This window comes from Mustela putorius, unplaced genomic scaffold, assembly GCF_011764305.1.
Source record: "Mustela putorius furo isolate JIRA1106 unplaced genomic scaffold, ASM1176430v1.1 tig00003834_pilon_pilon_pilon, whole genome shotgun sequence".
NCBI classification, from domain to species: domain Eukaryota; kingdom Metazoa; phylum Chordata; class Mammalia; order Carnivora; family Mustelidae; genus Mustela; species Mustela putorius.
The window spans coordinates 52,007,913-52,079,423 of record NW_025421987.1 but is presented as its reverse complement, the minus strand read 5'-3'; the positions used below and the strand labels follow the sequence as shown (position 1 = coordinate 52,079,423).

Below are 71,511 nucleotides of genomic sequence, written 5' to 3'. Positions count from 1 at the left end.
GAGCAAATCAACATTTGAAAACATGGATGAAGTTGAAGGACTAGAAAAAATAAGTTTCAAAATTATCTTTTATTTTTAATAATAGATATAAAAGTAAATTAATTTTAAACACATATATTGGCTATCCCCCTAAGCAGCAACAAATATTCAATGACTCTTGAAAAGTTTTTGAGAAATGCTAATGGAGCATCCTAGTACTCATGCTCAGGAACAAAAGGACAGACTCATGGTGGACAGAGGAGAATGAAAGGACAAAGAAGTCAAGGTATTGGGAAAAGTAAGGGCAACTTAGAACAAAATGGGTTATAAACTGAATGTTCAGTGGTAGACTGGTACTGAAACAGTACCAGTGGCTCAGTCAGAAGAACAAGAGACTCTTGATCTCAGGGTTATAAGTTCGAGTGCCACATTGAGTGTGGAGCCTACAAAGAAGAAGAAGAAGAAGGAGAAGGAGAAAGAGAGGAAGAGGAGGAGGACGAAAGAAGAAGAAGAGGAAGAAAAGGAAGAAGGAGGAGGAGGAAGAGGAATAAGAGAAAAATGAGGTGTGGGGACAAAAGAAACACTTGAGTTGTCCATATAATTTGGGGTATGAAAAAGGATAGCATTAATAATTATAACTGCTACAGGCTAAGCTAATGCTTTCCTGGGAAGTCCAGGATATATGATCACTCTACTGTTAACCAGCAGGTTTCAAATGTCAGGCTAATGTGATTTAAAATTTGCTACAAAAACAAAAAAGAGAGAACGACTTGTAACTGCAAACATTTGGATCATTAGCAACCACTTTTTTTTTTTTTTAAGTCTCTGTCCCAGAGCATTGCCTAACCACTGATTCTTCTGGACCAGAAGTTGCAAACTGGTGGCCTGGGGTTGGATCCAGCCTGCAGATGTGTTTGCTTTGGCCTGCAATGTATTGGGTGCAGATTGCTTTTCTTAAAACTTTGAGTTCATTGCCAATATTTCCAAGCTGAAAGATGTCATGTTAAAATCCAGATTTCTATCTTCTCTTGAAAAACTTAAGGAATGTTAAGACAAGGAAAACATTCTTATGTGGCAGCAAGTCCACCCCAGTCCTCATTTCTCCCTAGTGATTCTAATTCTGAGCTGCTTTTTGTTTGGTTTCTTCTTTGGCACCTACAGATACTTGACTTTTCAACTCTTGGCCTAGATCAAGCTCCCTTCATTAGATCAATGAAAGTGAGGTTGCCTGCAAAAACTGTCATTTTATAAGCAACTGAAAATAGGAATCAACAAACCCAGACAATTAATCTGGAAATTCCTGAGGATATGTAGACTTTTTTTTTTTTAAGTAGGCCTCACACCCAGCACAGAGTCCAATGCAGGGCCTGAACTCAAAACCCTGAGATCAAGACCTGAGCTAAAATCAAGAATGAGTTCAAGCTTAATTAACTGAACCACCTAGTGCCCCAAGATTTATAAACTTAAATAAGCCCAACAGAAGAAGCTAACTCTATTTAGAAAATTCCTGTTTAACTTTTCTTCTTTCAGATCATTTCCTATTTCCCTGAAGTAATTTAGCTGGAACTATGTGAGTAGAGCTCTCAGAAATTCTCTTACTAAAAAAGACAAGAGCCAATCGACAGCCCACTGGCAAAATGCACTGTTACAGGCCCCAGCCCAATGACTGTTGCCCACCCTATTTCTTTCAACAAGCCCGGAACATCACTGAGTGTGTGATTATTAGCAAATCTTCATTAATTACAAGCCTCATAAACAGCTGTGCAATGTGGGAGGTTGGGAAGAAACAGCTCCTGTCTTCATAAGGGAGAGGTGGAACTAAAAGGGGTTTCTAGCTACAAAGCATTCCAAAACAGGATGAGTTGTTTTGAGAGTAGAGAGAATAGCATCAGAAAGCAAGAATGCTTACCCTAAAGATTGGTACCCAAACAACAACTAAAAAAGCTTCCATTCTTTATCACAAAGAATAATGGAGATCTATAGTTGGTTTCATTATCAACTTATACAAACATATATTTTGGGAAAAAAAAATACTGGTAAAATTATCTATGGCCTGCACTGGTTATCTCTTATGAAACAGAAAACTCTATTTGCCTGCTTAGTGTTGGCCCTAATCCAAGGAAGAGAGTTACTGGAGAACATTCTGGAGGATTTTATTTTCTACTGGTTTCCATTATGAAATCCCCCACTGCAGCCGGGCTTATGTCAATTCTTGCCTCTACGTGGTTTGGTCTCTCTTACTAACTATGGATTTCCACTGAACATGTCATCTGCTTCAGTGTTTTAGGGTAGGGATGATTGACATTTTCGGTACTAAAATAGAAGAATTAAGACCTATTTAAAGAACTATCTTAAATACTTCGTGGTCATTCATATAATTAAAAATTATGGAATGATTAAGAGAAAAGAGCTAGAACTATAGAGTATGAATCCCTAGTACATATTGCTCCATAAAAAGGTGCCAAATACATAATACCTACATAAAAATACCATTTTGTTCATCCTATGTGCCCATTATCTCCAGTTCCTCTACGCCTATCGTCACCTTCAAAACTACTCTCAAGAGATCATTATCTCTACCATCACAAACCCCCTGAGTGTTCATGTCAAATCATTAATACCTGCTGATACTGAAATAAATGGTCACTTCTTTGTTCCCATCTGACCTGACCTGCCACTATATCTGACACAACTTATCACTCCTTCCTTCTTGAAATACTTTCTTCACGTGGCTTCCAGGATACCACCTCTCCTGGTGTTCTCTCTTACTCACTGCTTCTCTGTCTCCTTTGCTAATTCTTCCATATCTTTACATCTTCTAAATTTCGGAGAGCCTGACTTGAGCCTCAGATCTCTTCACTTCTTTCATTACCTTTGTTTTTTGGTGGTCTCATTCAGTCTTAAGGCTTTAAATACTATCACTATGCTGTTGACTCCAATCCAACTGCCTGCTCAGCCACTCCACACAAAGGTCTACTTTTTTTTTTTTAAGATTTTTATTTATTTGAGAGAGAAAGAAAGTAAGAGAGAACACAAGCAGAGTTAGAGAGAGAGGGAGAAGCAGACTCTCTGCTGAGCAAGGAGCCTGACTCAGCACACAGTCCCGGGACTCTGGAATCTTGACCTGATCTGATGGCAGGCACTTAATCAACTGAGCCACACAGGTGCCCCCATACAAAAGTCTAAAGGCATATTTAAACTAACACTCCCAAAACTGAGTTCTTAATTTCCACCACCCCAACACACATGCCCTAAAAACTTCCCCTTTAACAGTCTTTAGCACAGTTAATGAAACCAGCATCTTTCAAAGTCAAATTTGTCAATCTTGACTTTTCTTTTTCTCTCACATCAATATCTAATCCAGAAGCAACCTCTATTGGCTCTACCTTCAGGATCAATCCGGAATCTTGACTACTTGCCACTCTCTCTACTACTCTTTTGTCCAAATCACTATCATCTCTTGCCTGAATCACAGTCATAACCTAACATCGGACTGCTGCCAGCCTCCCTTCAGTCTAGTCTCAACTCAGAAACCACAATGATCCACTCAAAATAAGACAGATCAAGTTACTTTGCTCAAAACCTTACAGTATCTTCTGCCTCACAGAGAATACAAGGACTAAAACTTGTTAACAAGAACCTGAGTGAGTAGTCCCAACTCCTCCCCAGCTCCCAGAATCCATTAGTTACTCTGACCTCCCCGACTCTTCTCCCCCTTGTTTATTCTGCTTCAGACTCAAAGAACTTCATGTTCTTTGAACATGCAATCACCTGCTGTTGTTCCCTATGTTTATAATATCTTTTCTCTAGATTACCTTTTATAAATTTTGGCTCAAATGTGACCTTCAAATCGGTCTGTTCTCTGACCACTTATTTCCTATTATCTTCAGGATCCATTTTTCTGCATAATACTCACGATCTTCCCAAGTACCATATAACACACTTATTTAGCTACTTTTATGTCTGTCTGTCTCCTCTAGAAGGTAAATTCCATGAAGGCAACAATTTTTGTTCATTTTATTCAATGCTAAATCTCCAGTGCTTTCAACTAATATTCGTTAAATGGAGAAATGAATTTATATAATATTATATATTTTTCATGGAATATGTGTAGGTGTGTATAACTCTAAGCCTCATTTAGCTCTAGAGAGAGTACTAAGTAGGGAGAAGGTAAACGGGGTCGTGATTTGTCCTTAAGTATTATGTCAAGGTTTTAAATGTGGTATAGTCATTATTTTTATGTAATAGGGGATTGATGTTTTTGTCAATTATAACATCTCACCAGCACATACTGTGTAGCCCCTTTCTCCCACTCCCCTCTTCCAGCTACAGCTGATTGGACCAGTGTATATATCTGATACTTAAACTGGGAAAATCAAATTATCTCTCATAGGAAATTGAAATTGGTCATTGCAAGACTAAGCCAGTCAGAGAACTGTGAAAATTAGAACCATAGGCCACGTGGAGTTTGAGACCAATGTCAAACAATACCATATATAGAGTGAAATTTGAGAGAGACAAAGAAACCGTAACTAAGGAAAGAAAGCTTAGGCAAAAAAAGAGAAACCGGGGATGGACCAGATATGTAGAAACAGAGACGCATGTGGCCTCCTACTTTCTATTGTCCACCCACATGCAGAAACTACACTTTGTTTCCTGTCCATGTTCCTTCCTATCAATAAATACACTTTTTAAAATTTCTTTTCACTGTTCCAGAATTCATTGTTTATGCACCACACCCAGTGCTCCACACAATATGTACCCTCCATAATACCCACAACCAGGCTCACCCAACCTCCCACCCCCCTCTCCAAAACCCTCAGTTTGTCTCCTAGGCCCACAGTCTCTCCTGGTTTGTCTCCCCCTCTGATTTCCCCCAACTCACTTCTCCTCTCCATCTCCCAATGTCTTCCATGTTATTCATAATGCTCCACAGTAAGTGAAACCATATGATACTTGACTCTCTCTGCTTGACTTATTTCACTCAGCATAATCTCTTCCAGTCCCGTCCGTGTTGCTACAAAAGTTGGGTATTCATCCTTTTTGATAGAGGCACAATACTCCATTATATATATGGACCATATCTTCTTTATCCATTCGTCCATTGAAGGGTATCTTGGTTCTTTCCACTGTTTGGCGACTGTGGCCATTGCCACTATGAACATTGGGGTACTTGTGGTCCTTCTTTTCACTACATCTGTATCTTTGGGGTAAATACCCAGTAGTGCAATTGCAGGGTCATAGAGTAGCTCTATTTTTAATTTCTTAAGGAATCTCCACACTGTTTTCCAAAGTGGCTGCATCAACTTGCATTCCCACCAACAATGTAAGAGGGTTCTCCTTTCTCCACATCCTTTCCAACACATGTTATTTAGTCTTAATTAATTTTGGCCATTCTAACTGGTGTAAGGTGGTATCTCAATGTGGTTTTGATTTGAATCTCCGTGATAGCTAATGATTATGAACATTTTTTCATGTGTCTGTTAGCCATTTGTGTGTCTTCTTTGGAAAAGTGTCTGTTCATGTCTTTTGTCCATTTTTCGACATGATTATCTGTTTTGTGTGTGTTAAGTTTGAGGAGTTCTTTATAGATCTTGGATATCAGCCCTTTGTCTGTAGTGTCATATGTGAATATCTTCTCCCATTCCATGGGTTGCCTCTTTGTTTTATAGACTATTTCCTTTGCTGAATAAACACTCTTAAATCAACTACATTAAATAGAATACTATTCCCTGTGATGTTTGAATCTTGACTTAAATAGCAATATCTTTTCTATAGTATAAACTAAGACAATAACCCAACATTGGAAAAATTATAAAATATAAAAAAGTGTGCTCAATGGTGAACCCACTGCTTTTAATTAAAATATTTAAAAAAATAAAATAAAATATATAAGAAGGCTAAGACCAAAAAAAAAAAGGCTAAGACCAAGCCTGATTCTTTTTGTTGCAGGATTGTTCAAATCTGTATTAATTTGCATACCCTCATTATTTAAGTTTCATCACTGTTAAAGCTATTCTCAATATTTATTCAGCAAAAACTCCTTAATTCTGCCATACATTCCCATCAATTAAAACAGCTGTTTTTAGCCTGGATATCGCAAATCCTTGGTGGGGAGAGTTTCATGTAAGTTGCTCCTACTAATGAAGTATATAAATTTATGACTTTTTTCCCTTTTTATAAACTTGAGAAGTTACAGTTCCTTGCATTCCCATACGCATTCATTAGTGGAAGAGAATATGGTGCGTTTACAGGTGGAATGACAAGATTCACACATTATCATCAGCCTGTTTTACTATTTTCCCAACACATAATTTGAAATATCCAAAGGAGATATGTGGCACAAGTGTGAGCCTCTTAACAGACCAGTCACTGACTTAGAAAGGCATTTTCTGGCACCTTGAGTTAGGACATCCCCAAAAACAGCATCTATTACACTGTCCCATCTCACTTAGTATTATTTCATTTATTATTTTCTGAAACTTTTTCTACTTGTTTCTTTTGTTTGTTTGGTTTGTCTTTCTTATTCACTTGAAAAAATTCCATGGGCTCACTAGTTCCATAGGCTCTAGAACCCAAGATGCCTGTTTTGTTCCTCACCATTTCCGTAACACCTTAGAATATGTTGCACCCCACACAAAACAGGTACTCAGCAAAGACTTGTGGAGAAGAGTAAGCGAATGGTTTAACTGACATGCCAAATGAATTCCCACTCACATGCCAAATGAATTCCCACTCCAGCACCTTTAGATTTTGTCTTTCCTAAGCCAGAATCCCCTTCCTCTTGTTCTCTTCCTGACTGGTTCCTTCACATCATTTAGGTCTCAGCTTAAATGTAAGCTCCTCAAAAAGACCACTGATTACACTAACTTCTCCACCCCTCAACACCTCCATATCACACTACACTGGCTTAGTTTAAGCATAGCATTTACGACTATCTGAAGTTCCCCTTTGTATGTTATTCCTTCCATCTTAATTGTCACTGCCTACCTCCACCACAGGAATGTAAGCTCCATGAGGAACTTTGATTTATCACTGCATCTCCAGACCTTACAAGAGGGCCTGGGACTCAGAAGTCATTCAGCAAATATTTGTTAAATGAATGAATGAAAGGTTGAGAATTGCAGTTTTAAAATATATATTTAAAATACATGCCCACTGCTCTTCAGTATAAAGCAACAGACAACAAATTAAATTGCTATATGCGTAAATAATTTTTGAACAATTAAAATTTTACATGATATCTAGATAAAAAAGATTTACAAACTATACTTCGAGGTGTATTTAGAATCCTGGTTGGGTGCAAGTTGCTTATAATCAGTAGCTTATTTAACTTTGACTATGCTCACGTACTAGTTTCCAAAAAAGAAAATCTTTCTACCTTTCCTTATATAGACTAGAAAATGAAATTGCAAAGGAGATTCCACTACAATTAAACCACAACTATTTAGATTTGTTAAATGTATGCTACTGTCCAACGTATTTTGGTATACAAACACAGTTTGTAAAGGAAGAAAATGTTCAATTCTAAAATCCCAACAAAACCCCCCAAACAAAAACAAAAACAAAAACAAACACAAAAAACAACAACAAAAAACTTGCATGTTTATATCCACAAACAGAATTTAGTTTCACTTCACAACAGATTCAAATCTAAAAGCAGGGGAGGAATCCCTCCTCTAGGACAGAAAAGTCACAATTACAATCTCCCTAAGTCATCTGTTACTGAATTGGTCCATAGTAAGTAGAATGGAACTGTTAAATATGGAGACATTCACCACTAAGTCAGTTCTATTTTATGTCCTGCAGTATTTCCTCTATACAACCATCACCAACCAATAGATGGGCACCTGTAAGATCTCCCTTATACTCATCACTTTTGGGGAATCTTTTCTAATTAACTTCATTCAGTCAACAATTTGGACAACCAGTCTAAAACAGATAAAAATGTTTACCCTCATGGAGATTACATTCTAACTACATCACATTTACTTTATAGAAAGATAAAACTAAAAAATGAATAAAAAATCAATAAATATAGATAAAAATAGAATGATGAATAGCAGATACTTGATAGAGATGAATATATAGAGTCAGAGATACACCAACAGATACTATGGTTGGTACGTAAACACATAGTTATCCTATATCTCCCAGGGCAGTCAGAATTATATCACTAAAGAGTATGTTTGGGATATAAATCAGATATGTTGCTTTCCAATTGTTTTCCTGTAACATTATGTGTGCATGTTATCCTCATTATGGGCCTCCCCTGAGCAGAAATATGTTCTTCATTTTCTTTGTACTATGTTCAGGGGGCAAGTTGTACAGTGCCCCCAAATAGGCTATGAGTTCATTAACTGAGTGTTTGTTGAATAATACATTGCATTTATAAGGTGCTTTTTAACTTTTTAAAAGGCATTTTCATGCATATTATCATTATTAATATCATGTACATATTCTTACTCTAATGCTAGATCAAGAAGAAGACAGCTATTATAGTAAGGGTAATGGCAGTAACAAGCAGTATGTTTGAGACCACCAGCCTTGTTTGCTAAGACTCTGTCCAAGGTTGTTGCTGTTTGCCTTTTGTTTTTGGAATCTCTATGAAAGTCCAGACTCTAGAAATCACACACACCATGAAGTTTAAAATCATAGCAACAGAAGCAGGAGAAAGGAAACAACTTTGGGCCCAGAGAAAAAGTCAAATCCAAGGGCACAATCTAAGGCTTTAGTCAATGACTTTTAAACTTTACTTTGTTAAAATGTAGATTCCCAATCAACACCCTAACCCATATATTCTCATTCCTTAGACATGAAGTGAAGTACAGGAATATGAATTTGTATAAATACTCCCCCTCCAATATTCTGACCCAAAGAGCACCTGGGTGGCTCAGTCAGTTAAGTGTTTGCCTGTGTCTCAGGTCATGATCCCGGAGTCCTGGGATCGAGACCAGCATCAGAACCCCTGCTCAGCAGGGAGTCGGTGTCTCCCTCTGCCCTCACCCTCTTTGTGTTCTCTCTTACACAGTCTCTCTGTCAAATAAATAAATACAGTCTTCAAAAATTATTCTGACCCAGAGCACCTGGGTGGCTCAGTGGGTTAAGACTTTGCCTTTGGCTCAGGTCATGATCTCAGGGTCCTGGAATTGAGCCTGGCATTGGGCTCTCTGCTCAGCTGGGAGCCTGCTTCCCCCTCTCTCTCTGCCTGTCCTCTCTGCCTACTTATGATCTCTTTCTCTCTATCAAATAAACAAGTAAATGAAATCTTAAAAAAAAAAAGGGGGGGGGGGATGTCCTGGGTGGCTCAGCGGTTTAAAGCCTCTGCCTTCAGCTGGGGTCATGATACCAGGGTCCTAGAATCGAGTCCCATGTTGGGCTCTCTGCTTAGCAGGGAGCCTTCTTCCCCCCTCTATCTGTCTGCTTATCTGCCTACTTGTGATCTCTGTCAAATAAATAAATAAAATCTTTAAAAAAAAATTATTCAGGCCCAAGTCTTCTGAAAAACACTGGTCCAGAGAGAACTTCCCTGAACTGGTCCAGAGATAACTTCCCTGACTGCAAAGGCTGGACTGGGGGCTGGGGATGGCTAGTCATTTCAATGAATGGCTTCCACAGCTTGGCTTAGTATCAAAAGTCTGTTACAACAGGCATAACAGAGTGATAAGAAAAGCCATCATTTCTGAATGTTCTCATAAGAACCACTGCTGCTGGAGATGCAAACACCGGGATCTACCCCAGGGAGGAAAGAACTAGAATGCTTCTAATGACCTAGTTTCATGATACTACCTAGACTGGTTTGTATTCTGGGGGGATTTAGGTCCTAAGCAGGAAAATCTAGCATAGTCAGAACGTGGAAGAAAACTATGACAGGATGCCAATCTTCGGGCAGGACAGGTTGAGAGGAAGATAATTTTGCACTTTGAAGGGTTTAGTTATTCTTGTCCCTAATATTCTAAATCTGGTTAGAAAATGGAGAAGGGAAACATAAGCTAAAACTAGAGGCCCACTATAAAAACTGAAATCTGAAAATCATAATTCAATTCCAAGTTCCATGAGTTACATTATGAAGATGCTGTGTTTTCCATTTCCATCAGAAATGGCCTAGAAATCAAGTGGGAAGGACAGGTGTGTTATGGAAGGAGAAAGAATGAGGCAGAAGTTAACCCTAAACTTCAAGAGTCAATATTTCTCACCAGAAAACTAGATGGCACAGCATTATACTATCACAAGAATTTCATTTTAAAACTATAGCTATCATTATTTTCCCCACATGATAAGAGAGGTTCTACCAAATCAAACACATAAAACAACCACAAGTAGAAATTAACAAACAGATCTTTTCATTGATATTGGAATATTTAGGTGACAAACATTCGAGTAACTGCAAGTTTAAATTATTAAGCTACATTTTTGCAGGCAAGCTGTTATGAACTGATATCTAATATATAGGAATATATGGAAAAATATTAGCATTTATTTAAATCAGGAGGAGAATTATTATATATGTAAAAACTAACATTGAAAGAAGTTCATTGGCTTTTCCAAGTACACACTTGGTTAGTCCAGGATAAAAGGAGTAAAATTTTACCTTTTTAATTTTAAAGTCCAAACAATTCTTAATGTAAGCCTTTTGACTTCTCTGCAGAAAGATAGATGATAGATAGATAGGACAGACACTTTAGTGGAGCTCTTCCTGACCTTTTATCTTTTTTTTTCTGCTAGTTTATTAAGAAAAAAATTAATTATATGCAGAAGTAGAGAGAATATTATCATGATCCCAAGTACCCATCACCCTGCAATAAAAGTCTTAGTTCTTTTTTTTTTAAAGCAACCAGTACCTTTTTTTTTTTTTAAGATTCTGTTTATTTATTTGACAGACAGAGATCACAAGTAGGCAGAGAGGCAGGCAGAGAGAGAGGAAGGGAAGCAGGCTCCCCGCTGAGCAGAGAGCAGGATGCGGGGCTTGATCCCAGGACCCCGAGATCATGACCTGAGCCGAAGGCAGAGGCTTTAACCCACTGAGCCACCCAGGCGCCCCTAAAAGTCTTAGTTCTTACACTCACTCATACCCACCCCTCATCCAAGGTTATCTGAAGCAATTCCCAGACATCACATCATTTCATCCATAAATAGTTTAGCATAAAGCTCTAAAAGATCAGTTCTCTCTTTTGAAAAATCAACCACAACACATAGTTTCATATAACTTAATGAGATAAGGAAACATACATTTAAATCACAGTGCATAAATTCATATTTATTACTATATTGATAATTGAGGTATGGCCTTGGGTGGTATAAAGCTGAAATCCAATGCATTTAAGTGATAGTTTTTCAAGTACAGTGTTTTTCCATACCAGTACAAGTTCATATGATTTCTCATTAAAAGGAATTCCTAGTCATCACATTTTCCCCAAATCAGAAACTTTTGAGTGAATTATTCTCACTCCATTATCAGTACTAGACTCTGGAAATTGTGAGATTTCCCACTTCAGGCTTTCATCTTCATTGATTATAATGATAATCAACCGAATTATTCTTTTCCTCTTGATCACTATAGAGCTCCTTGATTCCAGTGGCTAATAAAAGCTCTGGAAGCAAAACTGCTAAGAGGATCAAGAATAGCAACCTAAAGCTCAAACTCAAAGCTCAGTGTTTCAGAAAAACATACTAGTTGCCCCTCCACTTCATAGCAAACATTAACTACACTTTAGTTAAGTAACAAATATTTACATATTAAATAATACGATGTCTAGTATGTGCTTCAAAATAATCCTGGGGAAGAACGATGGATGGAAGTACAAACTACATTGACTGTGAGTTGATAAATGCTCAGGTTGGGTGATAGAGATTTATTACATTATTCTCTCTATTTTGTATATGTTTGAAATTGTTCAAAATAAAACGTTTAATGAAAAGGATAAAAAACACATGAAAACGACAAAACCAAGTCCTCAAACGTACTTTGCAACCCCTCTTGCCTGAAACGACTCACCCAAACAGCTAGCAAGTACAAATCATACTGATCTGGGTTGCACCACTTTGCAACTGACCCAAAGAGCAGCAACCAAAGATAAAACAAAACAAAACAAGAAAACATGAATCTGAATAATATATAAGCTGACCAGTTATTTCTAATTCTTTGATTAGTTACCAGTTAGTCCTACTTAGTTTCTAAAGAAGCTGAATGCAACACTTTTCAGAAAACATGAATTATTCGTCGGTTTTGTAGGGTGACTATGAAATCTTATAAAGTGGACATGAAATTTCCTTGGAAAATACTGCCAGAAAATCATGTCAGTCTTAGGGAAAGAGAAAATACATGGCTTAATATTTCAGAACAAATTGAAATTCATGAAAAATTAGTCATATGCCGATACATCCATAGTAAAAATTTTTTAAAACTGAATAAAAATTTAAAAAGAATCATAATAAAAATAAGAAAAAGATTTATTTGTTAGTGACAACCGAATCTTTACTTAGATTAAACAAATAATAGAAAGAGATAAACACTGTACAATTCCGCAATGGGGAAAATATCGTGGTGACCAATCCGTGTCCTCTTCTGAGGTATTTGCCTAGAGTTGTCAGAACTTGGTCTCTGCTTGGTCTGACCCACTTCAATCATTAAAATGGACACCCTGGTTGCTGAAAAGCTCTGCCCAGCCCCAGAGCCCAGCATTCACAGAGTTTAAGCCCATCAAGGGAGCCCAGGCTAGCTGACTACAGATGGGCACTTGGACAAAACTTCCCCCCAAAAGACAAAGGCCTGGCAAGGATTCAGGCATTGAGCTCACAACACCACTACCACCATCCTGAGAAAGGTCTTTTGAAAATTTCATATGACCTTAGGTTCCAGAGCAAGCGATAGAAGAAGAAGAGAGGGGGAGGTAAAGGGGAGGAAAAGCAAAGGAGCAAAAGAGGGCATAAAGGAAGGAGAAGAAAAATCCATGACATGATATTTTGTTCTGATTTTCTAAATCAGCAAGTGATACCCAATATCTTCTTTTTTTTTTATTTTTTTCAGTATTCCAAATTCATTGTTGATGCACCACACCCAATATCTTCTTAAGAGAATCAAAAACTTAAACATTTCCTAATCGATTTTGTTTATGCCTCTCTTACAACAAATACCACATTTTACTTTATATTTTGATTAACTGTATATGTCTCTCCTATTATATTCCTGGAGGGAAGAAAGCATTTGAAATTGATTTTTGAAATGCCATAGTTTCCATAACAAGAACTATACTTATCTTTAATGTTTGCCGGGTTAATTAGTTAATCAATCAATTGGCCTAGTCAAGTGCAGTTAACTGATAGGTAAGTAACAAGCAACAGCTGCAGAACCTGTGGATTGGATAGTATACACCCTGTATTTAGCTCTTCACACTGATCTAGCGAGGAGAGTGTGCAGGAGCATTGTGTTTTCTTCTTATTCTTGTTACTTTGGACTGTGGGATTTGTATAGCTTTCAGTTCATTAATACATATAGGAAGCATATTTTACATGATTTGCATATGATCAGAACTTAGCTTAAACTTCCCAAATCCAGATCCTTAAACAATTAAATTTAATAGTGTTTCCATCTCCTAAGCACCCTCTGCCCCTGGTTTATGAAAATATTCTTTGTAAGTCACATAAACAAAACACTAGAAATGTATTTCATTTCCTTGCCAAACTAAGAAAGAGAAAAAGATAAGTTCCCTGTATTGTTCCTAGTTTAATAGAATGTGTATATCTGAAACGGGACTCTTAGAAAAGAAAACCTTAACAATGAGGTTTTACAATTAGGAGTTGCTAGTTTATTTCATTTATATCCAAATCAGTTAAGAAGATTTCCCTGATTTCATTTTTTTCACAAATAAAATTCTACAGTTCAAAGTTTTTCTTTCTTTAATACATAAACAAGACTAAGTAAAATCACTACTTTGAGGACTATATAAAAATGTAGTGAGTATCTTGTCTAGGGCACTGATTTCACAAGTGAAAAAGCTAAGTAAGAGCCAAGAATATTAACTGACTTTACGAGGTCAGCAAGTGAAATCATGATTGGAGCAGTATAAAAATTGTACAAACCACTTATTTGAAGATACACACACACAATAACCTTTAAATGTGGTCCTTCCATTCAATTATTGCCTTAAATCTGTAAATATTTATTGATTCAGGAACTATAATAATACTAGCTGACTTTTTTTAATCTAATGAATATCCTAGGATTTTTCTCAACCAGGGTGTTATATACATAGTCTCAGGCTCATAAATTTCAGCCTGCTGTACCAAAAATAGCAGAGCTTTCTGAAAAGATTTATAGTATATAAAAGTAGTAGGACAGAAAACAGAAACAGCATCGAAGTTGTTGAATACCAGTTAAATGTTGTCCTCGACTCCAGATATTTTTTTTTCCCATCTCACACACATTTTTGGAATTTTAAATAAAAATTCAGGTATAATAAGCCATAAAAATAGGTACTAATTATTAAAGAAAAAAAAATGTTTGACCCTGGACCTTTGTTTGTTTTCATTTCCCTAAGTGATATCTCTCTTGATTTTTCTTTTTGTGCACAAGCATCTCTTTTCTAATATATTTAACACACACAATTCTTGGGAATTTTTATTGACCCATGCTTATGGAATTTTGTACATTTATTAATGTGACCATTTAAACTTTTTTAAACTGTCCTTCATAAAGATTTCAATACTGCAAATATATTTATAAGTTTTATAAGAATGTGCTCCATTTTTACTCATATTTTACAAAATAATTGTTGCACACTTCAGAGGAATCTGTACATATTTGTTAAATGTTTACCATAAAATGATTGTTTAAAAATAAATTACTAATCTGAGAATAAAAGGTCATCATCACAGTTCTGAATCAAAAGCTGCCTGCAGGACTCTAAAACTTCCAAAGGAAAAATTAAAGTTCAGTCAGTTGTTTTTCTGTCTGTAAAACACTAAGCAAATTACCTGCCTTTCAAAGTGCTTTTCAAGATATTTCTACCTCCTATAGATAGAACTAGAAAGACTTTTCATACTGGCCCTGTGGATACTGACAAATACATTTTATATTTATGTGTATGAAGATAATTTTATATTTTTGAAAGGTGCTACTTACTAGTTTTACGCAGCGATACATGGGAGCTTCATTTTTATATGCAGGATCTCTCAAACAACTAATTCGACAAGGGAATTTCAAAAAAGTTATTTATGCCAAATAAGATACTATTCAAGTTTAAATTTGTGGATTATTGTTCCTACTTACATAAAAATTATCTTAATTTGAATGTGTTTTTAGTTTAACTCTAATATCACTTTGTTCTTTTTCCAGAAAATCACCTCAATCACCTGTGGAATTCTGTCATATAAGGCGTGATTTTTTTTTTTTTTCTTTTGTGGAGAAGAGCCCAAGAGAGAATTCGCACCACAATGACCCTGCTGTGCCCTATGTTTATTCGGCAGTAATCCTCAGGGAAAGGATTTTGAAAATGTATTAGAGCTAGAACCAAGAACTGATGTTATTTTGTAGAAGTTAGTACTGCTTAAAATTCTATTTTAAGTCAGATATTATATGTGTAATTCCTTTTAAAAAAAAGAAAAAAGAAAAAAAGAAAAGCTGCGTTTGATGTTACAAATGAAAGGTTTTGTTCCTGATACCGAATTACACCATTCATTTATCTTGGCCCTATTGGTGTAGGTGGAGTTTTTTCCCCTCCTTTTTTACTCAACAACAACGATAGTATCAGATCTCAGACTAAGAATCTGACCAAACAGAAAGGATGATGTGAACATCCTAGATCCAGCTTTAAGAAGCAACGCTCCCCCGCCCCAACCCACACACATGCACACCCTTGGTTGATAGAGATGATTAAGCTCCTCAAGCTTGAATCTATCTACAGGGAAGTTGGAGCATGCAGTTCTCACACGCCCAAGTATTGACGCTTCCGCCAAGAATCCCCAAACCAGTTACAAAGTGAGGAGCTCAAATCTACAAAAGGGTGGATCCAGGGGGCAGATGGGAACGCAGGAGGGTGTGAAGTTAATAACTATGCTTTGAGAAACCGAAAAGCTTATTATGTCAAATATATGTTATATATATATATATATATATATATATATATATAATATATATACGATATGTATAATATACATATCGTATATATATTATATATTATATAGCCAGCTCCCACTTGAATAATAATAGCTTGAGCTTTCTTTGCAACACTTATCGTCTAATAATTAATGATGCCCGCGCGGGGCACCTTGTGGCCAGGGCTTGAGTTCGGGCGACCGGGAGCCCCCGACATCTGCGGCAGCGCGGCCTGCGGTCCGGTCCCCGGGTGGACCAAGGCCGTTGGGGGACTTTGGGGAGGGAGCCCGGGGCAGGGCTCGATGTAACCCCAGAAAGATGGAAAGGGGCTTCCTTCACCCCAGCCAGAAAGTCACGTCGCAGTTAGAACCTCAGTGTTCGTGGCTCCGGGGGGCACTCGCGGGTACCCCAGACTTGTTAGGGGTTAGACGAGTGCGGGGGCTGTAGAGAAGGTTGCCAAAGAAACTAAGAGTAAGTCTGTAAGCCGCGATCGCTTCCTTCACTCTTTCAAGATCATAAATCAGCGCTACACTGTTTCCACCGACACCCAAAAGTGGACCTTAAAATGAAACACACCCACCGCTTCCATCTCAGCTTGACACAACTTGGAAGTTGGTGATCCTGGGCAGTTTCTCGCCCTTACATCAGTAGCTGGTGATCGCAGCCTGGGGGAGGAGGGTGCTGTGACCCGCCTCTGGGGGAAAATGAACTCGATCGATGTCGCAGTTCACTAGCCACAATCTTTCCTTTCTCCTTTCTCTCTCTGACAGCCTTTCCCTTCTTTCTCCACTCTCTTCTTAACTCTTAGAACAGCTTTTACAACCCTTCCAAGCCTGAGAAGTTCTCAAGATTTTGGGAAGGTGTGGTTTTTCCAAAGGAGGCCAGGACGTCTGTCTTCTCAAAAAGTGTTCAGCCCGCGCAGTTGTCCTTGTCCTAAGGGTTGGGAACCAGCGTTTAGCGAGCCATCGGCCTGTGCCTGGGACGCTATCTACAGAACTCATTCTGGAGCAAATCCTGTAGGCCCTGTCTGGATTTCTTCTATGTAGGCTTTTGGAGAATGACTTCTCCCCACTAGTTTCCTTATTTTTACACTATCTTTTTTATTATTATTATAGTGTCTTTCTCGTTTAATTTCCCATATTTTCATCTACACTCAGTGGACACAGGGGAATGGAGATAGAGACTCCCTGAGCAAAGACACGAGGCCAAAAACTGTTTCGTGTACGTTTTCGCCTGGAATAAATTCGAGTCACAGGAACCGCCCCCGTGCAAACCCAGCAAAACCCAGAGGCGGAAACCAGCACTCAGGTGCAGAAAACTTCCTTTGCTTCTGCGGTACTCTGCGCAGGACAGCACCGTAAGGAAGTCAGCTGGTAGAGGGTCGAGAGGCACAGAGCAGAACACCATTTCGCTTCGTCCTCCCCTGCACTCTCAGAGTGGCTGGGAACTTAGATAAGAGCGAATCCCCCACCACCACCACCACTTTTAGCGGGCTCTGCTATTGGGGGAAAGAAAAGAAAGCATTTTCTGTCTGTGCCTTTTTAAGTTAGACCTTTAATGTCGACTTAAATAAAATGACACCTCCCTGGGTCAGTCAATTAATACCGCGGGAGCCGTGGCGCCTTCCAAGTCAAAGTCCCCGACTCCAGCCCCAACCGTGTGGCCAGCGAGCTGCAGGTTCAGCCGCAGCGCTCCAGGCCAGGGCCCTAGCCGCCAGCTTGCCTTTGCTTTCTGGGCTCCAAAGTCCGGAGACAAATCGAACCAAATCAAGTTGAAGAACGCATCAACTTTGAAATAGCTTTAAAATCCGCGATTCTCCTCTGTATGTGCCCCCACTGCCTGGCGTATATAAATTCTGACACTCTTACTAACTCTATTGAGTAAAACATTAACTCAAAATATATGAATCTCAAAGAAGAATTTTTGTCATAACTGTGCCGCTGCCTTCACAGCCTTGCTTGATGTTAGGATTTAACACAACAGAATTCATTAGAATGAATGATTAACCTTATTTATAAGCATTCCCTCAAAGTGGCGACTTGGAAAATTTCAAGGAATTATTCAAAGAAGGCTTTTTGGTTTTATGTTGTTTGTTTTTTAAGGAGATAGGAATGTGTCTTTTACGGGGTGTCCTTCACTACCCTTTTCAGGCAGCGATTGGCCCTCGTGACATTTGGTTAAGCCTCGGGACTTAAAAAGATCATTTCCTCATACACTAATTTGAGCAAAATCTGGATTCAGAGTGTGGGTTTACACGCCCAGCTCGAATGTCTAATGTATCAAATCCTCGTTAACGAACGGCCCGCTCCGTGGCCGTGTCAGCCAAAGGTCAGCCCCGTGCAACAGGGCAGCGCGGTTCAAAAGCACTCTTCCAGAGCCCTGCCTACCCCTCCCCCCAAAAATCCATCTTTCACATTTCAATAATAGAGCACACGGAGTTCCAACAAGAAATACCAAGGCTGTTTTTCTTTCTCTCCTTCTTTCTTCACATTAGTGACATGTAAACGACGTGTCCTAGGGCAACTACTGAAAATTTAAGTTTATTTCCCCCCACCCCCGCAAGAGGAAAGGGAGTGCAGTTAGTGGACAAGGTAATTGTCGAAATGTCCTCAAGAGGCACGTATATTTGAGAAGCGTGACTGAGAAATCTTCACTTAAAATAGTAAGAACAACGACGATGACGACGAAGAGTTCACAGCATTCAAATGAAAACCATGAGTAAACTTTGTTGGCGACCTTAGGGATTAGAAACTGCTTTGGGGAAGGGACGGTTCTGCTCCCCTGCTACTAGCCCAATACACACACTCTCTCTCTCTCTCTCTCTCTCTCTTTAGAGACCAGCAGAAAACTCCAGCTTAAAAAGGTAGATTTTGGTGTCCACAGGGACAAAGAGGATGCAAGAGAGCAAGGATCCTTTTCGCTCCCGCCTCACTAGGGAGCCCCGCGATATGTCTGACTACCTTGGGGTCCCCGGCGTTCATACACATCAGCCGCAGAGGCTGGATTGGCGCGGCTGCTCCAAATCAGCCCAACTTCTCAGCGCGCGCCTCGGGCCACGCGCGTGCACGAAGTCGCGGGCCCAGTCAGCTAGGAAGGTGGAGGGGCGGGGTGGGGGAAGAACGCGACTTACCAAGTCTGGGGTCTAGATTTCGGGAAAGGTTGGCAGCAGACAGAAGCCGGGCAGATAGTCCTACCGAAGACGGGCAATATGGGCAGGGACTAAGGCGCGAGTGGGGGAAGGAAAGCGCCTGTCTGGTTTGGGGTCCATCTTGGCCCCGGCCCGCTCCCCCGCCGTCGCTTCCGCAGACTAAACTCGGACTGACCGGAGGAGGCCACAGAGCCCGCCTCGCCTCCAACAGGCCAGAGCCTCCGGGCCTCCGGGGCTCTGGCGCCGACCCGGGGGCGCCGTGGGGGTGGTTGGGGTGGGGGGGAGAGGCGTCCCCACTCTCTGGCCCGGGAGAGAGCAACCATGTCGCCAGCAAGGATGCTGGCGGCCAAGCTGAGCAGCCGGGCAAGTCCGTCGCGCCCGGCCAGCAGACCCCGGCCCGCTCCCGCCCCCGCCCCTCCCTTCCGTCAAGCCCCTCGCCAAATGAAAAGGGTTCTTTGGGCCCTGGCCTTTTGGGGAGGAACGCAAGAACCCACGCTGGGTTTGAGCTTTCCGCTCACAGTGAGCCCGACACGGGTCTTCATCGTAAGCATGGAGTCCGTGGACTCTAGATCGCGCCCCCGCTCCAACACGCAATATCGCGTTCGAACACAAAAGGACCCAAATCGCGAAGGGTTCCCTGTGAGGTGGGTCTTGTGGCGGGGAGAGTTCGATCAAGCTATTTCTGCCGTAGGAAATAGACGCAGGGCTCTCGGGCCTCTGGGGAACTCAGACAAGAGAACCCTCCTGCTCCAACCCGTTAGGCCAAATCCCCGGGTGTGCGGGTGACAGGCTTCTGCCAGGTCTCTGTGGGTCCAGGTCCCTGTGGCTTTTCTCATGCCATCTTCGTATTATCAAGCTCTGAGACCTAGAGTCTGGGAAAGAGGAAAGGCCTTGTTCTGGAAGGAACATTTCCAAAACTACTGGGCCGCGCTCTTAAGCTGAAGACTTAGTGAGTGGTGGCTGTCAGATTAAATGATGCTATGACACACACACACACCCAAGAACTGGAAGGGTGAAGCTGGCCCTGGGTTACAGTGCAGTGACACAAGGTCTCTTCTGTTGGCAGTGGGGGAAGCCAGAGGGATGGGTATCATGGAATGGGTCCACCCATTCATTTACAAGTAAAATCCAGAGGAGGATTGGAACCTGTGGCAGCCATTATCTGATGACAGGGGACCTAGGATTTCGACTAAAACACCCAAAGACAGAACTCTATAGAGGCTGATCTCAAAATAGAATAATCCAGGAATCCTCCACCACTCCTTCCCTTTGTTTACAAGTTGGTCACTCCACCGGACAGGTTCTGTACTGACTCTGGAACTGTCAATACAATGGCCACAAAATATCATGCAACGTGCAGAACCCCAAGAATGTCACCAGTGCCTGAAACTCCTGATTTCTCTCTCCAAAGCCCACACTTTCCAGGTCTCTCAGTCAGGGCAGTTCCTCTACCAGTCATCAGCTAAGCACGTTTGAGCTTAACAAAAGTACATCAACTAGAGAGGTGACGAACATCATTTGGGAAGGGTCGATGAAAACCTTAGACCAAGCTGCTGCTAGCCCCCTAAATGGGTAAGTGGTGGCTGGGACACAGAGAGAGGAAGAGCAGCTAGGAGAAAGAAAGGAAAAGGGGAGAGAGACAGATAAGGGGACATTCAGGCCTATAGCTGGGCAAAGAGGGTGGGCGCTAAGAAAACCCCTACTGCCCTTTCCCCCCTCCCCTCATCTCAGACTTGGGCTCTGTTTAGGTACCAGATGAGTGAAAGGTACGTATTCTCCTTGGAACTAAGGGAGAAGGGCCCGGGTGCAGCTTCCGGCTTAGGAGAGGACAGGCAGAGGGAGAATTCTCAGTGTGCTTGTCTCTTGGCTAGGGGTTGCGCACATCGCAGGGCACGACGCTTGGGATAAGGGAGACTCTGCCTGGCCAGCTCAGCTTGCGGTTCGGATAACAACGAGCGTAGGCTCGAGCCTACGGAAGTCTGCCTGGCTTTGTGAACTCACTTAAACCAACGCGGTTTGAAAACAAACACGTGCAGCTTCCTCACCGCACTATTTTGGCAGCCCGGCCAGCTCCTTTCACAGGCCCGAGCCTCTGAGAGGTTCCCTCCGCAGCCCGCGTGGGCAAAGGCGCCTCCTGCATATTCATCAGCACGTGGAACCGCGGGCCCAGAGCCGCGCATGCGTACAGCTCTCCCAGCCGCAGCCCCGGCCCGCGGCAGCGACTTGGAAAGCGCCCCGCGGGGCTGCAGGGTGGCGCAAAGGGCCCCGCGGACGCGGACCGTCCGGCCCTCTGTTGAGGTGCTTTGGCGAAGTCTTGCTGTTTCGCTCCCCCCATCCCGACACACACATCCACCCAAAAGCGTGTTTTTATATTTTCAGGAAATTCTCCCTGACAAAAATCTCCCTTGACTCAGAGACTCGTCCACTTCTATTCTTTTTCTTGGTTTTACCTTCCTCCACAACTCAGTTTTCTTTGCGAGAAGCGAGGCGTTTCCAGGATAGAAAATTTTTTAAAAGGAATCAGGATGTGAGCTTCTCTCGCCCTCTTTACGTCTGTATGTTTTCTGTAGCTTAATGGGAATTGTCACACAAAGAATAGATTTACTAAGGTATCTAGCCTTCGAACGTCTGGTGGGTGGTGGTATTGTTGGTTTTTTTTTTTTTTTTAAGATATGAATTCCATGCTTATATCCACGTTTAATAGTTGATTCTTGTGTAGGTGAAAATATCACTAAGTTTCACAACCAGTGAATTTCCCTGCATATACTAGAGATTCCTTGCAACCATCACAGGCACCCAAAATATTGTGGACAGATGACAGCAGTCGTATGTCTTTAGCATTTTCACAGCCAAATAATGTCATTTCCATACTAGATAGCTAAATCCTACTTTTTATTCTTGAAAAATCCACCTCGAGTATAGCATCAATTAGAAACTTCATACTGTTCTAGCTCCTTGCTCTAAAGTGGAAATAAACCGTAGGAACTAATGCCAGAATTCGGCTTGCATGGTAAAAATAGTTCCTGGTTTGGCTTGATCTTGTTTCCTCTTGCTCAGGGAGAGACTCTGGAGCAACCAGTCTTGCATAAATTAATGGAGGATATTGCCCATTCTCTGTGTATATTGCACCATTATATTTGCAATAAACTTTGAAGAACAGACTCAAATGTGACATATAGAAAGTTATTAACATGTTTCTTTTTTTTTCCCAAACTAGTGATTATCACTTGAGAAAAAAATAGATTGCTGTATAGTTACCCTTATAAAATATTACTTTCTATATCTAACCAGTTTGAATGAGTACATATTACTGATGGTGATGTAAAAAGTTGTAAAAAGTTGAGAGTACCATGTGCAATATGAACCTTTAGTGATTAACTGGCATAGATGGGATACATCTTTTCATTACCACTCTATTTTCAAGAATTCTAAAACCAGAGAGTGATATCAACTGTGACCATCTTCATGGAAACATTTTTTTTTCCTAATATGAACACACACGTTCTAAGAACTAAACTTGATACTAGGAAGAAGCGAGAACTCTGCACCTAGAGAGGAGGAGATAAATTTGTAATTATTATTTCACGTTGAAAAAAAAAAAAAGGAAAGAAATGTGAGTTGGGAATGTCTGAAATCTGATGGTTTCATATATAGTTTACAAGTAATCAAAAGCACCACAAGTTCAATGTCTTCCTTTGGAGTTTGCCAATAACTCCCCAAGCCATCTTAAACTGATGCTGCTCTTTAAGGACCATAGCCTTCTCCAAGCTGCTTCCTGGAAAGAGGTATGTTTTTGGTACTAACTATACCAGCACTTATTCACCAGGAGTCCAACACACTTATTGTATCTTGGCCCCAAAAAGGAGATGTCTGGAAGGTTCAGAGCTTGGGAGTGTAGTTCTGTTGCAGTCCTTTAAAAGTTCTGAGAAAACTTCACAATCAACAAATAAAAACATCTAAATGCCAGGCCCATCACCAAAGAAGGTTAGTGCTATTTTCATTGTCAGCTAAAGCAAAAAAAAAAAAAAAAAGAAAAAAAATGATAAGCATATGGGCCAATTGAAAGGTTACATCTTTCTTTTGGAGGTGGTTTGCTTCTTAAAGGTTAACTTGAATGCTTGACTTTAAAAAATCAAAATCATCAGCTGCAAATGCTTAAAGCAGTTGGGGGTAGCTTTTGAAGAAGAAAACAAAGGATCTGAAATGTTTGAAAATTACTTAACCCCCATATAAATGGTGCTTGTATATTTATATGCTTACTCTGTAAATGTACACACACACATATCACAACTCACTTCTCTTCATTTCTCAAATATGATTGCTTGTACTTAGGCATTTTTGTTGACACAATATAACTTTTTAATAACTTGTCAGTTGTTCTAATCACTTGATAGTACCAAGAATACAATGCAGTGGAAATATGAATCAGGATGGCTTTCTGCCTAAACCAAAATCCACAGCTACACAGAGAAACCAGCCATTTGCAGCATATTCAGCTCCTGCTAAATAGGGTCTAACAATATATCTCGCTGTTCACATTCATGTATTTCAAAACCTAATAGCCCATGAAGAAAAGTATGAAGAATACATCTCAAGAAGCAGACATTAAAGGTACCAGCAAAATAATAGACTACATTTAAGTTTGAAGCATTATTTTAAGCAACCTACATCATTAATGACTTTTTCTTTGTGGTGGGTGTTGGGGAAGAGAATGCATAATGGGCATTGGCATAAATACTGCCTTCTACTGTAAAAGTTCCTTTCTTGTGAGGGAGATTATTCACAAAAACACACAGTATTCCTTGAATGATTTTTTAAAAAATTATTTGGCCAAAGCCAAAAAAAAAAAATCTTTTAAATGTGAAGTAGTTTTGAAATAAGTATTAACCCCTAAAATTTATATTTAAAATATCCTATAAATGATATATCATAGTATATTTAATTATTATACACAATAATATTAAAGTTAAAAAATCACATGAAACATAACAACTAGTGACACATTTATATTTCCAAAATTGAAGTAAACTGCTTTTAAGAATGGTCAAAGAAAAAAATGCACTCGTTTACTATCTTCTTAAATGTACTAACAAAGTTAAAAAATACTGTTGTTATTATCATAAATACTCATGGTCAGGATCCCAGACATTTTGATCTCTATGGGAAGGGGAAGGATTATTAATTGAGGTGTTTATCTTCTTTTCTTAGAGAGATGGAACTATCTTCATTCCTCTTTCTATTTTTTTTTTTTTAATTTTTGGGCTTAATGTCTAGTGTCACTTCAAATACTACACTGTTAATCAATCTGAAACCTCCAAAGCCAACTGGGGACAGCTTTTGGTCTCACAAATTTTAGGAGCTAGCAGCATTTCTTGTTTAGGTGTTCAGCTTCCTTAAATCTCGCTAAACCTTGCAAGGTGGCGCTCTTTTCAGGAAAGGTTGATATTTACTCTTATAATCACAATAGTATTTTTTAAAAAGTTAACCACCACCATCTTCCAGTTTTTTATGTGCTACATAAACTGCACCAATTCCCCTCTTTCACCAATGAAAACTTTGTTGGCCAAAAGTGACAAATACAAATGGCAAGAGATGAAAAGGCATATCAACAAAGGATTTTTTTAAAAGAATTTAACGTTTTGATTTTGTAATTGGTCAATGATATACTCTGAAAAATTAACGTCTCTTTGAAATAGATGCCAGTATCTTAAGGGGTTCTCATACTTTTGCAGGGTTTCCCCCCTCTTACTTTCCTTTTCAGAGTCAGTATGGCCTATGTTTTCCTGAACACACATAGTATATTTAAAAAAGCAGGTCCAGGTTCGTCCTTGTCCACAGTGAGGTCAGTTTCTGCCTCCTGCTCTGACACATCCACACCCTTGCAGCTACAGCCAAGGCCCTGATTTGTGATCTCCCCTACGTTGTCTGCTTAATGGGGCGATCATGCAAGCTACAACCAGAGACAAAGAAGCTCGCGTTCCTACCAGCACAGCTAACTTCGAAGGAGCAGCATAGCTTGCAAATCTATCAAACTAAACTGCAAGAAAGACAATCTGATTTAGAGAAAAGGCGTTCTGCTACAGTCATTAAGCACAAGTAATTTAGATTTTTTATATTGTCTCCTCATTTACAAATTTACTGTATCAACGCCAGCCAATGGAACAAATTTCTTAAGTAAATGAGAAATAAATAAAAGAGATAGAAAGATAATCAAATTACAGAAAATAATTCTCTTCCCTAGATGTATTTTTGAAAGAACTAATAACAGTGGCAAAATTATAGGAATAATAACATATCATAGGAAGTAATTAATTTAAATTAGCATCACATTTGAAGAAATATAAGTAAACTGCTTTATGGACGTTTACTTTTGTACAAAGAAGGAAGGTCTGTAAAAACATGCATCAATATCCTGAAAATTAGTTATGGCCATAAATGGTTTAATTGAAGACAGCAATTTAAAATATGATATTGTAAATCTGCAACTCGGTTTCAGCCCAGAGAATTTAATTTGGGGGACAGCGGAACCCCCTGCTTCAAGTTCATTTGCAACACTGCAGAGTGAGCCCCCAAGCTTCTGACAATTCACCTACATTAATATTGATGTCGCCTGTGCAATCTATTTTTGTTATTTTTATGGTTGTTATTCTACGTCTGCAAAGGTCATTTAAATTATACAGCGGCCGAAAATTTGTTTCATAAATTTTGATATAAATACTAATTACACCCTCTCGGAGAGCCAGCAGGGTAGCATTCATTTATCACGTTTATACGACCTGCAATGACAGAAAGGGAAGGCGAGGGACTCTGGAAAAGCTTTTCTAGAGACCCACTAATGCTGGCCGAAGAGGCAGCAGGTTGCTGGGGGTGAAGAAGAAATTCCTACCACAATCACTGAGATTTAAGAATCTTTAATAAGGTACGAAAGGTTACCAAACAGTTCTGGAAACTAAAGTGTACATACGAGTTTTTCTAGCCATAAATATTGAATAGCTGTAACATGAATAAACCGGCCCTTTACATGCGGATAAATATGGAAACTAGGAATTATATACATTATGTGGTTGTATCTTTTGCCAAAAGCAACGGACAGTTATAGTTTATATCTTTTTTAATATCACTTTACATAAACAAATGGAACAGTTTGACACGCAGATCCAGGCTCGTACTATACGAATTCTTGACAGGACGTGAAACAACATTTTACTGCACTAAAGTACTTAGACTTTGGGACGAGAAATGTTTGCACTTTATACAAAAAAAAAAAAAAAAAAAAGCACATTAATACCAATAATATTCTGTTAGGTCGACGTGGAGACTGTAATCGTACAAAGTAATTCACATTTTGGTACACATTTACTAGAACATTCTTGCCATTCAGTACAAACAGTTGGCTTTTGGCCGCCCACCCCCCACCCCCGCCCGCCCGCCCGCCCGCCCGGCCCCTCCCCCCTCCCCCAATGCAAAGACCACAACGCCACGAACCCACCCGCCCGCTCCAACCGAGATATAACTATTTACAGAATCCAACAGTACAGTTTTAAGCTAATAATTCTGTATTTACAAGAATGCAAAGTAAAACAAAAACAAACAAACAAAACAAGCCCAGAGAGCCTGTTCGATTTCCGAAGAGAAACTGGCCCTCGGTCGGGGTTGGCAGCACTCGGACAGACAGCGGCCTTCTCCTCGACCACCCTCCCGCCCCTTGGCTACCAAACCTTTGCCAACAACAACAAAAAAAACAAAACAAAAACAAAAAAAGGAAAAAGAAAGAAAGAGGAAAGAAAATAAAGGAAAAAAAAGGGAAAAAATATAAGGGTTTGGGGCTTTCTTTCTTTACTCGGTCCTGGGTCTATTGGCAGGTTTAAAAAAAAAATAGGACTGCGGTGTCTGGGGCGGGGGGGAGGAGTAGGGGGCTGTGTTGATTCGCAGGGTTCATTCAGTAATATTTTGTGTACGTGTGTGTTCAGTCTCTTAAATAGGGTTTTGTTCGGTGTTTTGTTTCTGATTTTAAACGTACCACTCATTAAAATTGGAAGAGAGCGCGCTGTGGCCGGCTGTGTGGTGGACTGCGGAGGAGGAAGGCGACAGGGAGCTGGTGGTCGGGTTGTCTGTGGAGGGAGACACGATGGTGGGCGGCGTGGAGGACTCGTAGCCGGAGCTGGCGGCGGGCGAAGGCTGCGAGCCCTGCGAGGAGGATTCGTGGACCTGCGGGAATAAAGTCGCGTTTTTAAGGAGATAAAGAGCCCGCGCGGCGGCGGCCTAGGACGGGTGAAGGCCGCTTGCCGTCTCCCCACGCAGCGCTGAAGCCCCTTGAGCTCCTAGGAGGCCTGACCCGCCGGACTTAGGCTTGGTTGCCCGCCTCCGCCCTGCAGGGCTCCAGGGAGGGACAGCGCCTCCGGGACTCACAAAAGAAAAATAGATCTGGGAAGGGGAAGGCAGGATTTGAGGCAAGAGCCGGCGACGGTCCCTCCTGCAGCCGCGGTACTTTGCTTGCGCAGATTTAGGTAAGCAAATGATTAGGTCCGTGTGCAAGAGCCCAGCACTTCTGCCAAGGCTGCCAGTTACAATGGCGGCAGCTCCGGCAGAGTCAACGCGCTGGTACAGCCCTGGCTATCTCCCTACCTGGGCCAAATTCAGTCGCGACCTTCCTTCTTTTTACTTTCATTATTTAAAAGTAAACTTAAAACAACCTTGCGTGCCCTCATGACCCTTTCCAGCCCCCGCCCCCTCTGCCCAGCCGCACTCAGCTAAATGGAACCTTGGCCTTTCTGCCTCCGCCAGCTCCTTCCACCACCCGGCTGCCACTCGCCGCTGGGCCCTGGCAGAAGAGCAGAGCGGGTCCTGGCTCAGAGGCCGGCAGCGAGAGCGCGGCGATTACCTTCATGTGTTTGCGCAGCGAACTGGGGTGCGTGTAGGACTTGTCGCACATCTTGCAAAGATAGGGCTTGTCGCTCGTGTGCACGTGCATGTGCTTCTTGCGGTCGCTGCTATTGGCAAAGCGTCGGTCACAGCCTTCGAACTCGCACTTGAAGGGCTTCTCCCCTGGTGCGAAGGCAAGAAAGAGAGAAGTCTGATAACAAATCCTGCGGCTATTTTTAAAATTTTAAACAATAATTAAAACAAATAAAAAAAATAAAAAGACAGCAGCTCAGTGTTAGTACTTTGCAAGTTCAAAAACCCGGGTCTTCAACAAAGTCGTCTATCTGCAGTGGCATTATAAATACCTGAACTACTTTAATTCCTAATCCAATTACATCCAGATTTAATTCTTTTTCATTATTATCAGTGATGCTAGTTTTTCTAGATCCCAGAGTCGCTGCAGGTCTGGCTGCTGGTTTTTCTGCCCAGAGCGATATAGACGACTTCGGGCGGCTTCTACCTAGCTCTTGCTTTTTAATTTTCACATTGAGAACTGATTCTCCTGCTGTTTTGCTCTTCTTTCCTCCCCCACCCCCTCCCCGACGCTCCGCACCCCCCTCGTCGCCTCCTCCACCCCACCCCACCCTCTACTCACACTCACATTTTATAAGGTAATCTGGGCCGAGAGCTCGGCGCCGCAAATTCTTCCTTCACTCTGGCTTTAAACCCCAAGTTCCAAACGCGCTTCACAGAAATCACCCAGGCAAACCAGAATAGGGAAGCAGACAGGATTCCTGGCCTTGCTGAAGCTAGGAGCCCGGAATGGCCGGAATGGCCTGCCGGCTCAGACTACAGTCTTGAGCTCGCCGCGAACTTTTCTTTTAACTGTTCCTGGCTGGTCTCTTTATTTTTAAAGGCTAATACACAGCATTCGGTGTTTTGAAAACTATCTCATAAAATCTAATTAACAACAACAACAAAAAAGACTTCTCTGCCTTCTGTTGACTCTCCCAACTCTTCAAGCTTACTCAAAAACAAGTCACTACTAAAACTGGGCTCTTTAAATATGCATAAGCCTCCGAAAGCTTCCTCAGGCCCAACTTATTTGCTTTCAATACCCACCCCCCCCCTTCGGTTTTTGTTTCTTTCTCTGCGCCTTCATCCTATCTCCTCCAATTTCCTTAGTTCCTTCATTTGACAACATCTTCACTAAGGTGCCTCGCGGAAGATGGTAGCCAAAAGCAAATGTTTAGATTTGTCTGCAGCTGGAGCTGCTGGCGCCTCCGCCGCCGGCAAGGACCGGCCACCTCTACTGGCGTTGCGCGCTGCAAGGGCTCCACAAAGCTGGGCTTGTCTTTCTGCACTCCCAGCCTTTTTTTAACCCTCATGTAAAAATCTATATTCCTAGATACCTCTTGTCCAATCCTCTCTATACCTCTTCGTAAGTTCAAGCCTCAAACTAAAACCAGCGCACGCTTTCACTGCCTGCCTGCTGGAACCTGACGCCCAGAACCAAGCATGGCCGGGTTTGTGCGCCCCGGCGGCTGACTTTTAAACTTCGGGTCCCAGGCCCAGGATTGGGGGTGGGGGCTCAAGAACAGCGGTTTCGTACCTGTGTGCGTCCTTTTGTGGATCTTTAAGTTCTCAGAACGCGCGAAGACCTTGCCGCAGCCAGGAAAAGGGCAGGGGAAGGGCTTCTCGCCCGTGTGCACGCGGATGTGGTTGACCAGTTTGTATTTGGCTTTGAAGGGCTTGCCCTCGCGCGGACACTCCTCCCAAAAGCAGATGTGGTTACTCTGCTCAGGTCCGCCGACGTGCTCCACGGTGACGTGCGTGACCAGCTCGTGCATGGTGCTGAAAGTTTTGTTGCACGACTTTTTGGGGTTGGCCAGCTGCTCGGGCTCGATCCATTTGCAGATGAGCTCCTGCTTGATGGGTTGGCGCATGTAACGGAAGAAGGCGCCAGCGCCGTGATGCGCGGCCATGTTCACGTTCATGGGCCCGTAACCGTGCAGCTGCGGCGCGGCATAATGCTCCGAACGCGGGCTGGTCACCTGGCCGTACTGTTCGGGCCGCGGGTACATGTCCCCGGAGAAGCCAAGCCTCATCTGCCCGTTGACCACGTTGGGCGACGCGTGGCCCGCCGCCTGCTCGTGAAGGCCAGGGAAGAGGAGGTGGCCCGCGGCGTCCGTGTGACCGTGTGGACCCCCGAAGCCTCCAGCTGAAGCAGCGAACAGACTGTGTTGGGCGCTGGCTGCAGCTGCCGCGTCGCCAAAGCCCCGGTTGCGGAACAGAAAGTCCCGCGTGGAGTTGAAAGCTGCGCTCGAATAGGAGCCGACGTGGCCCGGGTGGTGGTGATGGCCCAGGGCCGCGGCAGCCGCGTAGCCGGGGGCCTGCGACGTGAAGGCCGTCTGGCCGGCGGAGGCCAGCTCGTGAGAGCTGGGGTTGAGCTTGAAGGCGCCCATGCCGTCGGCGAACGGGTTGATGCCCAGGCCCACGTCGCGCTCGGCCACGTCGCCCGCCGAGTGGTGGCGGGACGCGCCAAAGGTGGTCACGCCGATCGCGGGGTACTGGGGGCCGGCGTCCAGGAGCATCGTGGCTGCTCGGGGCGAGCCCCGGCCTCCCCCGCCCCCCCCACCCTCGCCCGCCGAGGAGGGAAAATCAGGAGGAGGAGGAGGAGGAGGAGGAGGAACCGGAGGCGGAGGAAGAGGAAGAAGAAGAAGAGGAGGGAGGAGGAGTCGACCCACCTCGCGAAGTCCTAGCCCGCAGGCAGCGGCGCGACGCGCCGGGACGCCCGCCTGACCAAGCGCTGGGAAGCCGGACGGCTCCGGGCCGCAGGCAAGGCGGGCTCCGGCGCCCGCCAAGCAAACCCCGCCGGCCCGGCTCTCACTTTTCGCCGCTCAGTCTCCGCCGAGAGGACCCTGCGTCAAGGCTGCCCAGGCAAAGGCGTGGAGCATCTCAGCCCCCCAAAAAAAAACTTCCTCCCGGATTTGTAGCATAGAGGAATGTGAGCGCCGGAGCCGCTACTACTCGCCCTTTCTCCGCCTCGCGCCGTATGCCCCTCCTTACTTTCTCCACTAGCCCCTCGCCCTTTCTTTTCTCTCTCTCTCCTTTCTCTCAGGCTCGCCTTCTCGCTCCTTCACTCTCCTTTTTCCCCCTCTGCTTTTTGCGGAAAAAGGGGAGGGGGGAGAAAAAAGAAAGAAAGAAAAAGCCAAAGAAAAGGCGCAAATCATGCACAATATTGTCTTTTGCGGTTTATCTTCCTGGGGAGAAACTTTCACCTCCTCAGCCGGGCGGTGAGCGCGAGACTGATAGCAGCAATCATTCCTGCAGATAAATGAATTGAAAGGACGACACCGTCCCCCCCTTGATGAATGGGAGCAGGGGGAGGTGTCACGTGCTGCTGACGCGGGCGCCCATTGGTGTGCCCGCTCTCCCCCCGCCTGCAGCCGCCGCGCCAACGGAGGGCGCGCCGAGGCGCCGCGCGCCGTTCATTGGCCCGCCCGCCTCATCAATCCCAGGTATTGTAAAGCGCTTGACATCCCCTTTTGACAAACAGGGCTGCCAGGAGTAGCAACTTTTTTTTTTTTTTAAAGCCAAATTTTTCCCTCTTCTCATGGAAAAATTGTTTCGCCACGATTCCTTTTCCTTCTTGCAGTCATATACACTCTCTCCTTTTATCCTCCCTCTCTCTTCCATTCCCTCTCCTTCTCCCATTCCCTCTCACTCTCTATTTCTCTCTCTCTCATTTCTCTTTTTTCCCTATCTTGTCCTTCTTCAAACCTGCTCTTAGCTGATCGATTTAGCTACTCGGGGCGTCTCCGAGAGTAGGAGGTGGGGATGGGGCTGGTAAACACAGGCACTTCCAGAATGTCCCGATTCAGCAACTTTCTTTTCTTTCTTCTCCCCTCTCTTCCCCAGCCCCTTCAAGGGCAGCAAAGGAGGCTTTTGTTATTTGCTCCTTTTGAAGTTTGCTTCCCTCTAGCCTTGTCCCCCTCCTGTTCATAATTTAAGATCTCGGTAGCACACGGGCACTTGGCTAACTATTTAAAAGAAATGTGATTTCTCAGGGTAATCGGTTGCCTCATTTTCTCACTTTTAACAGATCGATAAGGCTTCCTGCTATCCCCGCCCCCCCCCCAGAAAAATAAGCACAGGTGGAAGAGAGCTTTTAACTTTCCAAGTTGTGGAGGCGGCATTTGGGGGGGGGGGGGATTGGAAACATTGTTGCGGAGTTGGTGGGTTTTTTTTTTCTTCCTCTCCAGTGTTATTCTTTTTTCTTCCTTTTCCCTAGTCTCCCTGGTCTGCCCCCCACTAACCCCCTCCTTCTGCACTCCTGTTCCCAACCGAGGCCCCTTTCATTCAGGTAAAACTGTAAATTTCCCAAACGCGCCATTGTTCTTCAATACTGCCCAAAGCTCTCTAGAAATCCCCGAATACTTTTTTGGTATTTAAATCCCCGATAGATAGGACCAATGTAAATTTTGTGACATTCAAACCTTTTCTGGTTCACAAATCAGTCACCCTTGTCACAGTTATTGAAATTCCGCAACTCGCCACACCAGGACGGTGGAAAAAGCGGGCGCGGTCTTTGTTGCCGACCAGGCTTTTGATCGCCAGAGAAAATTTACTTACCTTCAGATGAGTGAGCAGAAAAAGAAATAACACTCCCTTTGATTTAGTTAGGAAAATGCAGACATTTGGATTCAGTGCAAACATACAACACTCGCTTGTTTTCGCGATGCGGCCCTCGATTAACCTGTCTTTGCCCAGCGCAAAGTCTATTCAACAACTGCGCGTAGTTGCTTTTTGTCCCGTCCACAAAGAGCCATTGACTATATATTAAAATGATTGTTGAAAGGTAGAGGAGTATGGCACTTAAAAGCAGAGGGAAAAAAAATCCCTGTGACTCAATCAATTAAGGCGGGCAACATTTATGCATTTCAAAAAATGCACGCAGATGCGGGGGGTTGGGGGATGAAGGTTGCATTTCTCGCAGCTCTGTTTAAAACCCAACAGCCCGAGCCGGGCCGAGGGTTTAGCTGAAACGTCTGCATATTCATTAGGTCTAATTATTTTCTAGTAAGGAAAACACAAAAAGCCAAGAGTCGGAATCCTTCAATTTGCCCTTTGTTTCTAACTTCATTTGGCTTCTTTGCAGCTGAATCAGAGCCCTAAACTCTTCTCAGACAAAGAAACCTCAACTCATCCTTTCACTGGCGGCCCCGTTGGGAAACTCACCAGTTCCCCAGCGAGAGGAAAATGAAAATGAATATTTTTTGCCTAGTCGCCTGTGCTGGCCACACCGGCTGGAGGAAGGCAGGGTCAGTGTCGGCCTCTTCTTGCCTTTTTAATTTTCTGGTCTTTTCATCGACTAGATTCTCGCTTGGTGTTGGCGGGCTGAATTGCCCTTTCCCTGGCTCTCTCAGCTCAAAACTCAACTTCTGTATCTGGGATGGTTTCCCGGTGTCTGAAGGGACCTGACCAGCATTTGTACTTATTGTGCTGGGAAATAGAAAATTGAGAAAGAAAAAAAAATCATATGTTCTGCTCCAGCAACAAGTCTGAATATAGCAGCCCAGCATTCCCCGCCAACTTTGAGTGGAACCAGTATGGGGAACAGAAGGAAAAGGCTAGGGCTCAAGGGGTTTTCAAAACAAACAAACAAACAAAAAAACACAAAAAAAAACAAACTATTACACGGTTTGTTCAAAAAGATGTATCAGAACTACTCAGTTTTCTCTGCTGTCTACAGAGGAAAGTTGAATCTTGCCTCCACTGCAGTTGTAAAAACCTTATTTGCAAGGAGAAGTTTTCTCTAGAGGCTGTAGTGCTCTCACTAGGGAGAACAAATATTGAACCCACCTCGCCTGCCGTTCAAAAAAAAAAAAAAAAAAAAAAACAAGGGAGGGGAACTGAGGGGGAATGGTAGCCGTTGGGAGGGGGAGAGGCAAAGTAATTCTTCAAAAAAGAAAAGTCAGTCTTCTCTCTCCAGTCCGTGGAAAATCCAAGGGGGACGTTGACAAGAGGGTATTTTTAGGAAACGCTTCCAAATATACAGGGTAAGAGTGAATGTGAGGGGAAAAAAAAAAAAAGTTGTGGGTTGTAGAAGTTATCAAGTGGGATTTGCGGCGCTCTCTGCAGGAAACGCAAGCGGCTCCAGTTCAAAGCCACATGCACCAACGTGACATATAAGCCATTAAAATATCATCCTGACGGCTCATTTCTGCTTCATCATACATTCCCTAACTGCTTCCCGAAAGCTGGAAAAGGAGAAATGAAGGATGACCGCCTCGCTGGAACCACAAAAGAGAGGCTTGGAGGGGTTTGTGGTTCCCCCTCCGCCACCCCAAAGTGATGTGCAGAAATGAGGAGATCCCGGCAACAGGTGGAGCAGGGTAAGTGCCTGAGTCCAGGGGGCAGATAGACCGAACCTGTACCGCCAGCACCTGGGTAGCAAGCGCCCTTAGCGGGACCAGTGGCACCCAAACCCCACTGGGGAAAGAGGCCCAGCTAGACTTTCTCCCCATCCCCTCCCTCATTAGCCCCCCAACCGTGAGTATAGGCCCCACCCCACTGCCACTGAGGGGAGGGGGGCCCTACCGCGGAGGGGCAGCGCTGGGGATGAGTCCATCTTTTCTTCCCAGGGAGGGGGTGGGCAAGGAGGACGAATGGGGCTCCCACTGGCACCCGGACCTAGAGCAGCTCGTTGCCCACCCGCCTATCCTCCCCTCCTCGTAAATTGCCTGGGTGCCCTATTGTGGGCACAAGAAGAGGAGTCGTGGAGTAGAGCTTCCTTTGCTCCAAGTGAGCGGGACCCTCGCCAGCAGAAGGGCCCTGCATGCAGCTTCTCTCCCTGCTCCTGGAGGATGGCAGGGCGGGAGTCGGCTTCCCCTTTCCAGGGTCAATGAAGCTAAGTTAGCCTGGCAGGCAGCAAGATGATGGGACTTCTCCGCCCCAACCTGACGGCAGATGCCGGCTGGGTCGGCGATGGGGCCGGGATCTTCGCCCTCGCGCATCCTGGTTCTGCCGCAGGACGTTGACCGCTGGGATACGCTCTCTGCGCGCGGCTGGCCATGGGTTTGGGATTTGGATTTCTTTCTTCCAAATGCGAGCGAGGGCTATGACTAGCTCTCTGGGGGAGCAGGCCGCAGCAGCCTAGAATTCTGGGCACTACCTTAGACATCTAGGGACACAGGAAATTAGGGACAAGTGAGGCGGGAACAGAGTTGGTTTGTGAAAGAAAGCTAGGACTGCCTCAAATGGTTGACCGGGAAGTTTGGGGTTGATGAATGAGGTAGGCTGTCCGTGGAAACAGCTGGGAGCCAGCGAGGTCTTGGGAATGGAGAAGGGGCATTGAGGGGCCTCACCTTGGCCAGCACTGTCTGCAAGAGACTCCCTTTGGATTCCAAGGTCACATTCCGACCCCCTTACGGACATCGTCGGCCTCAGAGCTACCCAAATCGAGGCTCCAACTTCCTTCCCTCTATCTAGCTGCGGGCAGGTAGGGGTGCAGGCGTGTTCAAAGGGAAGATTAAATGTCTCCGCTGATCCTTCAGGCGACTCACTAACACAGACTCTACTCTGGGTTTGCGAAGGTCACTCAACCTTCAGTCCAGAGCAGGGAAACCCAAGCTAATTCCTCTAGGGAACAGAAGAATGAGAAAAGGCCAGCACACAACCCAGCCTTGCTGCCCGACTTCCTGGGGCTGGACAGCCGGATGGAGGGAAGTCGGGGAGATGCCGGGGCAGCTGGCAACAGCAGGCCGCCAGCAGAAGCCCAATGTCTTTTGGGTTTCTGCTTGAGAGCTCCCAGGCTGGCTGAAGGGCTCCTGTTCTGCACCCGCCCCAGGTGAGCTGTGGCTAAAAGGCGGGCTTGCCTTTGCCTGTGTGCCTGCAGGTTAATCAGTGTGGAGCAGCATTGATGGCTCGGGGACTGAAATCTCTGGTTTGGGAAGTGGACTGTAGGTGACCTCTGACCTTGGGCAGGCCTGCCGCTGTCTAGGGAGACCTCACAAGGTACAGCTTTGGTGTTCCCCCAAAGAAAAATGGTGCCTTTTGCGTATACCCAGGGGCCCACCTGCTTGGCTCTCCCCCAGAAAGATCGATTTGGCTGGCACTCCCTCCTCTCCTCAATGTGTGAGGAGGAAGGTAGATTCCAATAAGTCTCCAGGTTGTGCTCTGACTCCTGAACAAGTGGCCCCCGGACTATGAGGAGACAAATCAGGAACAGTTATTTGAGGAAAACCTCACCAGGCATTTTCAGAGCTTTTATATCTCTAGGTTAGTGGGGATCTTAGGTCCAGGGTCCCAGGGATTGCCCCCATATTCTTTCATCCCACCTTCAGTGATATAACTGGCTTGCTCAGTGGACTTAGAGTTTTAACCAAAGGAGACAATTTTTCACTCTGATTCCCTATACCAGTCTAGTGATGGAGCTACTACAGAGAAGCTTACAGTGCCAGTTGCCAGTCCAAAGTCCAGCCTCTGCATTTGTTGGCATGCCTGTGGGTTTGTAATGCACAAAAGACTGCCAGGATCAGGGCAGGGTAGAAGTGACCCAGGCCTCTTAAGAGGGGAGGGGAGGGACTTGGGCAGCATTGTTGGTGGATGGGCCTCTGTAGAGAAACTCACACCCATTTCCCTCTGAGGCAAAAAAGTAAATTCTATTAGTTCCAACCAACCAGGACTTTTCCCGTGCCAGACATCCTGCCATGAGGAAATTTTAGAGCGGGTATGCCCAGCATGCCACCTTTCTGTAGGAATGTAAAGTTGGGCCTCCTTTCTTTCCTGATTTGTGCAGGAAGGAGCTTATTATTTGGAGGGACAGAAACCTTTTGGTTAGAAAGAATTGAAAATAAATAAAACCCTCTGGGAAAAGGTGAGTCTACCCCCCGCCCCCACCCCTCAGGCTTAAACCTAGAAAAGAAGGGAGATGGAAGGGTGAAAACACACAAGCTAGTTCAAACCCAGTTTGGGGGTTGAGGGAGAAAGAAAGATCTTTGAGCATAGAGAATTGGAAAGGCTTTGAGATAGCAGAGCCCCATTTGGATTTGGCCTGTGGTTCAACAAGTTAAACAATCGCTTGTTCTGTGGGCTGGAGTGTCAAGACAGGCAGACGTCCTCATTGACAGAGGGCGTGCTGTGTTTGTCCAGCCTGAGACCTTTTCAATGACTGTTTGTCTTTCTAGGCCAAGCGAGGGTTGGGGCTGGGTGGATCGACTCTGTGTTGCTGTTCCACTGTCTTTAACGTTGCCTGACAGATGCAAAGGTCCTCAGGATGGGTTTCAGGCTTTAAGATGGCCAAAGCCTTGGTAGCATTATCCACAAAGTGAATTTGATAAGGGATGCAAATATAACAGGGGAGGTATTTCTTAACTAAGAAGTGAAGATAACTAGGACCAAATGATAGAAATGATACGTTTTTTCTATTATGGTGAATTTTATATTAGCTTCAAAAAATCAACCAATGATGATTTCCAAATGGGTTTGGAGGTGGAAGTCATATGACGGTAAATGTTCCCATACCACTATGGGCAAGATATACAAATTTACAAGGAAATTTCTCTCTTCTTAATTCCAGTACTTGTACCTCAGTTTTTAACCTTATGTCCCAGAGGACACACAGCCCTCTCCATTACATTTCACTAAATTCAGAAAACAATGGGAATTTCTCATAGAATAAATTTAAATTCTAGAAGTCAGAGGTGTTTGAATGCTTAAATTGTGCTTAAATTCTATCTACAAGGGAAATCGACAAATGAGTTACACCAGAGAAGTATCTAGTAGGGAAAAAGATTTTTAATATATTTTAATCACAAAGGTTATGTCATTTTGCAATAAATATGGGTAGTTCCCAGCAGAATCCTCTTCTTTCACTTTTATAAATTTGAAAATGGTCTATGAAAGACTGGAAAGACTCTTCAGACCAACACTGATACATTCTGGCCTCACAATCTTGCCATGCAAACATGTATAAAATTATTTCACGAATGACTGTCCCTTTTTTCTTCCCAAACAGGTTCAAAGTCAGAAAATGAGATACAAGACTTCCTTGGTGATGAGGAAAAGATTACGGCTTTACCGAAACTCCCTCAAAGAGTCTAGTAAGTTAAAATCCTTTTTTGAATATTGGTTTGTTTAAGTTATTTTTTTAAGTGGGAAGTTTTGTTTTTTCTTTTGGTTATGTTGGGTTGTGAGCTTGGAGGTGTTTCTTGAGTTCCAATGAAACTGAGAACAACACCTTGGTGTTTGATGCATTTGCACACAAATCAGCTACACAACGTCCCACCAGCAGCCAGCTAATCCCCCTCAATGCCTACTCATCTGGACATTCTAGAATTAATATTTGACGACTCTCTCATTGAAACAACAACCCCTGACCTTCTGTAGTTCCACTGTCACATTATTCTATGACATATTCATCTTGGATTCATTTCCAGACGATTTGATTGGAATGAGGTTTGACATGTATTGGCTTCCATGAAAGGAGCAGACTTTGATCTTGGTGATGGGGTTTACATGATATGCATCATCTTTACCAGGGACACCAGCCTTCTGCAATGTGGCAGCAACTATGTTCCCACAATGTGGTGTCTGAACAGGGAGTGACTGACAGCTGCTCTGTCAGGAATACCTTCATTGTGAAGAATTTAATTTAATATTCCATTTAGAATAAGCATATGATTTAGGGTTGGGTGTTTTCCCTTCCAGGCGCTTCTAGTTTCCCTCATTTCATTCAACTACACCACCAGCTGATGGTTGCCTCCAAGGTATTCCCTTGTTGGAAGGAAAAGCAACCTTCTTAACAAAAGTTAAATGGACAACTCAGGAAATAGCTTTCTTCTATTATTTTGGGATAATTTGATGGCAGAATTCTCAAGAGACATGTGCTTATTATGTAAATTCAGTTGTTTTAATTCCTCAGTGCTGTTCTGGAAGATCCTTTCACCATGTTTCTTAATCTTTTTTTTTTTTTTAAGATTTTATTTATTTATTTGACAGAGACAGAGAGATTACAAGTAGGCAGAGAGGTAGGCAAAGAGAGAGGGGGAAGCAGGCTCCCTGCTGAGCAGAGAGCCTGATAGGGGGCTCCTTCCCAGGACCCTGAGATCATGACCTGAGCCTAAGGCAGAGGCTTAACCCACTGAGCCACCTAGGCACCGCCCCCCCCATGTTTCTTAATCTTTTGTCCAAAGATATTTTGGAGAACCTTTGCTTGGAAATTAAATTTTATCCAAGTATATATGTTTTCATACTCAGTTCCATTAATGATGATTAAAACCCAAACTTCCATAGCAGAGGAGAGGAATAGCTTCCTCTATCTCCAAAATCTTAGATCTCATCTCCTTTGTACAATTTGGACTAGGACATATGGTGGGCTCCTGGGTCTTAAGTTATTTATTTATTTTTCATAGATTAGAGACAGCCTCTCACTGCAGGAATCTAAAGTCTGTCTGTGAATAGCCTATAAAGAGACTTGTCCCTTGTTTTGGTGATAACCTGGCTAGAAACAGGGAAAAAGGACTGAACAAGTGACAGCAGATCTAGATGCAGAACATTCAGACAAAAAGGCTTGCTCTTGGCCAGGCTCTGTGCAGTGGCCATCAGCTCCTGGGATCCTGCTCGAAGCATAACCTGAAACAGATAATCATTATTTAGCATTTCTTAAAATATCAAAGTAGAAAAATAGCCCAGCTATTGATCTGAAATCTCTCCTATTTCTTTCCTTCCAAAGGAGAGAGGTCAGACATTCCCTATTGAAGTCAGTAATGGAAGGAGCTCTGGCAGATGGTAGGGCCACCAAATGTCATATTTCTATACAACAGGCTGAGGTGAACAAAGGTGCTTAGGGCAGGATTCTGGACACTGGATAGATTTTGGGGTCTGGCGGTGGAACTTATTCCAAAGAGCCCCCTACAAAAGCCTCCAGTGCTTCTTTGCCTTCTGCTGAAGATCTCTGGGCTGCAGAATATGTCTCTTTTTTTCCTGCACATCAAGCAGGAAAGTGAACTCAACAATGCTGTAACCCCCAGCATGGTTAGAAATAGAATGCTCAGCCAACCATTTGGTACTGGGAGTCAAGGTGGTAAGATAACTTTCTAAAAGAGAGGAACAGCAGTCTTTAGCTTGCCCTATCAAGTCAATGAAATCTGGACTCTTTCTTTTCTTTTTTTAAGATTTTATTTATTTGTTTGACAGAGATCACAAGTAGACAGAGAGGCAGGCAGAGAGGGGGGAGGGCAGGCTCCCTGCTGAGCAGAGAGCCAGATGCGGGACTTGATCCCAGGACCCTGAGGCAGAGGCTTAACCACTAAACCACCCAGGTGCCCCTGGACTCACTCTTAGCTGACACTGGAAGACTTAAAGAAACAGCTCTGAAAACTAAAACATTTCTCCCTGCCATAAGTTCCCCACCTGTCATCTACAGTTACCCGGATACTGCTTTAGAGCTTTTTTCAGAGATATGCCTTGAAGATCCTTATGTAATTACCCTGAGTTCCCTGTCTATAAATGCTCGTAGGTAAAATGGGTTTGTTTTTTCCTCCATGTCTCTGTCCCTGGGAAAATGTTCCTTTGGGAGAATTCCTGGCCCCATTTCTGTATTTAGCCAACATGTGAACCATGTGGCTCCAAGGAATCTGTAAGGATCAGGCAGCCTTAGTGACCTGCAGGTCAAGTAACCTCTGGCTACTCAAGCAGCATCTACCCTGGATGGGTCCATGTGTTTTTAGTACTTGAAGAGAATGCTGCATCTGGGAAGGAGCTCTATGGGGCCAGGCTACTGTCAATGAATTTGGCTGAATCAGACTTATTTGCCCTTTCACTGTTGGCACAAAAAGCCACACACATGTTGAAAGTTTTTCAAGGGTAAAGTTAGTATGGGTATGCAGCACACTAACACTCTACAAGTATAAAACCTCTGCTTCTTATCCCCAGAGTCTACAAAAACAGTGCTTAGAATTCAGGGGTCCACAAACTTGGAAGGGGAAAATTGTATCTTTATTTTCACCACCTTCTAATGTATAGTTAGAGTTTTTTTTTTTTTTTCCTAATACATGTGTTGTTAACAAAAACAGGACTATTAGAGTTCACTGGCATCACAAGGCTTCCAAAAGTGTCCATGGACTAAAACAACCTAAATATCCCTGTTTTCTGCTGTTATTCAAAGCTTCTGATGCAGTGAAGTCATGGTATATATATTAAGGGATCCATTTTTGTGCAAATCAGAGATTTAATGAAAATAAAAGTGGATGATGAGTTTGATAAACATCCTAAACAGTAGGTTGCAGATCACGGAAGTTCAGGTGGAAAGGAAAATATTTTAATTGCTGGACTATTGCTGAAGTATTCCTGCACTTAGGCCTGAATGCTACAGGAGAAGCTGACTAAGCTCTATGTTGAGAGATGGTTAGGAGAAACAGCTGCAGAAGGGACCCCAGGGAAGAACACACTCCTTTTGGTTTGGGGGGGTTATATTGTTTTTTCTGGGGGGTTTGGGGGGGGAGGTTGTGTTTGCTTGTTCATTTTCCTTAAAAGGCCTTCATGAGTTCAGCCCAGACTTGCCTAAATAGCTGCAACATTCAGCAGACATCTGAGTTGGGGGGAGCCTTGAAACCCCTCTAAGACCCAGCCTGACCATCATGTTGAGGAAGGGAAAACAAGACAGGGGACAAGAAAGGAGGCTTCTGTGAGCAGAAGGGTAAATTCCAGAAAGTGAGAGTATGGGAGAAGGTAAAAGCTGAGAAGGAGACAAGTCCTCAAAGTCTAGTCTCAACACTAAGTAGAAGTCCTTGGTTTCCAGAGCAGAAGGAATTTGGCTGTCAAAAGCACTCCTTCAACATTTTCTTCTCCCTTCTCTTCTCTTCTCTTTTCTTCTCTTCCCTTTCCTGCCCTTCCTTCTTCTTTCTTTCTGTGTTTTGTTTTATTTTGTTTTAATGCTAAGGCATCATCTATTGGTTGCATTGCATAAGCTCTTCCAGACAGCCAGAGGAGCAGAAAGACCTGGACTTGTCAAAGCTGAGGGAAAATGTGGAAGTTAATCCCTCCCTAAGATGCGACCCAGAGCAGGGAACAAAACATTAAATGAAGAGTCTCAAAGAATCTGCCAACCATTATAAATAAGTTAATTATTTTTTTTTTGAAGATTATATTTATTTGGCAGAGAGAGACAGTGAGAGAGGGAGCACAAGTGGGGAGGATTAGGAGAGGGAGAAGCAGGCCTCTCACCACGCAAGGAGCTCCATAAGGGGCTACATCCCAGGACTCCAGGATCAGGACCCTAGCCAAAGGCAGATTCTTAAGGACTGAGCCACCCAGGCACCCTAAGTTAATTATTTTTTTAATTTTAAAAGAAACCCTCTTTACTAACTAGGAAACGTGTAAGAATAGTTCTTAGTGCTGGTGATGGGTGGGACAGCTCAATCAACTCCCAGTCAGACTTTCTTGCAATCTATCCAAACTTCTCACATCTGCTAGGGATACAAGGTCTTTTACTAAATCCTTAAAACTTCTCTTAAAAATCCAAACATTTCTCTGCTCTGGAATCGCTTCCTATGGCTTCTAGGGAAGCCTAAGTACTCAAGTTGGCATTTTTGGCTACAGAGAGCTAGCCAGGCAACACAGCGAGCAGCCCTTTAAATCGCCAAGCTGTGCAGCCGGCCATAGCCAGTCCGCAGCGCAAACAAAGAACACTTGGCTAGACTAGGCCGAAACGGAAAGGGTTTTTTTGTTTGGTTGTTTGGTTGGTTGGTTGTTTGGTTGTTTTTTTGTTTGTTTGTTTGTTTTCCCCGCGGGCCAATCCCCACCCCAAAACTGTGGCCCCTCAGCGCCGGAGGGCGTCGCGTGAGAACAGGCCGTGGGTCCGCAGTCCCTTGCACAGCCTGGGCGGGGAAACTTGGCGTCCACTCTTCTCAGAACCCTGAAGGCTAGCCAGGAGAGAGGCAGAGACAACGGCCGCAGGCAACAAGTGGTGAGAGCTGAAACTGGAAGTGATCCCCAAGGTCCTTTCCCAAAGGCTCCGTTTGGCGGCAGGGTACAGAACTCAAGCCCGCAAACTGACTGGGGAGACCACCCGGTGAGGGAGGACCTGTTTCTCCTTGCAGCATTCCCCTAGCCTTTGTTTCTTTGGTCACCCGGTCCGCGGGACGAAGGGATTTGTGGCGAAGAGGATTCTTAGCCCCCCTTGAGAGGGTAGCGTCTTGAGAGGGTAATGGGTTCGAGGTCTGCATCTCCCAGGTCATCACTGCCTCAGGCCCACTCTGGCTTGAGTCTGGGAGGGATTCTTGGGCTGGTCCTTGCAAGGAGCTGGCAAGGCCAAGTGGAAGGAATAGAGTCGGAAGGAGGGAAAGGGGTGGAAAGAATAAAGAATCCAAAGAAATGAGAGAGAGAAATGAAGGACACAAGAAATTTCGGCAAAAGCGAAAAAATAAAGCCCAAAGGCTACTAGGCTAGGAGTTCGTCTGCTCCGGGTCGCATAGTCTGCAGTCCCTCGGGCTCCTGGGACAAACTGATGAATCAGGCCTCCATCCTCGCGCGCCCTGGGCTGCCCTTCAGCCCCGGTAGGGCTGGATCTGCCCGTCTAATAGTCCGAGTTCTTTACGTACAGCGAAACACCCCCTCCCTGAAGTCGTGGTGAAAGAAGGCAGAACCCAGCCCCGCTCACTTCCAGGAGCAGTGAGGCAGAGCCGATCTACTCAGCTTTCGAGAAAGGAGGGGGAGGGGGCTCAAGAGGAGAGAAAAGAATCCGTGCCCGGGTCAGAGCGCATGAGCAGTAGGAGAATGAAATGCTGGGGGTAGGGTGGGGTGAGGTGGAGATGCGCGGGAGCAGGAGTAAGAGAGAGAAAGAGGGAGAGAGAGAGAGAGAAGGGGGGGGGGAGTGTGTGTGTGTGTGTGTGTGTGTGTGTATCCGCGTGCGGCGGGACCTGTCATTGCTGACGTCGGGCAGGGCTGCGGGCCAATAGGCGACCTAGGTGATTGTTCCTCTCCGCGGGCCCGGGCCGTGGCCCGGAATCTCTATTCACTTCCTCACGCGTCCCGCTGCTACCTCTGTAGTGTACTGGATTTCAAGTAGACATTAAAGACCACGGGGAGTGGGTGGGGGACACAACCCTAAACTTGAGGGGAGGAAAAAAAAAAAAACAACTTTGCATAAGTTTCTTGTGGTTGTTCTTTCCTCTCCCCGCTGTCAGGTGACTGGTGTGAACCGCCTGACCTAAGGGAGCTCTGGGGAGCCCGGGATGGGATGTAGCAGGCCGCGCTTTCCCAGACGAACTAGGCACTGAAATTAGTATATATGATCCGCAGGCTTCCGCACCACCACCACCTAAAACATCACCATTTGCCTCACGTTCATTCCCCCGCAGGGCTCCGAGACCCCGATCGCCCCAGGGAGTTGGCTGCCAAAGCACGCTTGGGGCTCAGGTCGGACTCCTCTGGAGCAGAGCCTGGGGCCCCCCAGAAACCCACACACTCAGCACTGCGCGCCCTACTGCCCTTTCCACCTGCCCCGCAGCCTCCAGCCTTCTCCCGCTCATGGAACGGCAGGGGGCTCTACCGAACTGCCGCCCAGCCTGTTCGCAGCGGAGGCGCTTGGCCTCTCGCTGTCCACTCCGTACGCTGCCGCCTCTGTCTGGCTCCCGGTCCCGGTGCTGACGGCAGAGGCCGTAGTGTGGCTGGGCTGGGCCTGCCCCCCGGGGCCTGGTGGAATGCTCAGCCCACGCCGCCCGTTCTCACGAGCGCTATTTGTCTCGACAACAGGTAGCAGCTCCGGACACCATGGCCCCCAGCTTGCTGCCGCCTCCAGCCCCTCGGTGTTCCAGGGCCTTCAAGAGCAGCCGCCCCAGGCCTCCCCTAGCGGCACTTTGAACGGACTCCTGCGTCTGGGGTTCCCTGGAGACATGTACGCGCGACCCGAGCCCTTTGCGCCAGGGCCGGTGGCCCGCAGCGACGCCCTAGCAGCTGCCGCGGCCCTGCACGGCTATGGGGGCATGAACCTGACCGTGAACCTCGCCGCGCCCCACGGTCCCGGCGCCTTCTTCAGATACATGCGCCAGCCGATCAAACAGGAGCTCATCTGCAAGTGGCTGGCAGCGGATAGCCCCGCGCCTCCGCGCCTCTGCTCCAAAACTTTCAGCACCATGCACGAGCTGGTCACGCACGTCACGGTGGAACACGTCGGCGGCCCGGAGCAGGCCAACCACATCTGCTTCTGGGAGGAGTGTCCGCGCCAGGGCAAGCCCTTTAAAGCCAAATACAAACTTGTAAATCACATCCGCGTGCACACGGGCGAGAAACCCTTCCCCTGTCCTTTCCCGGGGTGTGGGAAGGTCTTTGCTAGATCAGAAAATCTCAAAATACACAAAAGAACTCACACAGGTCAGTATTCGGCACTGTCTGTCTCGTCTGGACCCTCTGGGGAAGCAGGCGGCCTCTTCTGGGCCCTCGGGGCTGGATTTCCTTCCTCAAGTTCCATCTGGGAGGAGGGGGGATTTCTTGGTGTTCCATGAGCCAAGTCCATAAAATATTAATTATGTCCTTCTATTAGAATCACGGAAGTTTCCTGAGGCTGTGTGTGGGGAGGACAGTGCAGGATTTTTGCTCTTGGGGAGGGGGCAAGTGTGAACGTGCTTGGGTCTCTGTGTGTGCAAGTGTGTGTTCCCTATCATCAAGTTTGATTTTTCAGGTTTTAAAATGGTACTGTTCCTCAAAGTCGTAAAGACATAGAGCCAATTTAATTTTCCTGATCTATTTAGAATCCTGTCGAAGGTACTCTTCCATGGGGTGGCTGACCACCACCTGAACTGAGGGGTCATGAGGCAGTTGGTGCCTTTAAGATTTAGGGTCTCGTGGGCTAACTTTGCCCCCGTTTGGGAGCCTTGGTGACCTGACACTTGGGAAATTTGACAAACCTTTTTGCTTCAGCAGAGATCCAAGGAGACTCATCTGCCTTAAATGTCATTTACTGAGCTGTTAAGTGAAATGGGGACATGTGTCAGCCGCATCTGTTAGTTCTAGTTAAGAAAAGGAGCCTGCTCAGGAGCACGCAAAGTTGAACTCCTCTGGCCAGAAGCATCTCTAATTAATGCAATTGCAAGGAGAAAGTTTTCACACTTCCCAGAACAGCCTGTGAAGTTACATTGATTAGTTTAGCAGGCAATGTTGTACTATCCCTAGCTAGGGTTTTCCTCACCCAAACTCTCTGGAAGCAAGAAATCAACAGTTCCCCTCCTCTATGGGGGCGGGGGGGTGGTAGGAGAAGGGAACTAGTGGGGAGAGAAGAGGATGAAATAAGTTTCAGGTTGGTGCCCCACTTCTCTTACTCTCTTGAAGCTCTACCTTACTCACCTCTATTCTTGGTGGAAATATCTGCAAGCATTAGTTGAAGAACTCCCCCAGGCTGGCACAGCTGGGGAAAGAAATTTGCAAGCCCGCTTTCTCTCCCAAACCTTGCATATCAGGGAAGTTCCCTAGCCGTGACACTGGCACAGGAGGAATCCAGACCAAAGTTCACTCTTAGTCTCCTACTTTAATTACATAGCATATCTAGAAATGTACAGTTTTCCGTACTGTTTCCAGTATCCTTCCCCCCACCCCAGGCGCGCAAGCATTTGTTCCCCCTTCCCAACCTCCGAATTTTATCCCGGGGGAGGGGAGAAGTGAGGTCCCATCACCTCCCACAGTCTCGCTACTCCAGGAGCTGACGGCCCGTACTGCGAAGATAGACACCCAGTCCTGAGCCAGACAAGGAACTCATTTTTAATGACAGGGTTTTTTTTTAAACAAACAAACTTTTACTGCTCTTTGCCGGCCTACTGTTTGAAGTCCATGAAGCAGAAAATGGTTAAACTCTTAGTGCAATCGACCTACAGCAGAGAAGCAAGTTCAGTGCGCCTGGGCTGGCTCAGGTTTGCGTCTATTCAGGACAGAATTCTAAGTGCGTCCTTTCCACTGGCAGTCCTGATTCATTATCGCTGGAGTTTAAAAAAAAAAAAAATCTACTGAGCCTCGCTTGCTCCGGCGCTTCCTTCAAACCCCCCTCCTAAGTAATGAAAAGAGAGAGAGAGAAGAGAAACAAAAAACAAAATGTTTCTCAAATGGCAATAGACCTCACTACAAATTATTCATGAAGACGGTTCTCGATTCAACAGGAAAATAATTGCCTTTTCAAATATTAATGGCGTTTCATTTCCTCGAGTCGCGGAAGCGGCGAACAGGAGCTGATTTCTCAAGAGTTGAGATTCTCCCGGATCTGAATCCCGGGCCTGGCTTCGGAGGCAGCTGCCCCAAGCCCATGCCGAAAGGTTTCACTTTGTGGCGGTCACAGCAATCCCGGAACAATGGTGCCGCCGCGAGGGAGATGCGGGCCAGTCGCCGCGCCCCAGCCGGACCCCGCCGCCTGCCCCCCTTTCGGGGGCCCTCAGCTGGGGGATTGCCCCACCTTCCTAGACAGTCTATAGAGAGAGGCAGGGCTGGGTATCCAAGGTAGAAAGAGTCTGCGCCGGGACACAGACGCTCGATAACCTGGCCCAGCCACAAGTGCGAGAAAATGGCGCTAGCGGAACTGCGCCGCAGCTTGCGAACTTTGTCAGGCGGGCTTGGCGCAGGGCCGGGGAGGAGGCCTCTCCCGGGTGCTGAGCCTCAGGGAGGGGATTCCGGGCCTTTCAAGACTTAACCCCGGGCTAAGGTTGAGGCCGCTCGGGACCCGCTGCAGGGCCCTAGCCTAACCCTGCCTCTCCACATCTACCCACGCACCCACCCATCTAGGGCGCAGCGCCCAGATCTGGTGGGAAGGAAGGGGGCGGGATACAGTGCATTGGGGGTGGGAGTGGGGGCGCGTTGTTAGGCAAGGAGTCCAGGGAGCCTCCTGCAGCTGGGGAGAGGCCGGGAGGGCGCGGGGCAGGGGGCACGGCCTCACCTGGCATCCCTGGGGCCTCCGAACTTCCAAGCTGCTCGAATCACCTTCAGTGCCCTGTTTTTTCCCTCTGCTCCTCGTCTGGGATGAAATCATTGTTTCTGTTTTACATGAATGTCCAACGAGGTGCCCACAAATGGGATAAGTGTGTGTGGGAATATTTAGGGGGGGGCAATCAACCTCAAATTCTATTCCTCCTCTGTGTTCTCAGCAAATCTTGTTTTCTTTTGCAGGCCCTGAACTGCATGGTTCTTGTAAGTGATTTTAGAAAGAAAAGAAGGAAGGGAGAAAGAAAAGTTTTAGTTTTGCAGATGCCAAAAGGGATCAGAGGGGAGAAAACAAGGGGCAAATAGGGAAACTGATGTATTCTCCATCTTTCCTATTTTTAATAAAATGGTACCGGCATGCGGAGAAATGGCAGAGGCCAGCACCGCCCAGTGCTCCACTGTACTAGCAGTACTCCTGCAGGGTCAGGACGCAGCGACCGGTCGGTGCCAGAACCCTGGGCTCACCATCCGCAGCTGCACGGAGGCGAGGGTTGTGCGCAAACCTTTGACTCCGCCTGAGCTGCAGCCTGGCTCAGCACTAAGTCTTTGTTTGTTCAAACCTGCCCCAAAGCACCCGTCTTTCCTGGAAGCGGCGGGAGAAGCGACCACAAAGGCAACAGTCCTCCAGCCATGCATCTCTTTCTTAGCCAGACGCTTGGTAGCCTTTCTCTCAATCTAGAGCGCCCAGTGGCATCCATTTGTTTAAGACGCCTACATACTTCCTCCCCACCTTTCCACAGCATCTGCAGCTCCAGCAGGAACCTGGGCTTCCAGGTTCTTGGGGTCTTTTCCACCCCTACATTCCAGCGAATCCAGCCGCCGGTGAGCTCCGGGATTGGGGCTCGGTCCTCGGCGAATATTTCCACCCTAACGCGCGCTCGCGCCTTCCCGCGGCTCTACAGGGGATCGCACCGCGGATCCGAGCCCCAGGCGGGTCTACCCTGGCCGCCCGCTTGTCTTCCTGGCCTGGTCTTATCTCAGCAGCTGCGCTCATCCGGAAACTGCCGAGCTCAAGAGTACGATTACGCGAGAGGCCTCGGATCCCGCTTGGCCCAGGGAAACCCTGCAGCGCCCGTCTCTCAGTTCAGACCTGCGAGGCCCGACCGCCGGGCGTGGGTGGTCTGGGGAGGCTATTCGACCTCTCAAGTCATTTTGGACTGGGAGAGCCGGCTGCCCGCGGCAGTGTCTCCGGGAGGCCGCTAGAGCAGCGTAATAAAATATTATTGCCGGCGCGCGTAACTGGAGGGATTCCGGACGGTTTAGGCAAGATTTGAAGAATGCTGCTAAATGTTTGCCCTCAGGGGGTGGAAGGGAAGGGGGAGGGGGCTCCATTTCCCGTAAAAATCGCGTCTGAAGTGAATCATTGCTCAGAATACCTTTCCCTGCAGCACGAATCCACATTATGCATATGCCGTATGCATGGGCTGCGCATCTTTAAATTATTCCATCGCCTTGGCGTTTGCACAAAACCTACTTGAGGAAACAGTTTGGGCCACGGTGGGGTGTGCGCGAGGTGAACCGCTGGATGGTGTGTGTGTTTGTGGGGGCGGGGTGGGGGGGGGAGAGAAACGTTTGGCTAGAACCAGCAACTTTAAATTAAGCCGATGCTAGCTCCTCAGTCAACTTACTTCGGGCAAAGGTACTTCTTGGCCCCGGGTGGGGAAATTTGGAGGAAAACAACCGGAATGGATCACGATGGAAACTCGACAAAGATGGAGTCTGTGTCGCTCCTCCTCCTCTGTACCCTCCCCCACCACCCCCTGGCCCAGGCGGGAGAGGGGGAGGGGTGGCGGCGTGCTGGAGGAAGCTCGGTGCGCGTTATGAGCGGGAGAAGGGGGTGCTGGTCCTGAGAGGCGAAAAGGAAAGAGGTTTCTGAAAATCTTCTGTGGGTCTTTTCTAAAAAATGAAAGAGAAATTGAGAAGGGCGGTGAGGCCGGGCCGGGTCCACGACCCACGCACGCTAATGTCTCTGCCTTGCCTCCACCAGGGGAGAAGCCCTTCAGGTGCGAGTTCGAGGGCTGCGAGCGGCGCTTCGCCAACAGCAGCGACCGCAAGAAGCACTCGCACGTGCACACGAGCGACAAGCCATACACGTGCAAAGTGCGCGGCTGCGACAAGTGCTACACGCACCCCAGCTCTCTGCGTAAGCACATGAAGGTGCACGGGCGCTCACCGCCGCCGCCTAGCTCTGGCTACGACTCGGCCACGCCGTCTGCCCTCGTGTCGCCCTCGTCGGACTTCGGCCGCGAGCCCCCGGTGGCCTCCTCGGCGGCGGCGGTGGCGCGTGGCGCCGAACTGAGCGAATGGTACGTGTGTCAGGGCGCCGGCCCCGCCGCAGCTGCCCCCGGCGCGCCCCCAAGCCCCCAGCCACCACCTGGCCCAGTCGCCGCCACCGCCTCCAGTATTAGGGCTGCTGCTGTGGTTGCCGCTTCTGGTACACGGACTGCTAGTCTCGGCGGGGTTATTGAGGCTTGAAGAGAGGGTGAGGGAGAAAGAAAGGAAGGGAAGGAGGAAGAAAGGAAGGTAACCATTAAAGGTTGTTAGAGTTCGTATAGGATATTGATACAATGTCCGTTATTTTGAAATATAAATATGTAAATATGGTTCCCATATTTATTCCACAGTGACACCCAGCACCCTCCACCCACTCACAGAGACACCCTCGAGACTGGGTGGCGTGACCCCAGTGTTCATGTAGAGAAAGTACAGAAAGATTCAGGGAGAAGGGGGAAAAGACACATTATAAGAATTTATGTGCAAACTTGGCAACTGCAGGCGGTGAAATTAAGATCACAAAGTCCTCTCCTGGTTCACAGAATGAGAAATGTTTTGCTCAAGGCCTGGGTGGCTCGGATTGCCACCCCTACTCTCTCCCCAGCCCCCATTTGGAGTCTCCTCCACAGTTGCAATCGCAGAAGGTGGCAGAGGAAATTCTGAGCCGAAATCTTGCCTATTTCCTTCTACTTTTGCCTCTCTACATTTCCCCCCTCCTTCAACTATTGAAACAAAAATGCACAAGCCACAGATCCCAATTTTTCCAACTACTTATACAAAGGAGGCAAAAGGGAGAGGGGCTTAAGCACCCAACCCTAGGCATCATGTGCCACTCTCCCACAGACTGGCTCAAGCACATAAATTTATCTGTTTGCCTGTCCGTTTGCCCCGTATACATTTTATACTGGGGTAGGGTGTGAGTCCTAACAACAGAAAATGCAAACAAAAGAGTGCTAGATGGGCTTTTGGATTCAGTACTCTGAAGACTCTGAGGACCAATCACCCTCTTCCCCCAACACCCCACCCCCTTGTAGAGGTGCTGCCTGTGGAATACTGTGGGTGCTTGGCACTGGGGGTACAGAGTGGGCCAATGACGTCACAGAGCCAAGGCCTCCACAGTGAAGGGATTTGGCCTAGGCAATAGTGTCTGGATAAATCACACCAAAAAAACAAAAAACCCAAACCCAAAACAAAACAAAACACACCTCACAGTTGTTGGTCTTATTTTTTAAAAAGCTGTGCATGTGGTGGGGCGTAGACAAGAGATGCGCTGCAATGATAAATATTTTAAAGGTAAACACCCAATGGATCTAGATTGAATGTGTATTCTATACGCTGTGTACCAAGTCCCCACATAAAGAACCAGATGTTGGTGGCAGAGGAGAGGAAAGTCTTTGCAATTGTTGCCCTGCAGGGGAGAAATCAGGGCCTGTTTCCCAGTCTACCACCCTCTGCAGGGAGGATGGGGCTACCCTAAATCCTTGCTAACATGAGGGAGGAGGGTAGAAAGAAAAAGAAAGGTGGAAAAAGCTTTGGTAGCCCTATCCCGATCCCTTAAGAATTTAGACATAGGTAGGGCAGTGGTAGTCCCACCTAGGGGGAGCCCCCTAGACAGCCCAACAAACAAGTCCTGGTCCTGCCACTCTGCTGGGTTTTCTTCTACACTCTTCTCTTCAGACACTATTAGACAATTTTCACTCCTGCCCTGCTTCCCCATTTTCATCAGATAAATGATGTCCTAACTGTAGTGGAATTGTTTTCATTATCCCTAATAAAAACCAGAATATACGAAATATATCCTTAGCGAATCCATTCTTGTGGAAGTGGTACTGCAATCCCCTCCCCCACTCCCTTACCCATACAATAGAGTCCAGAGGCCGCCTGGCCAAGGGCAGGCGGTCTGCGGCAAACAGCTCGTTCCCATCGGGAAACGACCGCCCCACCACCAAGGTGCAAGAGGGCATCTGAAGAACTTGCTTCTTCTGACGTTACAAAATTCTCCCCTCTCCAAATAGGATTCATTTCTTTCTCTAATATTTCTGGACCGCGGTTTGCGTTCTACTCCAATACAAAATAGTAAAATAAAATAAAAATGCTTGGTCGGCCACTAATCGCCTTTAATTTTTCATTTGCTTGTTACAGATGTCCACCGCGTTGCTCGCAAGGTAATCTCGCCCAACGCAGCTGAGCGCCCGCATCTAGCGCCTGCGACATCAAAGGGTCCGCGCACAAAGCAATGTTTCTTCGCCACGGTGCATCTTCATGGTAAGTTAGGATTTCTATGGCAATGGGCAAGTTGCACTGAAATCCTGAAAGGCCGAGCCTGGAGCCCGTCCAGGCTTTTCATTAAGGACATAATATTTACGTCTAACAGGCCTTTTTTCTTGTGTATACAAGTATATATTTTTGTTTGACGCGGACTAAATCATTTTCATTTAATTTCCGGTAAACAAAACCCACGCGAATGGGCACTTGTTCCCGATCATAATAAAAATGGATAATAATGTGAGGGAAGAAAAGGGCCGCTTGAATCGCCGCTCAGCCCTCTTTGTTTCTGCTTTCTGCGGTGATCAGAGGGCGCATTTGGGTTTGATGGCGAGTTTCTAAAGGCGAGGAAATGGTTTGTAAGAGGGGAAAGAAAAGGAGAAAGGTCTAATCAAGCTCGGGTTGTTCAAAGAGTCGGGTTTTGGGGTTGAAAGTGTGAGTTTGACGGTGCATCAGCATGCCGCGTTAGGCTCGCCATGGAAATGCGCGCGGGGAGCGGCCGCTTCAAAGGCGGCACACTTCACTGCAGACACTCTATTAAGATACATTTGCGCTGACCTTTGCTTTCACGCCATTTAATACTGTCACTGCGTTCTCCAGTATATACTTCCTCTTTGGGACCAGCCTTGCCCGCGTTTAGGGGTTCACCCCACACTTCTGTGGGGAGGGGTCGCTTCTGTGCCAGGGACGCCTTCAGGAGAGGGAGGAGCCGGACTCCGTACTTCTTGACTGCGCCCCCAAGAAGCTCCAGGGTCAAGAGTAAATAACTTCAGGGCAATCTCAGAAGCTTAACAAATGAGCATCCCCAGCTCCATTTTGTGCGAAGTGCCTCTCCTGCAACTTGAGCAGGGTGGAGGCCTGAATTTGAAAGGCACTTGTGGAGGGGGCACTCTGGATGAGGTCGGTGGTGGAGTTCAGACTGTGCCTTTGGGACATTTCCACTCTGGCCCCCAGAGCAGCCCATTCTGCCCCTCCATACCAGAAATCTCTTGCAGCCCCTGCCTCACACTTGTTTCTCCTTGGCATGGGGTATAGGATACCCCTCAGGCCTACTCTGGCCCTGGGCATGAACTCAAGAGCCCAAGGCCAAGGGGATAGGGAAGATGGCAGGAAAGTTAGAAGTCCATGTTCCCTTAATTGTCTTGTTGTTTATTTTATCCAAGTACCCCAGTGAATAGGGGAAAAATAAACACGGTGAAAAAAAAATCAAACAGTAGAGTCTTCTTTAGTGCCAGTCCTTGTGGTTGAATAAAAAGGATGGTCCGCTTTCTATTGAGCTGAGAAATCTTTGAAGTGGGAGTTATTATCTGAGACATTCCTGCTTGTCGTCCTAACAACGCTGATGAAACGTAAAAGGTTCTTTGTCAGCGATTTGTTCTCCTCTCTGTCAAACTCCCTCTGCCCCGTTAGTTTCAAACCGTTTCTAAAGAGATAAAATCAAACTTCTCTTAAAAAAAAAAAAAAAAAAACAAGAAACAAAAAAACATGCACACTACATCAACTGATACCTTTAGGACTAAGTCCTGCTACAGAAAAAACAAAAGCGACAAGAGATATCAGGTCCAAGGTCTGTGAAGGTGCACAGATGTTGAGGGGGCCCTTTACACTGGCTCTGGAACGGGGAGAAAAGAATGCAGAGAAGGTGTAGGCAGAGGGTACATACCCCAAGCACACACTGTGTGTCTGCTTCTCTCTGCACTGGCCTGCACTCATCAGTCCCATCGGGGTACTTGGATGAGCCTCCTTGGGACCCTCCTTAAACTCCCAATATTCTTACCAACCACCCTTGGAACCTAAGGCTGCAGCCAAGCAATTGTTAATATTTCCTGCTCCTTCAAAGATGATCCTCTTTAAAATAGACCCATTGTGTGTTTCTTCCTACTAGCAGCAAGCAATCAGAAAGCCCCTTTTGCCATTAATAGAAAGTAGAGTGGCTTGAGGGAGGGACGTTTTTTATAATTTCCTGTTTTCTTCAGAATCTTGGCAATTGGAGTTCAGAAAGTTCAGTTTACAAGATAGTGTCCCCAAAGTGCATGCAAATACCCTCCTCCCATCCACATATGCAGTTCTGGAAAGAAAATTTCACCCTGTCCGGCTTTCCCCAAACCTCCCAATGTGGTTTTAAAGGTGGTTTAAATAAACCAGGATGTACCGGCCTCCCCACTCTGTGTGTGCCGAATAAATGATTTGTAAAGAAGTTTCCCCAAGCTGTAACCCATGCTGTTATTATAGTTGCTGCAAAATGTTGTCTCTTATATGGATTTTTATTTGTTTACTGGAGGTCCCCATATGTTTGTTTATATCACTAATTTATGGAAAAATGTAATGATTGCAATGAATGTGAATTATACAGACAGGCAAATGTTTTGTAATCATAAATTCACACACACACACACACACACACACGCACAAAGCTTGACTGAAATCTTAGACTATTTGGTACATCTCCACCCACACTGTTTGTGATTTATCAGCTCTCCCCTTACATCGTAAATTATGAACTAACCTGAAAGGGAAAAAAAAAATTGTTTTGTATTTGATTGAAAGTGATTGTTCAATGAAAAACATAGTTGAAAGCTGTGGCTTTAATCTTGTTGTTAATATGTAAATGAATTAAAATCTGTGATTCTCTTTCCCTCCAAAGAGCGTTGTGTACATGGAGCTCCATTTTGCTGTTTTCTTTGGTAATAAATGTTGTGATGTTTCCCTTCCTCTTTTGAATTCGAGTGTCCTGTTACTATTGCTTCATCATCAGGGAAAGATCTGGGGTCCTCCTGAAGCCTCCACTCCTTTTCCCTGCCTTCCCTTGCGGTTTTACAGGAACACCTCTGAAGCCTAGTTGTTCCAGGCAGCAAAACGGAGGGACCCACTGAAGAGGCCATTGTGAAGGAGGCCTCCCTCGCCCCCAATTTCACCCCAGTAACACTGACATTCATCAGCCAGTTTACATTATAGGAGGGGGAGAAGTAAACCGATGCTCCCAATGTCTTCTTGGAAAGGTAGCCTTCCCACTCCTCGGACATGGCGCGCCCTCTCACGAACTACCTTTGACTTCCCAGACAAAAGCTTAATAGTTGTCGGGAATAAACACAGGGAAAGAAAAAAAAGGTGAAACTGGCTTAAGCCTCGGACACAGTTGCCCGCAGGAGTCTTCCTAGCTGGATCTCACTCCCTCCTGGAGGAGCGGATGCTCAGACTTCAAGGCTCCGCCATTCGAGTGCGGCGAAAGGCCAAGCCCTGAGACTGGCCACGGGTTTTAGCTTCCGGTGCGGGAGTTCTTTTTGGTCCTGCCACTAAAGAAATTATTTCAGATGTAACAGAACCTCTTAAAACGTCGGAGCCTTCCTACCACCTCCACTGAGCTCACGGAGCCCCGAGGGCTTGGCCACGCCTCGCCTCACCGCACCCCCTCCTGCGCAGGCTCGGGGTCCACAAACACTTTGCCTCGACGCTTTCAACTAGTTCCCGTGGGTGCGGCTAGGAGTCGGGGGCTGCGCTGAGTGGGAGGGTCACAGCTGTTGGGTTTGGAGTACTAGGTCGCCGTAGAGAACACCTTGAAGAAGCAGCTCTTGGGGCCAAGGCTGCAGTCCTGAGAAAGTTGGGGGAAGGACCCCGGCACGCAAAGGCGAGAGGGCGACGCGCAGGTGTGAAAAGAGCTAGGGGAAGGCCCCAGGGGCTGCCAAGACCGGCCCGAGTCGCTGGGAAGCGCGAGGGAGGAGGGCCATAGGACATTAGTACAGGGATTTGCGCCCCCTCCCGTCCCTCTCGAGGAAAGGTCCGCCTCCTGCGGCTCAGGGACAAGTTAGACGGGCCTCTACTGCTGCTTCAGTGTCCCCTACACGGCTTCCTTGAGACAGAACTCATTAAAGCCCTTTCACCGACAGTCACGGTGCTGGGGAGCAGGTGGGGATTAGGAAGGAACCACCAGCTCACCGCTTCGCTCCGTCCGCGCACACAGAGAGCCCAAACTCAGGCCTTTCACCCGCCCTCGGCCTCCCTCTTAGGATAGCGCTGTGCAGCTAGGGCGCCCTGGAGTGTAGGATCGAACCACTCCTGGGAGTGGAGGGAGAAGAGAGTGTGAGGAGGGGTGGCTGCCCTTGGCATCCAGCGCTTGTGCTCTGGGACATTTCAGCGCCCCTGACGCTAACAGAGCTCAGGCATCTTTCCAGAAACCATTATTTTTTGGCAGAATGCTGAATGGTGTAACCTTTGGCGGGGGGCGGGGGGTGAATTAACCGGTCCCCAAGTGCCCTTGGCTAGCCTCACCCTTGACACAAACGCACGTGTCCTCTGGGGGTTACCCCCCTCCTAGCGCGGAGTGGCTGCGGCAAGGACAGTTTGGGGGTACATTAGCCTGTTAATGATCTCCACCGAGCATTTCCTCCTCTGTCATCTGAGTCAGAGCACCAGGCAAAAACTTCCGGCGTGGTGGGAAGCTTTTGGATAGGAGCCAGTGTCTCAGGCTTGTCCACATACGGCCCCTGGATAAGTGATGAAACCTCCTTGTGCTTCAGTTTCCTCATCTGGTAAAACAGAATTATTATTATTTAAAATAATCCCCCTCACAATCAAGTGTTAAGTAAGATATTCCTTGAAACATTTAACATCTACATGTTGTTAAATGCTTGTTAATGTTAGCATCACGTATACCATTCCGACTTCATCTTTCAGACATGTCCCCTAGTTCCTTCCAGAATCAGATCTCCAGATCTCACTAGAAAATATGGTACCTCCTGGGGCTTCAAGCTCTGAGGCTGGGCATACCTCTCCAGGCAACCCTGAGGCAAGATGAGTGTTCTGAAACCGTGTGAGTTAATGTTTTCAAGGAGTTCTAGAGCGTGGTGCCATGGGACGCCAAGATAGACAGTAATTTATTTCTAAAAGGCCCAAGAAAAATGAGAGGGAATCAGTTTATTTCAGTGTAGGTCCAAGCTGGAGAAACCCAATCATCTTGATGTCACTCCCATGATTTGTTAAGACAGTGGTACTGCAGTAAACTCTAGGGCCTGCCCTGCCCAGAGGTTCATTTATTTTTGTTATAAGTCTGCAGCTAGTGTGAGATAGGCATTGGATTTTTTAAGACCTGGGTGTAATGGGAGGCAATATGTGAGTGGGGGGCAAGGGTGACCCAGGACCTGTGCATTTGGACAAAAATCACACAAAATGAGAGTTGCTGGGGGAAGGAGGGTGGGGAGAAGGTGGTGGGGTTATGGACATCGGGGAGGGTATGTGCTATGGTGAGTGCTGTGAAGTGTGTAAACCTGGCAATTCACAGACTTGTACCTCTGGGGCTAATAATACATTATATGTTTATAAAAAATTTTAAAAAAATTAAAAGAAATCACACAAAAGCACGTTTTTCCCAGGAAGGCATCAGAAGTATTTTTTGATTGTTAGTTTAAGATTTTTACTCTGAAGTAATCTCTGCATCCTACGTGAGGCTCAAGATCAAGATCAAGAGTTGCTTGCTCTACTTACTGAGTCACCCAGGTGTCCCAGAACATTTTTTTTTTTAAATGATCATAGTTTTCTTGTACTGAATTTTCATTCTGGGAAAATTAATAATGTCTTGTTCATCAGGTGACCACAATAACATGTTCCACTTGTCACAAACTTCCTGTCTGGCCATCAGGACAGCACTGCTTTTTCGCCCAGATATCTTCAATGGGGAAAATGAGAGATTTTTAGGAACTTGATAAAGTTCAGATTCTAAAACCATTCAGGAAAAAGAAACTCATTAAACAATTAGGGGAAGTCTTGGGGTTTGCTTCTGAATCTTCCAGTAGCCTTGCAAACATCCAAAACAGCTGCATAGAAAAAAGAGAAAGAAAAATTTTAAAACCTCAGGATACAAGTTAATTAAATGTAAATATGACCAGGGAGATGGATTTGAAATTTGTCTTGCCTTTTTGGCTTCTTTAGATCCAGTGAAACTCTCTATGAGCCAACATGCAGGGCAAGAATATTGATCAATTCAAAACAAGTCAGGCAGAGCTGTACATGGTTCTGAACCTCATAATGAAAGCGCAGCCTTGGGAAATGTTTGCAGAGGGAAGAAACCAAAATTGGGTAAATTTCTATGGTTTTGGCTGTACCGTGCAGTTGTAGAATAATGTCCAAAAGAAGGAGTAAAAAACCCCATCAGCAATATTATCAGATGATTTATGCCAAGCATCAAAAGGATGACCCAGTTTTTTCATGTTTGTGGCTGACAGCTGGCCCATGCAACATCAGATTAGCCAGATGAAGATAGTGTTCCTTGCCAGACCTGGGGAGAAAATGCAGACAGCTCAAGCTCCTTGGCTTCAGCTACTGCAAGGTTTTGCTCAGTGTTTAATGGAGGTCTTTAGCTTTTGCACTCATCATTGTATTCAGTAAGTTTTAAAAAGATTCACCCAGCATCTTAGTGAAAAGTGTTTTCCCTGAAATGCGCATATTTCTAAATCATGAATACTAGGCATCTGCCCCTGAAAGATCTGCTTATTTATTTCCTCTGAGAGAAATGAAGGTTGCCTAATACCTCATGTACATAAGCAGTTCTCAGTCACACTGCAGCAACTTTCACCTGAGAAAATTTAAGTGTTTCAACATGCTATAAAAATTTCCCCTACATTTTCCGCCAGTGCATTTAGTAAGCAAGGACTCCATAGTCAAATGCTTTCTATCATTCAAAAAAACCTGCCAATTAAAAAAAAAAAAACTGTTGTAGAAAAACAGAGCTTCCTTTAACTGTGAAATATCATTTCATTGTAAAAAGTTAAAAAAGGAGCGGTAATCCAACTTCCGGATACTGTTCTGAATTATTTCACCAGACCCTTTTAAAAGGGGATTAGCAGGGCTTTGGAAGCAAAATCCTTCTGTTTTATTCAATCTCTGATTTTATGTTATAATTACTGGTTGTAAAGACTCTGGAATTAGTATGCAGGCACCGTCAGGACACGATGCAGGTGCTATTCTAATGGTTCAGCTTTTTAATTAAGAAAAGAGGTAAGAAAATTGAATCATAAAAACACTTTTGTGAGAGCTGAGAACACTGAAGCGACTGCATGAATAAAGCCTTTATACCTTCCCCTGACAGGTCAGCTACCAAGGCACTGACTTACGACCTTTTCAGGGGCAGACAATAGCTAACAGCTTCCTCACCTTGTCCCCACCAAACCTTCTCTTCTAAGACAGATCTTATGGAAATTGCTTTAAGTAGATTGCCCTCTCCAAAATAAATAAATAAGCAAATAAAATACTGCAGTCAGAATAGACACATGTCCATATTGAAATGCTTGTTCTTAGGTTCCAACCACCCATGTCTTTCTTGTTCTTTGGATCCCTTCTCATGAGAGGAGGAGGGGGTTGTATGGGAGGCACAGATAGTGTATGAGAGAATGGAATCTGTCTTGAAATACACACACACAGAGAGGCAGGACCAAGGCCAAGGTAGACGCCTCCCTCAGTTACTGAGCAAACACAACAGAAAGAGAAGCAGGGCTGAAGTTGTTCTGCAGTTCTTTGAAATGGGTTCTTCTTGGAGGAAGAGATTTAGCTAGAAAGCAATGCTCTTCTTGAAGGCATCCTGTCAGGGGGTGTGCTTAGTCCTTTGTAAGTTCCTTCAGCTCTCCAGTCACCCCCAGGTGACCATCTGTGAGTAAAATTGTTATTGCCCACAACACTTCAACACAAGTTCCCCAGCTCTCCCCCAAAGTAATGCTGGAGAGCCTGCAACCTTGAGATGTTACCACTGGACCTGTTCTCAGGCCCTGGAGCCCCCATGATTCTACTATCCCAGACTTTGTCAAAGCTGAGAGCCCATATCTGAACTCTCAGGGAAGCCCCTACTCTATCTTCCTTGCGCGCCAGTAAAACTCCACCCATCACTCCCCCCCCCCCCCCGCCCCAATCTGGGGTCCTAGTCTATGACCAGCAACCCAGGCTGTGCCCTTTCTGAGGAGGTCGGGCTCGCCTGGGCCCAGCCTAGGACAATGCGAGTATTAGGATATCAGCCGCCCTCGCAATGATCACGCGTTCAACGATTTTGTTTTCACGGCTGAGGGGGCTTTTTTCCAATGTAAATCAAGCGCTTTAGTTATTAAGGCCGAACACTAATCTCCAACAACCTTGACATAATGTGGCCGGGCGCGCCGGCCCACTTCGCACCTGCAGTCTGAATAGGGCGCCTTGTCAATGGGGGACACGCTTGTTGCCCCGGCTTGCAAAGGAGGGGAGTGAATAAGTCAAGCTTTGTGAATGCCCATGCGCGCTCTCGCTCCCGCCTTTGATCACGGAAAATGTCTTCTAATTTGTCCCTTTTTCATTGTAACAACATTTTCAAGGCTCTTTCTATTTTTTCGCAACCACATTTTTATAAAGAACATAAATCGCCCCCCAAAACAAAAGGGGCGCGCCCCGGCCAACTGGCGCCATCCGCTTCAGTGTTTTGAGGCCCTGGAAAGTTTGTTGCTTCTTGAAGCTGGCCTCACAGCAAACACTGCCTGGAAGGCCCCCACTGTCTAGAGCTCCATATCCTGGCTTCTGGGAGGAGGGTGGTAACTGGCTGTAGGAGGGGAATGTAGAGGGGACTCTGTTTTGGGGGACAGGAGAAGGATCTGTCCTAGGGTAGGGATCAGAAGGGCTTTGGAGCTAAGATTCATATGGTCAAGACCCAGGAGCAAAAATGTCCCTAGAGGATGTTATGCCACTTCCTGGCCTCTCCTGAACTCAGAAGGCAGTTCCCAGACTCCGTGGAAGTGGAAATGGGTTATCCACCTTTTGTTACATGAGGCTGATGTAGGTGCTCACAGCCCTCTAAGCCAGCCTTTCACAATAGCTTCTCTCCTCTTATCATCCTACTCCTGCAATCAACAGTGGTCCTGAATCCCCCAAAGAACCATGGAATTAGAGGGTATCTGAAGAGGCTACCTGCCCAGAGACACTCCCCCAGGTCTTCTGTGGGAAGCCAGAGCATTTTGGATTATATACTCTCTCCCCACAAAATCCTACAAGAAAACAGAATCAATGCCATTTTATTCAGGACCATGAAGCAACTGCCTTGTGGAAGGTGGATTTTATTTGGATTGCAATTCACTCGAAGTCTTTCTCCATGAACGCAGGGAATAATGATGCTGATGTCTCATTTGGCTGGAGATTATCAAGTTGTAAACCAAGGAGCAACCTCTGCTTCTCCCGCAACCCTACTCTCAACCTTAAGTTTGGATTTCCAAATATTTGGGGGAACCTCTTGCCAAAAACACTTTTATCCTGGAGTTTTAACTTTATCCCCTTCCCCCAGATTAAATAATTTTTCTTAAAGGCAGACTGAGACTTTTTTTTTTTTCCTTTCTTTTTTCCCCCTGTTAGTCATTACTTTAGTGCAGGCTCTGGTAAGAAAACTAACATAACCCACTAATACAGTTTAAAACACTTTGATGTCTTGCCAAGAAACACTTCCTTCAAGAGAGAAGTCAACATTTGTTTTTCACATTAAATGGCGTTTAGTTTGCCAGTGGAAAAAAAATAATTCTAAGGACCACTTTTTAATTCGATGGATAACAACCGCAGGGGTCTAAAAGAAAATAACGACGATAGCTATAGACACAAATAACTAAATTACCAAAACGTTAGTATATCTCCCGGCTTCATTAATATGTAACAGACTCCCCAGTTAATCTCCAAAAGCTAGTGTTCCCCCTGTAAAATAGCACTCTGGGACGAATTGTACATGAGATCAATCACTGCTAATGCAGGAAGGTTTACTGCAGGAAAGAAAAAAAAAAAGCTATTTACACCTTCAAATAGAAGCTTTTCAGATTTAAGTGTAAGAGCCATACATCACCAAGAATAAATGATTATGAATTGGTAAACGCGCCCTCCAGCGATTAGCTATGCGACGCTATTTATCATTTCTTGGGTGGTGATGGTGGTGGAGGTTTTTTCCTCTTCTCCTTTGCCTTCTCTTTAAAATCATCTGACTATTTGGAAAGAAAATCTTGACAAGCAGAGGAGAAGGGGGAAAAAATACACCGCGGGAAAGTTTGTTTTTGCATATCTCTAAGTCATCAAAACATGGCCATGTGGATATAAACAGGGTCCTATATGGAGAGCCTAATAGAAAACAATGCAGTCTTTGTATTGTTTCATTTGTTATTAGGAGATTATTTGCCCATTGACGTTGACACATCAGCAGGTATATATTTTCTCTCCTTCCCTCTCCTTGTTGATCCCCTCCCCCAGTGTATTTCTCTATCTAGTCCACGCATTTCGGTAGTTCACCGTCAGTGCATTCATTCATCCATCTATTATCTATCTATCTATCTATCTATCTATCTATCTATCATCTTCAGGAACTTTTCTTTTATGTGTGCGGGGCGCCGCAAATCTGCGCTGACGCCGGGGTGCGTGGCAGCGTGCCTGCGCAAGACTGCCGCCCGGAGCCCGCCCAGTCACAGTTGTCCAGGGAAACCGTGCTCCTGCCAAGGCATGGGGTCAGGGACTCCTGGGGACCCCGCTTGCTGTTTGCAACACAAAAGCATATGCAGCCCCTAAACACTCCAAGAGAGACAAAGGCTGGAGCCGAGGACTAACTTAACCCTGGTTAAAAGTAACCCACAGCCCACCTCCTTGGTCCAGCTCTGGAGGACAGGGAGAGTCGCAGACACCCGGCTAGGGCCAAGGGCTCTCAGACCTAGGCACCAGCCGTGGCTGGGTTAGGGATCGATGTTGGAGGTGGGAGGGGTGGCGAATCCCATCGTTAAAGTAAGAATCACTTCTACCGCGGGGTAGAAGGGCAACCCACGCCGCTAAAATGATAGTGTAGCAGGCACGGATCGGTACGAAGTTTGGGCCCGCTGGGCTGAGGGTTTGTCTGCCAGCAGTGCGGACCTGAAGGATCTTTGGTGGGACAGCGGCTGCGCTAGCTTCACGGGGCGGTGGAAACGTTAGTAGTTGTGTCGTCAGTTCTCGTGCCAAACGTCTAGCCGGAGGCAAGATAGAGAAGTTCATAGGCAGGGACTCACCTGCCTACTGCTCTGGAGGCGACTTGAGACCGCGTTAGACAATGGCCCCACCTTTAACAACTGGGTGGGACTCTACAGGCATTCTTTAAGAGCCGAAGTCCCTCTGCATCCATTTGGGGATGTTGGGTGTTTGAACTGGGGAGGAGAAGGCTTGGAGGCCAGTTACTGTGGGCTAGTAGGACCTCCAACTGAAAGAGAAGATCAGGAAACAATTATTACATGCACCTGGTGACCCACAAATTCGGATTTGAGTGGTGCCAAGAGCCTTTTTCTTTGGGTTGGAGAGATTTTAATATGGCAGGTGGGGGATTTATGGCTGTGAGTCTGTCATAGCAGGTAACATTCCTAAGGGATCTTTCAAGCAAGTCTCAAAGTTGTGGAATAAACCCAGGGCATGCCCCCCATAGGCAGGAAAAGTGACCATTTCAGATTTACTATTTACAGTTTGCTTTTAAAGTTAAACATTTATAAAGTGGTGTACCTGTGCAAACAAAAGGAAGATTCCTTTGCCCCACCACAGAAAAGTTGATAAAAATAGTTGGAGGCTGAATCTGAAGTATCTAATAATACATTCCCAATTTAAAAATATATTGTGGAGTTATTAGGAGTGGGGAGAGAAATGAAATGTCCCTTATTTTTTATTTCATGTTCTATTTTGTAAACTTTTCTTCTCATTCCCTCAACGGGATCTTCTGTTTTGATAGCTTATGACAGGCTGATGTAGAAAATCTTGAAGGATAAGTTCAGACATACTGACCTTTGGGGAATGGGTTTCTTTGCTACTTTTTAAAGCTGGTACAGTACTGTGCTTTGGGAAAGAGAAATGGAGAGAAGGAATGAGCTCAGAAGTTTGAAAAAGGCAACATAAATTCCTCTTGTATCTCCCTCCCAAGAAGCCTTTAATACTTTGCACCTAACAATGACTCCAGAGAGGGGAAAAAAAAATGTTGATAATAAGCACTGTGAAATAAGCAAATTGTCATCATGAAGATTTAATTTTTTAACTCCAGCAAAGCATATTATTCATTTACTTTCTATTGTTCTTCAAAATTTTATTCTTAATTTTAAAATTTAATGTCATTATTTTCTTCTGTACAACTCATTTTTGAAATAAAAGATTCCCTTTATGATATGTTTTCAATAGGGAGTCTCTAAAGATCTATAATATTATTATTTATCTGAATTTTGTAGCTCTGAGAGCTGTATACACGATGTAATTGCTTTAACATGTTTTCATAAATTACATTCAGAAATGTGTCATAGTAAATTACCTTTGTAATAAAATGTAAAAAATGCAAATGGCTGTTGTCTTTATTACGTTTTAAACCATTGGTTTATCTGCACTATTTCACTTGTCACTTGCACAATATGTTGGCTAAAGGGGCGGCACAGTTTGATAACAGAGAGCTGGGTCCTGTGTGTAATCTTGCAGGCACGTACAGTTTGGGTCATTTCCTCATCTCCCGCAGAAAAGACATTATCCCGCTCATATTTACATACTTTTCAATATTTGTCAAACAATCATAAATTATAAATTAATGAAATGTTCGACAGTCTTCAGAGATCAGACTAATGAAGACATTTACCTTTTTGGTGATTTTGAGTCTCATCTTTGTAAGTTTAATGACATTTTGACGCTCACGCTTTATTAGGCTTTATTAGATTTGTCCTTCACTCCCGCTGTCATTCAGATGTCTCTGCAGAAACATCACCTGCTTCAGGTACAAGAACAAATCAACTTCGACCAGGAAACCTTCAAAACAGGGACTCTGCTACCTTAGTTTTGAGAATTAATGTTGACTTGGGTCTAAAAGACCACTAGAAATTTTTACAGTGAAATTTTTAATGAGGCTGCTGTTACATTTATTTCACTAGCAAGCAATAACATGGAAACTCAGAAGTGCGGCTGAGAAACGCTATAATTTCAAAGTGGCTTCCAGCAGCAGTATCAGGAATGAGGGAAAGCAGCTCGGATCTTGGTTTCATCTTTTGGAATTTTATAAAATTTTCTTTAGATTGAAGATGGGTGCACAGTTCGTAAACCAGCTCTTGAGTCCAGAGGAAAGAGTCTCATTTAGAACTTGGTTTAAATCAGGGGATGGACACCATCTCACCCAGCTTTGGTCCTAGAGAGGCAAAGAACTGCTCCCAAATACCACCACCCAATAGATGCTTCATTGATCCTTTATGCTCAGAGGGAACCGCAGGTATGTTCCTGCTCAGCCCAGGACAGGAATGTGCCAAGTGTCTGTGAAGTTGACACATTTCCCCAGAAAATGTTGACTCCCCATGCTCTCATTATGATTGATGGCCACAGGGCTTTTTAATAAAATTATAGGTGATGAATTTAATTCAATCCAGAGAGGTCAAACGACCAGTCTTGACTTAAGATTCAAATAGTAAATCACATGGAACAAATGAACATGATCACCACCCACCCCAGCCGTGGGTGGAAGGGAGCTGGGGCTTTGGCGCCATCTTACTCTAAACAAAGGGCAAGGAGCCCAGGAAGCCAGAATGTCAATGTCTCTGTCATCAGGTTGGGTAATTTTATTAGCTCTCTTGCAAATTTTATCAACTCGTGTTAGTACACACTACCCCGCAGTGCCACCAGACGCCTTACTTCCCTTAGCCTTGCCCACGAAGGGCATGCATCCTTTGGGACAGAGTGTCGTTTGTGGAGGTGAGAAGGGAGTCCTGGAATGAGGTAGAGCTCACATTCTCTCATGATTATCTTAAGTAGAAAAAGGAGTGTGTGTGTGTGTGTGTGTGTGAGAGAGAGAGAGAGAGAGAGAGAAAGGAGTCAAAGGTGGCTGCCCAGTTGCAAGCCTTTGCCTTTATACAAGTCCATTACGTCCTCTTCCAGCAAACGAGTGAGAGGCATTCGCTGTGGAAAGCAGGAAGCGGACTTCCAATTCCCTCTCAGAGCACGGACTTGTAGTTTAGCCTTTGCCCCTTTATAAAATATATATCAGGAATAAAACGGCGGCCCATTAAAGGCCACAATCAGAACCTATAAAAATGTTGGGAGCGACTTCGAGATATTTCCAAACACTACTTTTTTAATACACAGCAGAGAGTTATTAAGCGGCTTCTTGGTGTAGCGAGCATGGCTTCCGCAATCATCAAAAATTGATATGTACCGCTAGTAAAGTAATTATGCGCCATCCTGAGGATAAGGGAGCGGGCAATTGTTAATCCACTTGCACACCCGTTGACTTGCAGCATCAAGCTGCAAATAGCTTAATTAAGTCATACACGTGGACTATAACCATATTGCTCCATTGCATTATGCACACTATATCTCAATTTATTGGGACAATTAATGCGAAAGCTTCCACCTCGGGCGGGTGCACCAACCACCCTGTGCCCAAGTTCCTTTCCATTGATACTTGCCCAGGAAGCCAGAACCAACCCAGAAAGCCAAGAACAAGTGAGAGTTAAGAGGGAGAGAGTAAGAGAGATGTCGTACTGGGGGTGGAGGTGGGATTTGTGAGCAAACTTTGGCCCGCCAAGTTGTTAGAATGGGGTGTCATAAAAGTCGAGGCAAAATGAATACTTTGGACAGACCACCACTCATCATGTCTGAGCTGCTCACCTATTTAAGTGGGAAGAGTCCCAGTAGCTTTATTATAATTGTAAAGCACAAAGCAACAGCCATTCATTAATCATAAGAAATCTTCAGCCCAGAAGGTCAGGGGTCTGTTAGGACAGTTATTTAAACGCACCCCACCCCACCCTCACAAAATTCTATTGGCTACCAGGGGGTCATTTCTGAGTTAAAGCTGAAGAAATCTTCAGGTTAAACCAAATCAATATCCCCCCACTTACAAACGACACGTACTCCTGTCAGGTTATTCCTCCCTCTCCTATTTCCATTTTGGAAGGCATAAAAATATTCAAGGTGACCAGAGACTGGGAATTCTGTCACCTGCATGGAAAGAAGCCTTGTCAACAGCGGGGTATCAGCAAAGAGAGCCTGGCGACTGCACAGAGGGTCCAGCTTCCCCCACGGGGGCAAGACTCTGAGAGCCCGGGTCAGAGTTGGACTTGTGGTACCCACGTTGTTGAGGTGGCAGAGGACGTGGACCACTGCACCTGGAATACCAGACAGTGCACTAATTTGAGTATGAGAAGGAAGATACCCAGGGTAGACAAAAATTGACAGAAATCTAGTCCTCATTGGCTCCCCACACTCGTTAGAGCCCAGGAACGACTTTTCCACGCTTCAAACATCACAAATAAGTGTGGGACTCCAAGTGGCGGCCAAAGGGCTTATGTGCCACTAAATGCTGGTAAATGCGGGCCAGCCCCACATCTTGTGGGTTTTTAGCATGTTGGCCTCCCCAAAAATGGGGACATTGGTTTTTATCGTGTAATTCAGAGGTACGTGCTCTGCTGTGTCTCCTTCATCCAGGGTCCGGGAGCATTGAGGGCTGCGACTTCCATTCAAGGGCCGCCACCCACCCACCCCCGACGCCCTTTCAGGTCAGCCGAGAAGAAGGGGGGTGTTTTCTCCCGGCATTCTCTGCGGAAAATAAAAGTACTTGAGCGGGAAAACCGAGGTGTGAACTTCGAGTGTGAAGGGCTGACGCTCTCAGTCTCCCGAGCATCTTTCTCTGATTCCTTCTTCAGGTTCTTTTTCCTTCACTTCCAAAAGGTAGAAAAGCATCGCTTCGTCTTTTCCAAAAGGTCTTCTCCAACTCAGCTTTGGAGGTTTTTTCCTGGGGTCCGTGCACCTTTAAGGGAGGAGAGTTGGGGCTACTCCGGGTCTTCCCGAAGTAACCTGGGGTTCTGCAGCTTGCCTGGGAAAAGGAGTGGGGTGACCAGGCACCCTGTGGAGCTAGGTTGCGGGCGGTCGCGGGATTTGGTCCCATCCTGGGATTGTCCAGGTCTCTGTCAGGCTCCAAGGGTCCAAGGCTGTACACTTTTGGATGTTCAGCGCTAACAGAGTGAGGGCATGGATCCAGATAAACACTTACTGGGAGCTTATGCTTTGAGGTTCCCTTAACAGCAAAACCTATGTCAGCATTTAGAGTAAAAAAACAACAGCACCAGTAATACCAACACATAAGTGCATTTATTGTGCACTTTCTATACCCGTTTTGCTTTCACAGTCCTATTTAAAGCTAACGAACAAACAAAAAACACCATTTGAAACAGATTCTATTTTTGTGCCCATTTTAGAGATGAGGAAACAGAGAGTTGGAGTAGTTTAAATGGTTTTGTTCAGAGTCCCTCAGCCAGGAAGTGGCAGAGACTTAGAGCAGCTTGTATCCAAAGTGTCCACTCTTCTTCCTTGGGTTGCCTCTCCCCCTTAAGAAAGCTGGGCAGTTCAGCTATTGCCTTCCCCTTCTGGGCACAGTGGGCTCCAAGAAGTTGAGACATCTCTAGTGCTACTCCTTGCTCTCCAGGATACTATCTTCTTTCATACCCATGCCCCCAAATCTCCTGCAATTGGGAGGTATCTTTCAGATTTAGACCTGGGTCCACCAGGTGCAAAATCACCAAATCCTTTGGAAAACCCACCCCTTCACCACACCCAGTTCCCAGGGCCAGTAGAGCCTTAGTCAGGCTAGGGTGGAGTACATCCCGAGGCCTTCCCGGAGGTGGTGGCCAAGCTCTTGACTGGACTAAATCTTATCAGGGCTGAAGACAAGCAAATCTTATCAGGGCTGAAGACAAGCGATAAGATCCTGGGTGGCTTCAGGCCCTTCCCCCCGATCTGGAAAGGTAGAGCTCCAGGTGCTGTAAACGTTTATCACTTCTCCCAACTTCCTGTTTCTCTGCTTAACCAACATCTGACTCCAAGAATGGGGCTCGAAAATGATGCATCTTAATTTCACAATTCCCATCCCAAAGTCGGGATTGAAACTCTGTTGCCACCCCAATCTGTGCCTCTCTGACCCCTAAGAATGTTATAAGGCGCCCCTAAGAAATTTACCGAGAATACAATGCTTTTGTGTGTTGGGATCGGAAGGGGGGGAATCTGTAAGGGTACAAGGCAGAGGAGTGAGACAAACTCTTCCGATTTTCCGCGGTGGCAGGGGATGGGAATGGGGAGTGAGGCTGGGTGGGATGAACATCTTAGCCCTTATTTCAAAAGTCTTAGCTGCCCTGAGACGTCAAAGGGCCTGGCATTTGAGAGAAGATCCTGACGATGGCCCGCGACGAGCGGGCCTACCGCCTTCACAGTTAGCTTTGCTCGGTGCCGCGCGCTCAAAAGTTTAACTCTTTTATCAAAGGGGAAATTGAAAACTGACTTCTGCAAATCCCAAGACGGGGTCTCACCAGCAACTTCTGGGGTGGGGAGAGAGGTGGGGGACCAAAAGGAAGGTGGAAAAAAGAGCGGGGAAATCAATTGAAAAAAAAATAAAGATACACGCGGGATTAAATAAGCTAAGAAGCTCAGCCCGCGGAATTCTAGATCTGGGTTTTGAAACCAAGAGGGTCCCTCTACCTTTGGCCATCTGGCTGTTTTAAGCTCTGCCCCATGCTGTATGATTTTAGCTGAAAATCTCTTCCGTTGCAGCTTCTCTTTTATTGAATTCATCAAAAGCAAACTTTCCCTGAGTTTTTTTTTTTTTTTTTTTTTTTAAGACGGCTAAAATAATACGCCGACCACTGTGACATTCTCCAAGCCCAGGCCATTTTTCATAACGCCGCGGATCCGCTTTTGTGCCTCTGAGGCGACTAAACAGATGAATAACGAGCAAAGTCTCCAGAAAGTAAGCTAGCAGCTTTTCTCAGCTCTAAAAAAGTTAACTGAAATGAGAAGTGCATGTAAAAACCCACACCCAAAGATGGGGGCCACACTTTTATTACTCTGAATGACAACGACGTCTTTTTAAAAGCAACTAACTCCCACACCCGCACACGCGCGCCACACACACACACACACACACACACACACACTTGCACGCACACCAGCACACTTGCTCACACAAACTACACAAACTTTAAGCCTTGTGAAGCTGCCCAGGTGGTGTTTTGGAAATTTTGGTAAAGAAAGAATGAAGGAAGAAGTATTTAAGGCAGATTATAGCTAGCAAGATGTGAGAAGGGTAAAACCCGGTTTTATTTAGTTTTAGACGTTTTTGTTTTGTTTTGTTAGTTTTTTGTTGTTGTCTTTTTTTTTTTTTTTAACCGCAACTAGTTTGCAAGTTGTTTACTGGCAAGAGGAAAGAAAAGGCTGCAGCACTAAAGGAAGAATCAAAGTGTTAAAGGACGCTCAAAATGTAGTATTGTGGCAGGTCGGGGTAAGTTACTTTTTTTTTTCTTCCTGTTTTCTCTTTGGTTTGGAAAGCAGTAAAAATGCGCTTGGAGTAGAGTTTTCCTGTAGTTTTTAGGGGAGAGAAAGTAACTCCATGCTCCCTCCTGGAGTGGCCGCCTCCTGCGACTTTGCTCTGGTTTTGCGAGTGGTTTATAGGGAGGTGCTTTCTTCCCGACCCCTGTCATCACAGTCCCAGGGGCCAGCGAGCCAAGAGTGCTGGGGTTTGGAGAGCCGCGCTCCAGTCACAGAGGCAACAAGTCACCGACTCTAGCCCGGGGCCAGCGCCGCGCCGCTCGGCAGCTGAGCCAGGGGCTCGCCAGTCTCAGGAATGAATATTGCACGTGTAAACTACTTGCATGTGGACGCGCACAGCTGCGACCCTCGGGTTTATCAGGGGAAAAAACTCTTCCCTTAAATGGACGGTTTGGAAAAACTCAGCCATTGGTTCTCGCCAGATGATTATTGATGCAAAGTAAACCCTAGGGTTGGAGCGCGCGCGCGTTTGTTTAACCCTAAAAGTATTCCACTTCCGAGTTGCTCAAGTTGACGTCCACTCGAAATTGTTTGTATTTTTTTCAGGGACTAGGAAAATAACTAGGAATGATTTGTTGGGGATGGTGTAGACATATTAGTGTGAGAAGAATATTTACCCCAG

General features: G+C 45.4%; 2 protein-coding genes across 2 annotated transcripts; one reads left to right on the top strand and one right to left on the bottom strand.

Annotated features, from left to right (window-relative positions):
- Nucleotides 1-26,660: 26,660 nt before the first annotated feature.
- Nucleotides 26,661-31,459, bottom strand: ZIC1 (Zic family member 1). Its single transcript, XM_004754447.3, has 3 exons — nt 29,695-31,459; nt 28,102-28,265; nt 26,661-27,428 (listed from the first exon to the last, which is right to left on the bottom strand). The coding sequence occupies exons 1-3, from the start codon at nt 30,674-30,676 to the stop codon at nt 27,231-27,233; spliced, it is 1,344 nt and encodes a 447-aa protein (XP_004754504.1). The 5' UTR covers nt 30,677-31,459; the 3' UTR covers nt 26,661-27,230.
- Nucleotides 31,460-36,827: 5,368 nt separating this feature from the next.
- On the top strand, nt 36,828-55,285 carry ZIC4 (Zic family member 4). The gene is given in 6 exon segments (XM_045088491.1): nt 36,828-36,941; nt 36,943-36,963; nt 38,104-38,188; nt 44,841-45,458; nt 50,029-50,347; nt 52,458-55,285. Coding segments are annotated over 6 exon segments (1,158 nt in total). The 3' UTR covers nt 52,459-55,285.
- The last annotated feature ends 16,226 nt before the right edge of the window (nt 55,286-71,511 follow it).

Coding starts and splice junctions, on each gene's coding strand:
- ZIC1 (XM_004754447.3), bottom strand. CDS start 30,676: ATGCTCCTGGACGCCGGCCCCCAGTACCCCGCGATCGGCGTGACCACC. Junction 28,266..29,694: donor CCACAAAAGGACGCACACAG/GTACGAAACCGC, acceptor CCTTCGCACCAG/GGGAGAAGCCCTTCAAGTGC. Junction 27,429..28,101: donor CGCTGCGCAAACACATGAAG/GTAATCGCCGCG, acceptor TTATTCCCGCAG/GTCCACGAATCCTCCTCGCA.